Source organism: Opisthocomus hoazin, chromosome 1, assembly GCF_030867145.1.
Source record: "Opisthocomus hoazin isolate bOpiHoa1 chromosome 1, bOpiHoa1.hap1, whole genome shotgun sequence".
In the NCBI taxonomy this organism is placed as follows: domain Eukaryota; kingdom Metazoa; phylum Chordata; class Aves; order Opisthocomiformes; family Opisthocomidae; genus Opisthocomus; species Opisthocomus hoazin.
Genome location: NC_134414.1, coordinates 115,414,223 through 115,486,311, shown reverse-complemented (window position 1 = coordinate 115,486,311; position 72,089 = coordinate 115,414,223).

The window sequence follows — 72,089 nt, the reverse complement described above, 5'->3', positions numbered from 1 at the left end:
AAATTTAGTTTCTTTTTGTTGCTTGTAGCTTTATGCAGCCTTGCAAGTCTGTGGCTCTGAATATGCTCCCTTTGCTTTTATGTTATGACATGAGATACAAGAGATTTCAAATTAACTGGTCAATTCTAGTGCATTAATGCATGATATTCATATGAGGTATGACAGTTTTGAAACACTGCAACCTGATGTGTTGTTCCAAGATATCTGGATTCTAAAGACAGCAGATCATCAGGGCTCCATGCTATGGGATAATCAGACCTGCAATTCTTCTTTAAACTGTGTTAGCTATAAAGCTGGCAATTCAAAATATTCTTTCCTTATGGCCAGGCTCATGTGGCAAAAACACAAAAATAAAACAAAACTTCCAAAACCCAATAACCAAAAAACTACAAACCTGAAACAACTTTAGAGCTAACGAAACATTTAAAAAATATTCACATCAGGTTTACAGTCTGGATGACAGTTCAAAACCATCATAGTGTATGTTTTTTTTCATGCAGACCTTAAAGTTTTGGGCTCAGATTGATCTGGAATTTTTTTAGAGAGTGAAGATTTGCAGCAGCATAGTTTCTTGCCTAGAAAGGTTTTGTATATGCCACCTCTGCTTTGTACCAACCTCAGCTGCTTCAGGGTTGGCGATTTAGAGGTACAAGGCATGTGAGTTTCCAAAGAAAATGGGGGCATGATGAATCATAGAATCATTAAGGTTGGAAAAGACCTCTAAGATCATCAAGTCCAACTGTCAACCCAACACCACCATGCCTGCTAAACTGTGTCCCGAAGTGCCATACCCACATGTTTTTTGAAGGCCTCCAGGGATGGTAACTCCACCACTTCCCTGGGTAGACTGTTCCAATGCCTGACCACTCTTTTAGTAAAGAAATTTTTCCTAATATCCAATCTAAACCTCCCCTGATGCAACTTGAGGCCATTGCCTCTCGTTCTATTGTTAGTTACTTGGGAGAAGAAACCTACATCCAAAGCATCACCCTGATGTGTTGAGGTGCTTGGTGAACACCACAGTACTTACAATTGAGGCTAGTCCCCTGCTCATGCCATTGACCATCCTTTCTGCATGAAGCTGGCCTTCACGAGGTGCCTTCAGGTGCTCCCACTCAGCCTGGTCGCAGGAGACTCTTATTGCTGGCCCAGGGTTTCCTCGACTAAGGGGAGCTCATAAGCAGGCCCGCAACTGTAAACCACCTTTCTTGCCCTGCTTGCTCATCCGCAGAGACAGAGGGAGGAATATTTGCTATTTGGAATGCTATGTTGGTGTTCATTAATGGAAGCTGTCCTCAGTCAGTAGTGTTGGTAAATATGAACAAGCATATATTGTTGAACTGAAAAGCAGATTTCTGGAGTCCATGGGCCAAATTTCTAGCATGCAGGAAAGTAAATGAGCTGGATGGAGGTCTACTCAGCATTTATAAACATTAATATGCTAATATGCACAGACCAAAGTGGATTAACATGATGAGAACAAAGTTGTGATGCAACAAACATCACACCAAATTACTTCTTTCTTTTTCTGTAGATGCTAATGGAGCTAGCTAATTTTAAGTGTTTGCTCTGTCCGCACAGCTGTACGAAATGACACATTTCAGGTAAAACAGAAGTAATAAAACAGACCCATAGTCTCAGCTGCTTCCCCAGTCCCAGCCCCTGCACTGAAACTGTAGCAGGCCAGCTCTGAAAGCAAAATACAAACATGCATCTAAGGAACAACATTTAAACTTAACTAAATGACCACTCTAAATACCCTCTGTTTCATCCTGGGGACAGATTCTTTTCAAAGACCAGCTCCACTGAAGATGATAGCATGGATTACATGCTCACAGAATCAGTGTAAATGGGACCAGAAGCAGATCCATTAACTCTAATTAGGGAGTCTAGAGTGATCTTATTTCATTGCGCTGTACGCAGGCTGTACGGTTGTTATTCCAAGTGACAGACATTTGTTTTCCAGCACTTAATTTGCACATAGAATTAATGGTAATGCATCCAAGAACTGATATTGCTAATATAGAGCATTAGCATAGCTTGCTCTGTCCCCAGCTTCTGCTCAGAAAAGGATTCCAAGAAGAGAGAAAACAGCTCAGACTCAGTGGAATAATGGTGTTTTCTGTCTTCTATAGTGAACCATTTCAGCCCAATGAGTGTCAAAAATAGAGATTATTATTTACTTTTCATGGTAATGGAAACCATTTTCTGTGGATTGCGCATGGCTATCGGGATATAACATTTGGTCCTTATGGAAGCAGGAAGATTCTGTAGACAGATTTTTGCCTGTCTTTAAACCTTTCACCCGCTCACTAACCCCCAATGCTTTAATAGCTGGAAGACATCTGTAGGCAAAAGTAAGAGAAACGAGTTCATCAAGGAACTGTATCATGCTTCCAACATGTGGCAACATGAGTGCCTCTTCACCATCTGTTATTTGTGTGAGGATTTTATTATGTAAATGACGGTACACACTGCACTCTAAACAAAGGAAAATGATTCCCCTTACAGTGTGTTGCGACTGCCAGGCTTCTGTGTCAGCTCTGAAACAAATAATGAAAACAACAGAGAAGTGGCAGACAGAATATCTTGGGTTCTTCTACTTGTCTTCTCAAAAGGGAGCAGATATCTTTAGGAAGAACTTGTTTCTTACATGCGTTGTGACTCATAAAGACAGATAGTTAATGAAACAACAAAGAGTAGATGGATGAAACTAAACTGAGCTGAGGTTTGAGAGCTTAAAATAGATTGAAGAGACAATCCTGCAACACTACGAAGAGTTCTAAAACTCTCTGGTTTCACTGAGAGCCAAAAACATGGAACTGAGCCCCTAAATCATCTACAACAGACAGAAAGTATTGTTGTGGGATAGAATTGGAAGTACATATCCTGCCCTACATTCTGGTTTAAAATTTTCCATTAAATTACCAATTTAAATTGAAATGTAATTACTTTAACTGGCATATTTTTGGCAGCTGTGATGGGGAAAAAAAAAATCCCTATGCTACACTGGATCAAGTAAAAACCCATAGGAGTTCTAACACTGGCCCTTAATCAAAGTCTGCAAAGACACAAAGGCTTTGAGTTAATCCATGCCAAGCCATGTTGGACAGTATGGCACTGCCTAGAGCATCCTTCTGGTGGCATTTAAAGCACCTGGTGCCCTAGGAAGGGAAATTGTATCCAAGGCTGTAAATTATCTGCTTTCCTTATACCCATCTACCAACCAACAGTGGCTGCTCTGATAGCAGCATATTATTTCATGGAAAAGAAATTGCACCACTATTTTTATTTTATTAATGTGTTTAATGTGTGGCACCCGAGTGGTTATCTGCACACACACTCTGCCTCATTGTGTATTTCATGTGGTTTAATATAATTAAACTATCTTTGCATTCACTGATTTAACGCAAATATTAATTTGATAATTGGAAAAGGTATGCATTGGGGATTAATTGATATTCCAAGTGAACTTAAGCAGAAGTAGCTGAAGTCAGTGCCAGACTGGACCAAATTGATTATTTAACAGTGTTTGGTTGCTTCCTGCTTTGTCTTTCTGTGATTTCTTACACTTGTATTTGTCAGCTTTTTCTGACTTAATTATGATTAAGTGTTGAACTTTACAGATAGCCAACTGCTGGTACTGCTGTATTGATTAGTTGGTTTTATTAATGTGTTAAATTTTGTGGTTGCAACAGGAACATATTTTGTGATAGAGCAGCTAATTGCTGGAGAACTCTGCCATGAAACTGTTAAGCAGCCCAGCTTTAGTAGGTATAATTTTTCTTTCAATATATCTTTTTTTTCCCATTTATTCATTTGCATCTTATTTTCTTAAGGATAATTCTGAAGTGTTTTCATGCTAAAAGACAAACCTGTGCTGCTTTTTAACAGGTAGCAGCAAGAGAACAGAATACCACTGCCACTTCCACCTGTAAGCAAAAGTACTACAACTGGCTCTTTTTTTAAATTTTGTTTTATTTTATTTTATCTTTTGTTTTGTGGGTCCTTAAAATCAAAAATTAATAATAATTATAATTTCTGTTAGTGCCTGTTGTCGTGTTTTGTTTGCATAATTAGAAATCAATGGCAACCACAATCCAGTTCCTCAAGTCAATTTGGTTCAAGTTCGCAAATGTGACATGAGCTTGCTTTCTTATTGCACGTGTCAGAAACAGTTCAAAATAAATTAAAATATTGATTAATAATACTGTGTCATAACCTTTCCCTCTCATAGTGCATGTCTAAAATTCAATCGTCATTTGGAGATAAATTTTTACATAGATTGTCATCAAAGCAGCCTAACACACCTTTGTGACGTGAAATGGTACTGAAAGTTAGGAAGAAATACAAAATACATTCTTTTCCATCACACTTTTAAAATTGTTACTTACTTCATACACTTTTCTGAATCCATCCTCCTCTTATTCTGTGAACAGTGCTATTTTCATAAGTATCATGGATAAAGCTTTTAATTTTGTGTCTAGTTTGCTGCCATTTAGGGTTTATTATTCTTTCCACAGTGACCTGTGCCGATGTAGACTCCTTACTTATAGCATAAAACTGAATTAAACTGTAACTGTAGAGTTCCTTTCGTTTCTCCACCATAGAGCATTTTAGACATTCACACATATGCATATATGATACTCATAATTATTGTATATTCTGAAACTTTGAAGAGATCCATTTAAACAAGAATGCAAATAGTCTTTTTCTTGAGATACATCATGCTATATGTGACTATATTTAGTCATTCCAATGTAATATACATTTTTTTTCTACCAGTTTGTATATGTAAACTAATGGGGAACAGTTACATAATAAACATTCTGTATGGCTGAAGTCTTTGTAACCTTAGAAGCCTGGAAATGACATTATTAATATCCCATACAACATTTTACCCAGTCATCTGTTTTCTGTTTTTCAGAGTTCTTAGGCATATGGGAAGGAGCCCCGCTTGCACAAGACTCACTGATTTGAACAGAAGCTGAAAAATTGAAAGAAAAATTACGCCCTTCTAGCCACCTTCGCAGTGGTAGGACTTCAGCTCTAGGGGGGTCATGCACTGCAGCTACTCCTGAAGGTCAGCAGAGAGACAGCACACCCACCACTTCGTGGGAGCCCAGCCAGGGCTGTGGTCTGCCGCAGCCCCTCAGCACTGCTGCAGTGGCACAAGTGGGATGCCAGCAGACGTCTTGCAAGCTCTGCAGGATGCCAAGCTCAACACCAGCTGTCAGAAATGCGTTCCAAGGCCTTTGGTCAAACAACAGGGGGTCCTAGGAGGTGTTAAATGTGTTGGCCAGTCTTCTAACCTAAGATTATGGAACAGCCTCTCCGAAGAAAATACTCTGGTCCTGGTTTTTGGACTCCAGGGAAACTAGGAAATGAAGTTGTGGCTCAGATTTAGTAGTTGATTATGCCTTTTGCATGTGCAAAACCCCAAAGAAAGAACCACAAGCAAAATCAGAACTGAAAACTGTAAAGGCAAGGCCTTTCAGTGTAAATTTTGAGTCCAGCATGCTAAATGAAGGTACAACAATATAATAATTAAACAAGTGGGGTAATTTTTCTATCTTTAGTTCCTGAAAATTCGAGCTAACTGTTGCGCCTCACCTAAATTCTGATACATGTCTTCTCTCAATTTACTTGTACTTGATTTCGCAAAATAAATAAAATTCCTGCATTGTTACTTGATGGTGCTATCTGTTGGTGTTTCGTCTCTTGTTTTCGGATATCATCTCTTAATTTTTGTGTTCTTGCTCAGACTGCCCTTTTCCCATGTCCCCAGTCGTGTCTTTCAATCCTTCTGTCCTAACACTTCCTCTAACCTTACTTTCCACAGTGCTTTTTTTCTTTCTTTCTGTATTATCAGTGTACAGTCTCCAATGTATTTAGCAACTCACAGGGTAGCTAGTGGACTGGATGTCTGAGAGTTAGTATTCTTTGCAACTGCCAATAGCTTTGAGCGTGTCAGTTGTTTTTCAATATTTTGGGTTTTTTCCCCCATTTCTAGTAATGCAGATAGAGCTATCCGCCTTTCTGTACAAAATGCCATGATGTTCACAAGAGTTGTATAGGTAGTAAATAATGTTGGTAGCAGAAAAAGAGGAAAGCTTTCATCTTCAGAACAAAATGGACCTAAAGGTTTTATAAACTAAAGGCAAATTATTCCCTGTGGTGAATGGGGGGCCACTTCCACTGTAATCAGTCTTGTGAATGTGAAGGCAGAACAGGACCTTGACTGTCTGTATCTGGACTTTGTCAGGCTATTTGTTTGTGACCACAATTGTGTCGTTACTCTGGTTTTCAATAAAGGGATGTTCACTGAGGCATCACATTGATATTTTTTGAATTATGGTCCACATTTTCAAAGGAACAAATTTATCAGTAAAGAATTGAAATGTCTAGCTGTTTCAGCATGCTATCGAGATTTCACATAATACCGCTGTGCAAGTGCACTCATTTTTCACCTGCTGCGTGTAATGGGAATGAGTTCAACAAATGAATGCATGTTAACAAGGAGACTATTTGGCCAAACTTTGTTCCTTCCTCCTAGGAAATAAAAAAGCCCTGAAAAACAAAACCCGAAGGTACCAGCTTATTTTCATTACTCGAATATCATATCTGATCCCCAAATGGTATAGTTAGAGACAATTGGGATTTCAGCAAAGTTGACCTTTCACTCTGTCTCGTGCCTAACTGTGTTGACTGTTGCCTGAAGGAACTTAGTCATTAGTCATCTCTTGCCTTATCGTCTTAAAGCTTGCTCTTCATGGAAAATCGTGAGGCTTTCATCTCTGAGTCCTGTACTGGGCAGATCCTTTGCAGGTATTTTAAGTCTTTTGGTGTTTCTGTAAAATATGGCCTTTAGCAAGGACCTTTGGATATTCCGTTGAGTATATTCACAAAATCTGAGGAGAGCTGCTGTTCTGACTGACATATGTGGCTCATGACCCTGAGAGCAGAAGAGCTTCCTGCAGGACCAGGCAGCCAACCAGGCTGATTCCTTGGACAATGAATCTCCAGTGTTACTTGCTAATATCACACAGAAAACAGTGACTGAAGGTGCATAGTTACTCTGTGATGTGATTATTCTTCTGGGACCTGTGGAAAACGGGTGGGTGAGCCCAGTCTGGCTCTTTGCTGACAGGTCAATTTCTCAGCAGAAAGAGCAAGGCTGGAGCTGAAAGGAGGAAAAATCTCTTCATGGAGAATTTTATGTCTAGGATAGAGACCTTTTGAAGGATTTAAGTCCCAAATATAAATGAAACATCTGACCAGCTGTAATGGCTACTGGGGGACAGAGGGAGAAAAGAGGAGGGCAGAGGGAAAGGGAACCACATCCAAGGAAGGTGATGCTATTTGGAAAAAATGTCTCAGAGTTTGGCATCTAGCTCTTTAACATGCTGTTGCCAACCTGAGAGTTCATTTGAGGTTTATAGCAAGTTACAGGAAGAATAAAAAGTTAATCATGTGCAGAGCCTTGGTGTTGTATTCTTGCCATCTCTTTCAACAGCAGTAATAATATACAGACTGAGAAGCATTTACAAAATGGCAAAAGCTGCTTTCTACTTCAGTGTGAAATTTTATTTCCATTTAAAGCTTAATTTTTATGTTTTTCATCCAAATTTAAGAAAGTAAGAGGATGTGAGGTCCAAGAACGCTATATATGAGTTGGATCTGGGGTCAGATTTTTCTGTCAGTTTTCACCCAAGTTAAACACAGGGATTTTTCACCTAGTATCTAAAAACGTAACAATATTTTATGGTGGCTCAAATACATGAACAACAATCAGATGAAATGTGGGGAAACTCAATGATGAAGGTGGTTGCTCAACAGAAGACTTAACTACGTGTTGTAGCCTGTATCTTCTCAACAAATCACAAAGGTTCCTATTAAAGTTTTTTGGGATTTAAAGCTGAGGAGCTCTGTTGCAATGCTGTCTGAGCCTGGATCTAACACTCCAGACTAAAGATTAATTTAATTCTTTTTATAAGAGCTGCAAAGTTTATTTTTTTCTTGCTGTTTTTTTTAAGTTCATAATTTTGAACTTTACTGTCATTAGCTGAGATCAAAAATTTTAATGCATCTAAAATCATCATCAGTACTTACAATACAGAAGTAAGCTTCTCAATAATAAACCTTGCAGTAGAAAGTCTTCTCAGTGGCTAAACCTTTTTAATTTCTGTTTCATAAATAATTTTTGAGTGGTAATCACCTCCTTGAAAATCTGCTTTTTTCTTGTACCTGGATGGAAACTTGGCAGAAGGGTTTTTTTCTTTGCTCTCACACCATTCAAAAGGAGTGGTTAATTTTGCCCATGGCAAATCTGTGCCTTTATCTACATTTAGCATCTTTATAAGCATATTAGCATGCATCTGAGTTCTCCTGATACATTGTAAACACACTGGATCTGAGGTGTATAGCAACAGTATATAAAGATGATTTTTTTCTTTTTTAAAAGACTTATAATTTGGTGAAATCTTGCTGTGGATGAGTGGTTCTACTTATTAGGGATAACTTTTAACAACTCTAGTGCAGAAAGTAATGCTACAATTGGGGGAAAACAAGGTGATTGATTTTAGAAAAAATGTTGTTGTCTGTGCGTTTCTTTGTTATATGTATATCTGTTTCTTGCGCACTGCTTCCTCTCCTTGTTTATCAGTGTTTAATTTACTAATTTGTAGTCTATCGATGCACAACAGTTCTTTGATCTTAGAGTTGGTATTTGGCTGTCAGTAAGAAAGATGAGCAGCAAAAATGTGAAAGGCTTTCCCAGGGTAGGACAAGAGTCACAGCCATGTCTCTAACTAGAGAAACTTCTGAGGGTGAAGTAAGGTTGCATTGCAAAAAAGCAGGACAGGACTATCACTTTGTTTTGGGAGTTAATATGGTTTATGTGTTTAAAATAGTTATTAAGATTGGTTTATATTCAGCTACTTTGAATTTTCCAACATTTTCACTACATACTGTAGTGAAGCTTTTTGGTTTACTGGCCCTCCCCTTTTCCCTAGTTTCTCGCTGCCTTTGCAGTGTTATGCTATATACAGGAGTTGGAGTTTTCCACTTATTCTGACTGGATGAGTTTTCTCAGAAGGCTAACCCTTTGGTTTTTAATCTTGGGTTGTTTGTTCGGGATTGGCTCCATGACCTTATTTAGCAAGAGAGCTTGAAATTTGTTTAACAGTGCAAATGTCTGGCATAGCCTAAGTTTGTTGAGATTTCTGGACACATCTAATACTGTTTGTATGGCTCTACCATATTTATCTGCATGGAGATTATACTGGGCTTGCTGCAATACTGATTTGCACTAGAAATGTAATACCTGTAGGTACCAGCATGCTCAGGTTCTGAAAAGAGTTGGTAGATACTTTGAATTTCAAGAGACGAGACAGCAGAGAGAGGAAATTAAACTTCTGCAGAATAATTTAGTTTCTTCAGTGTTGTCACTAAAAAATTTTAAATCTACATCTTGGTGCTTCTCTCCCCTTCCCCTAGGGAAATTTGAAATTTGAAAAAGAGCCTGAAGGCTTAGTAACGATTTCGTAAGAATGTAAGAATCTCACCATCTTTTCCTATGAAGTTTCATTTCATAAAGATTGGACTTGCTCTTTAAAATGAGGGGGGAGTTTCTCTCTCATGGTTTTTCACAGTTGAATCCTGTGATGGGTATCACAGAACGCATGTGATTTACACATATACTTGATTTTACATTCATCTAAGCTACAACGCTTGTCAATTGCCGCCTTGATGCCATGGCAGCTATACTCCTGTCCTAAAGTGAAGGCATATGGATATCTTTGTAGCTCCATCACTCCAGGTAGGAATAGTAGGGGTATGGTTTTATTTCTTTAAAGTTATCAAAATGCTGGAAGCAGAGATCAATGCCAAAGAGATGAGCTGATCAACTACTTTTATTTTTTCTCGTCAAAGATTGGTTATATTAACAAGAAACACTGAAAATATGTCTTTAAAAGAAGTAATTTTTAAGGAACCAGACAAACATAAAGTACAATTTGTCTGGTTCTGTGAAATGTTGACTGATAGACAAATACAAGGTGAGTTGGAGTGACCACAGTGAGAAAGCTGAGTTTCAAAAGACAGACTATTGTTTCAGTGGTAGAAGTATGTCTATGCTTTTCTCATCATTTTTTAGGGGGGGGAAAAAGCATCTTGTGCATGGTCTCCTCAGTTTGAATTTGTACACACTAGCTGTCACTTTAATAAACAATAAAAATATTGCTATGTTAGGATGTTTCCATAAAAGTATTGTTTCTGATATAAAATTGAAAATAAAAGTAATAATAGTATAGTACTGTATATGTGTTATACATATGCATTTTTTTCTACATCCACTATGTAGAATAATTTAGCTTCTGTAATTTATTTTGTTTAAAGAGATGGTGGGTTTATAGCATTCATGTATGTACTTACAATTTATAAATTTAAGATGTTAAAACTATTTATTTCTGGTTTTTAGCTTCTACTGAAACTGTAGTGTCATGATGTTATGTACAGACTAATATCCTTGGACTTCCTGAGCCCTTAGCTGGGAGAGTTGTCAAATTAAACTGGGACATTTTGTAAATGTATCTTTAATAAATACATATGTCTGTCATGCTTCCCTACTCAGTCTTATAAATCAGAATGTATCTAGCTGTCAGATACTCTCAACCTAGTTGTCCTAATCTGTCAAGTAAAAATTAGAGCATCTAGGCTCACATCCTTCTCTGAAAATATTTATTTATACCAGTGACATGTCAAGGACACACAATTTTTTAATTTTTTTATTGGGTTTTTTCGCCTAGCAACAAAACCATTAACAGCTGGCTCAAGTCCCTGCCAGGAGGGTAGTGTTTAATATATAGCGAGAATTTATGATGGAGGAACACACCAGCCAAGCAAAATAAATGCTGGATAGCATTTCAAAAAGTTCTTGCTAAAAGCCAGATACTGAGCATTCAGGCTTGTCTTACTCATTATACAATAGTAATTTGGTACCATTCATCATCCTCACGTCCATTCATCTACAGATGAGCCTACACTCCCATGTTGCAAAGCGAGGTAGAGGTTGCCTCCAGGGTTTGTTTCTCTATAGTATCTAGTAATTAACCATTACAGTTCTAATGACACATCAGACACATCATAAACTACTACTGTAACTTCAGTGAAGGAGTCAACAAGCTATGAAGAATACAAAGTTATTGCTTATCCTAGTTTCATCAGCTCTCCCTGAATAGAGAATACAACATCAGAGGCTGAGAGTCAGAGGGGGAAAAAAAGAGGATGAAGGAATTCTTGGTATTTTTAAAAGAATAAAGTTTTTTATTACATATGCATGAACAGATGTTAAAGAAAATCACTTGTCACTTTTCTTTTTTAGAAATTTTGGACTCTATTTAAAATAACTACTAAAATGCGCCTGCATTCAGTTTAAGACAGGAAGAGAATAAATTTTATCTCTTTGAAATATTGTTCCCAAATAATTAAAGGATCAAAACCCCAGTGCATTTCACACTTGCAATTCATTCTAGTCATCCTAACAATACTTTTTTGTTGTTGCAGTTTTTTTTCTCTCAAATCAGGAAATTCTCAAGTACTTTTTTAGGTGTGATAGGCTCACCTTTGTTCTGAGCTTTCCATTTATGTGTTCTTGTTAGCTACTTTCTGTGGTGATCTGCATTCTTTTGCCTAAAGGTTTTATTCTTTGAATAAGCCATAAGATAAGAAAACGTAATTTCCTCCCTTTTTGCTGTAATAAAATTGAGAGAATTGCCAACTGTCCAAAAACAAATTTATAAAAATCTTTAGACAAAAAAGTTGGATTCCAGTTTTATATATTACGAGAAGATACTGAAGTTATGGACCTCTTATTCTGGGTACACTGGAGGAAGTATGGACAAGAGGGAAGGACACCTGCCCGTGAAGTCAGAAGCTCTGTTCTTTCATGAGCCAAGGACCAGCGGGACAGGACACAACAAAAGGGACCAGAGTATTTAGACTTTCTCTAGAAATCTGCCATATCTTGTCTTGATCACTCTTTAAAATAAGGTCTTAACTCTGCTTTCTACAGGAATAATCTCTGAAGGAATCACTTTTGCAAAAAGGGCGATACTTTCTCAATAATGATGACTGTTACCTCCATGCCAGAAGTGAGTGTAACTTGAGTGAATACATTGCACATGGGAAAACTGAATGGGAATAGCCCGGGGAGGAAGCACATTACCTTGCAATCTTGAAAAGGAGTTAATCAATTTGGAATCCCCCCAGGTGTGCAACAGGGAATTAAACTTACCATAAATGAAATCTTTTATTAATGGTATTTAACTAGTTATCTCCTTCTCTAACAGGCTGTCTTGTTTAACAGAGACTACAGTCCTTTTTTTAAACTCCATTATAATTGTTTTAATAATATTATTTATAATGAACTTTTGGAGAATTGAAATATGATAGCTGAAGTGAAAAAAAATCATCCTGAAATTAAATTTTTTTCAATAACTAGAATCCTGGAACCACAAATGAAGGTTGGTTTGGTTTCCCTAGTATAGGTAACTTTTATTCTGTGATAAAGCTGTTAGCTTTTTCTGAAAGCCCTGGGCTAATTCAAGCATAACCGTTCAATTTAAGGCAGGACCTGATGAAGAGCAGTCCTATGGACTGTGATAGGCTGTGATCGATGTTCACTGTGATCCTTTCTGCTCTTGAAATTTGTGTATATCTGAACTTGCCACAAACAGCCTGCAAGAGTTTTGAAACCAGATAATTAAATAGCTGCAGTGCTGGTAGGTACCACATAGCAAAAGTATGGATGCAAAGCTAGAGGGATGTGGAAGAAAAACAGTGCCACAGCTCCAACCTCTCAAGCCAAAATCTTGAGAAATTTAAATAAAAGTCCTGAGTGACTGATAACAGAAAGAAACCTTGGAATTCAGTCTGATAAAATCTGGGTTAGAAACAGAAAGAGACAGCAACAGCAATTAAGTTTGGACAATTCTACATTTAGAGAGAGACAAACAAGATTCGAGTCTCTCTTCATCTTGAAATCTGGACAGTAGGAAGGAATTTAAGTACCCTAATATTAAATTGGATAGATCAAATGCTATTTGATTTGTTCACATGTGTGTGATCTTTTTTCACAGTTTTACAAGGAAACCCATCAAAAGTGGGCTGAAGAAGGGTCCATTGTAGATCCAGCCATATAAGGAAGCAAGGAGAGAGCGATTGACTTGAGGAATTCTACTGTTTTTCTTGGGGTAGTAGCATTCCTCCTCTGGTCTTAAGAAATCTAATTATTTTTTGTTATAATCCCACTAATTCGTGGTAATAGTAACACCTTAAAGTGCACTATATAGATTTACACTCTTGAATGTTTCTCATAATGTTTCATATCAGTATTTTTCCCCAAATAAACCCCTGATATTCTTAAGTGAAATTAGCTTGGTGATTAAATTACAGATATCAGTTGCATCAAATTCACCTTTACCCTCTCTAGAGAAGGGTGCAGTTCTTAAATACGCATAGTGAATTAATCATGAGCTTGCTTCTCTGAACAAAAGCTGTATTTGAAAGAATTTATTGTGAAAGAAGTTGTATCACACATAATAAAGTGTTATAAAAGTCCTGAATGATTTCAAGTGACTAACCCCACACTGGGCATGGGGAAATCTGTGCCTGGAACAGCTAGAAGTAAGCACAGAGGGTCTGATGTAAAGTATGTGGAAGTCAGTGACTTTTTTCCATTGTCTGCAGTGGAAATAAGGTTGTTCAACTCCATGGGACGGAAAAAATGTATTTTATGGAACAAACATGCACAAAGAAACACAAGTCATTCCTTAAATACGTGTGCTTGCTTCCTGATGGTTTTCAATGGGAAACATGTGAGCACTATGAGGTGAGCACATTGAATTACCCAGCTCTTTGAAGGGAATTAGTCACTTTTGCAGGGGAATCAATATGCAATAACAGGAGCTGACCAACAGTGCTTGAGCTCAGTTGAGCATGCCGACAGGGTGCTGTGAGATATGAGCTTTCATTGGTTTTCTGATCCTTCAAAAATTAAGGGCTGAAGGAGCTAGACTGTTTCAGGATCAAGCACTGAATTTATGTTGTATTTTTCTAAATCTGGAAATGGGATAGAGAAAAGAATTGCTGTACAGTTAATGTATTCCTTCAGCTGCTGCTGTTTAATGTTGTTACAAAATGAAATGGGTAAGTTAAAAACAAGTAAAAGACTACAAGCTTTGTTTGTGTATGGAAACAAATAAAGCAAGAAAAAGTAAGAGAAACCAAAATTGAACAATGAATTTGAAGTAATTAATTAATTTGATTCATGGCAGAACTCAGAGGGTTGTCATCAGCGGCTCTGAGTCTAGTTGGAGGCTGGTAACAAGTGGTGTCCCCCAGGGGTCAGTACTGGGCCCAGTCTTGTTTAACTTCTTCATCAACGACCTGGATGAAGAGTTAGAATGTACCCTCAGCAAGTTTGCTGATGACACCAAACTGGGAGGTGTGGTAGACACACCGGAAGGCCGTGCTGCCATTCAGCGTGACCTGGATAGGCTGGAAAGTTGGGCAGAGAGGAACCTGATGAGGTTCAACAAAGGCAAATGCAGGGTCCTGCACCTGGGGAGGAACAACCTCATGCACCAGTACAGGCTTGGGACGGACCTGCTGGAGAGCAGCTCTGCGGAGAGGGACCTGGGTGTCCTGGTGGACGACAGGTTAACCATGAGCCAGCAGTGTGCCCTGGCTGCCAAGAAAGCTGATGGGATCCTGGGGTGCATCAAGAAGAGTGTGGCCAGCAGGTCGAGGGAGGTTCTCCTCCTCCTCTACACTGCCCTAGTGAGGCCTCATCTGGAGTACTGTGTCCAGTTCTGGGATCCCCACTTCAAGAAAGATGAGGAGCTACTGGAGAGAGTCCAGCGGAGGGCTACAAGGATGATGAGGGGACTGGAACATCTCTCCTACAAGGAGAGGCTGAGGGAGCTGGGCTTGTTCAGCCTGAAGAAGAGAAGGGTGAGAGGGGACCTAATAAATGCTTATAAATATCTGAAGGGTGGGTGTCAGGAGGATGGGGCCAAGCTCTTTTCAGTGGTGCCCAGTGACAGGACAAGGGGCAACGGGCACAAACTGAGGCACAGGAAGTTCCGTCTGAACATGAGGAAGAACTTCTTCCCTCTGAGGGTGACGGAGCACTGGAACAGGCTGCCCAGGGAGGTTGTGGAGTCTCCTTCTCTGGAGATATTCAAGACCCACCTGGACAAGGTCCTGTGCAGCCTGCTGTAGGTGACCCTGCTTCAGCAGGAGGCTTGGACTAGATGACCCACAGAAGTCCCTTCCAACCCCTACTATTCTGTGATTCTGTGATTCTGTGATTCTGTAAGGGTGAAGAAAATTCAGGTAGCCATTATTTTCTGTCTTGTATTGTTTTTCTTACAGGATTGAAATTGCCATATAATGTAGTCTTCTTTTACAATGAACTTACACATTGCGAGGATTTGCTTTTAAGTCTTCTAGATGATGTGGGAGAAGACCAGCAACTTCTGTGCTTCGTTTCCTGAAGCTTTGAACTGTTACAGATTTTACCTGGTTTCAAGCGCGAAGGCCCACTGACACACAGAGAGACTACTCCAGGGCTTCAATTTAAGCAGGTCTGCAAGAGTTTGTGGAACTAGGTCTTTTTTATATTTATTGACCGACAGGTTCATTGCCCTACAGAGAGTACTTCACAAGAGTACTTGCAGTGACTTTTTTTCTTTTTGGAAAGACCACTGCTAGATCTAGCCCTTGTTACAGATCACAGATTTACACTGTGAGAAGACCTGGTATTCGTGCCACCAAAGGGGACCTTTAGACAGGGCTGTATGGTCAGCTGTGGCCTGACTGATGGCTTGTAGGCTGTCGTGAGTGACTCCTTGTGATGTCAAAATGTGTATTACTTGTATTGCATGACGACCGCAGCCAACTCTGTGAGATACACTCTCATCCATGCTGGAGAGGAGCTCTGACGCAGCTTTGAAGAGACCAGCCAGAAGAGAAGTATGATTATAGGACAGAAGACATGATCACAGAACCATAGAATCATAGGTTAGAAAAGACTTCTAAGATCATCAAGTCCAACCATCCACCCAACACCACCATTCCTACTAAACCATATCCTGAAGTGCCACATCTACACGTTTTTTGAACACCTCCAGGGATGGTGACCCCATCACTTCCCTGGGCAGCTTATTCCAATGTCTGACCACTCTTTCAGTAAAGAAATCTTTCCTTATATCTAATCTAAACCTCCCCTGATGCAACTTGAGGCCATTGCCTCTCGTCTTCTCAGAAGTTACCTGGGAGAAGAGACTGACACCTGCCTCACTACAACCCCCTTGCAGGTAGTTGTAGAGAGCGATAAGGTCCCCCCTCAGCCTCCTCTTCTCCAGACTAAGCAACCACAGTTCCCTCAGTCGCTCCTCATAAGACTTGTTCTCTAGACCCCTCACCAACCTCATTGCCCTTCTGTGGACATGCTCCAGCACCTCAATGTTTAGCTTGCAGTGAAGGGCCCATAACTGAACACAGTATTCGAGATGCAGCCTCACCAGTGCCGAGTACAGTGGCATTATCACCTCCCTGTTCCTGCTGATAATCGTATTTTTTACAGGAGTCCTTTTGCGAGAGGAGCTTTAGGGCTGCAACTGTTGCCCCATCTACAGATTGGTGTTTCTGAAGACTACTGGTTGGCTCACATGCTGGGTCTGGAAGGATCTTCTCTACCACAACCCCTTGTACAATGCTATTTTTTCTGGCTTTATGCTGATATCAGGGAGAAGTGAAACACATCATCCTGGTTTGTGTACAGGATTTGCTTGTGTGATCTACAGAAAAATCCCAGATTTCTTCTGAGGATTCCCTTTGTCTTTCAAGGGGGTTTCCTGTCTCTTCTGTGGAATCAGAATTTTATCCTCTTTATAATTAACTCCTAAAAGGACATTTTGATGCTATGCTCCAAGTGACATGCATAGCAAAATCCTGAAATATACTGAAATTGCATGTACAGCGCCTCTTATTAGTATGATACTGTTAGTTCACTGACTACTATTGATGCAATTGATTAATCCATTCAATTCTGTTTATAAAGTTCTTTCAAGTAAACATGAGTCTGTATAAGACATCAGCTATTACAATGGATGAAACGTGGCCTTTAACAATTCTTATTTATGGAAGAAGATGTATTTCTCATTGGTAAAAGTATATAAAATCAGATGGTCTATGAAAAACTGTATGCTAAATAGATTGCTCTTGTAATCTGCTGTTTGATTTTTTGGCATGAGCATTTGTGTTAAATTGTACATTCACCTTGTAAAGTTCATTCTTTCCTAACTACATTATACTGCTATTATAAGTGCTCTTGTTAAAATGACACCTTTTTATTATAGGATGGTCTGCTAATACAGCTACAATAAAAACTCATCAACCTTTCATTATAAATATAAATGCCTATTTTTAGGGACTTTAAACTCTGCTATAAATACTCATTCCATGCTGACATTTGGCAAATAAAGCCTCATCCAAACATCAAAGCTATTTATTATAGAATTACTTCAACCATTTGAAAATATTTTAAAGCAGAGAAAATAGAAATAGTTGCATGTTGATTTTAATCTGACAGATTCCTAGAGTTTGAGAAGCTGGGCAGGGAGGAAGGTGCTGGGGCGGGAGGGCCGGGTTGTGCTTCCTGCTGATTCCGCGTCACTTTTCTGTGCTGTCTGATTCTGCTCAGACCAGCCTGAGTTCAAGGGCTGTTGTGTCGTTGGATGTTTTTAGTTTTGGGGGATTTTTCAACCATTGGGTTTCTGGTGCAGTCTTCCCACGACATTTAATGTCATGCTTGAAAAACTACTTCTGACACCCAGTCAAATTTTGCCTATGAAATGGAAAGTTCTTAAGTTCCTTCTGCTCCCACAAGCTTCTCAAAATTTTTGAGTTCTAGAAAGTAAGTGTGTGAGGTCCTTACTGGTATAGTTTAAGACGGGATAATCATGGCAACAGGCTTTTTCTACTTCTTCGTGTCCTTTGGCTGCATCCAGTGATGAAATTTAACTGCTTTCTGAAGATTAATTATAGTTGTCTCAAATTCTGTTCTGTGGACACTGCTGCTAAGAATCATCTGGCATGATATCTTTGAAAGAAGCATTTCAGACATATTTCAGGTTGCCATTTCATGATGATTTTAAACTGCCCTGAACAACTTCCTGTACTGGGAGTTTCTGCAGTTTCTGTGCTTTCACGTCAGTCAGCCAGACCCAGAAGGTGCTTTCAGTGGGAAAAAACAGAATACACATTGTGTGAGCTGGTTTCAGGCCAGACAAGCTCCCTGCCCACCTCATCAAGTGTGGGTGGTGGTCATGCACAGTAGGGCACCATGAAGGTCAAGCTGTCACTCCAGCAGCCCTGTCTTGGCTTGTCTCACATGCAACAATGAAACTGCAATCAGTGACGCTTCAAAGGCTGCTTGAAGACCTTCCAGAGAGCAGTTGCCATCCCTCGCAGAGTGACTGAAAGGATTTTCCAAAGTTTTTGTTTCCTTGGGGTGCCTCACAGGGATAAAATGCCCAGAGACTTGGGTGTCCGTAGAAAAAAGGGCTTCCAGGTGGACCCGTCATCACACTGACGTTGAGCAAATTGCAGCTTCTTTAGTCTAGGAGCAGTAATGGCTTAATGACAGTGATGATGCCTCAATTTGACAGCACTGGACACAGCCTCGGTTAGCCAAAAATCTGGATATGTGCATCTGGAGGAGAGGGAAAGAACAGGTGTTCTTGACCACTCATAGCTTGGAAATGCATGAGCTGAGAGGAGACCAACAGCAGACAAAAGCCTTAACTTGCAAACTAAGTCAAAAGTAGCTGGGCTCAAAGACTCTGTTGCTTTTTAATGACAATTTGCTGGTCCTGGCAGTTGTAAACGGTTTGTGCAAGTATTTCATAGCACTAGAAAGAGTGAGGAGGGGATATTTCTGGTTGGTAAGAACAATACTCTAGCAGGAAATATTTTATTACACACAAAGCTTTATTCTGAAAGCCCCAGGAATTATAAAGTGAAAAGCAAAATAAAACAAGAAAAGCCCCTCTCCCTTCTCACAATCAGCTGTGAAATTTCTTGGAGGCCTCTCTTTTACTTGTGCCTGCCAAGGTGGTCTTGTGGAGGCTCAGCCATCATCTCAAGGTCTGCTTGTGCGTCCACTCTGCTCGTACGCTTCACTTGTCCAGGAGAGTGGAAGGAAGCGCTGATAATTGGGGGAGACTCTTGCTGAGTGGTACAAGTCTTTATACCATCTCAAATATACTACTTTGTTGTTTTCAACTGCTTCTTGAGATCCCAATATTTCTTCTTCTCCTTGAAAGCTATGTGTATTCTCCTCTGACTCGTCCCTGCCCAGTCGTTATATCCATGTGCCTCCACTATTCTTTCTCTCATGTGTTTTCCTAGCTTATTTTTCTGGCTTCCAACTTTACCAGGACTTCTTCCATAGAAACTGCAAAGTCCTTCTTGAGGATGCTGCCACGAGGGGAAAAAAAAATTGATGGTGGTTAATTCAGAAATGAGTGATGTAAAAGTTGCAGGGTCTTGAGTACATGGATGTGGTGACAGTTGGCAAAGAAAAAAAGGTTATGATAAATACATCTGGGACGTTTGAAAGACTTGAGGGTTGGTTTATTTCTCACTCACTTTTTTTTTTTTTTTCTTTTCAGTTATTGATAAAAACTGGATATGGAAAAATAGAAGAGATAAAGAAGAATTGCTTTTATTTTGATAAAAGGCAATTGTAAAGCAACTGTAAAGTAATTGTTAAAAAAAAAACCTTTTTACTCCACCTCTGCAATTTTGTTCAAAATTACATTTTGATTGATACTTCAAAAAAAGAGACCAAAAGACCTGGGTAAGCCAGTTCTGCATTTCAAACTTGCTGCTCTGTGCACCTTTAGGGTCAGTCAAGCCCACATGGAGTTGTATTACATACTGGAAAGACTTACTATGTTATTATTTGAGTTAATCGTCAAGTAAGTGAGACAGGGAGTAATTCATGGGACCACCCTGTTTAAGCCATTTCTTGTCTTAAGGAAACCAAATCAAAGTATTCCCACAAGTATTGAATGCACTCTGCTGCTTTGACTTCAGGAAAAGACCACCTCTGTTAAGATGTGGTTTATTTTTTTTGTTGGTCTCTTGGGTGACCATTGATGGCAGATTTTCCTGTGTTTCCTACAGTAGAAACAATATGTTCTGAAATATTTTGATTGTGTTTAAAGTATATGCATGAAAATGTGATATATAGTAAAGTGATGTACAGCAAAAAATAATACTGATATGCATATTGGCTATATCAAGAGGAAATGTGGAAGATATTTTCATAAGCATATGTTATACTTTATTTGGGGCAGGAATATTGGAGGGGATGGGAACACTTATGAAAATGTATATAAGCCTTTTATAGCGTGTTGCAGCAATTTTTCTGATAAGAGTTTGGAAAATATCCAAAATGTTATGGTGCATAAAGGAAGCAATATGTAACTTCTTTTAAATTATTCTTAATATGGCTAATTTATGTTTATTTACTTTAGAATATATCAGAACCATATTTCAAACAAATTAAACTTATTTCGTACTGCTTATACACACTATTGAAAATTGGTTGATTTTGTAATGATCTTTATAAAGTGCATTAATACATTTCTCTGAATTTATAATATACGTGAAATGTGCAAGACATATATTTAGGGAGGAAAAGACACACTTCATACAGATTTTTACTAGTCTTTCTTGTGTTCAGGACCATACTTACATAAAGGGTAAATCCTGCTTTAAATATGCCCATGGAAGGTATACAGGTTTTCACATTCCTCTGTAAAGGTCATAGTTACAAGTATTTTCACAAATGAAATCTATACTTTTTTGTTTTTGCAAGATCCTCACAGAAAATTTGCTGAAGAAAGAAAAGTCTTCCTAATAAGCAAGGTGATTTCACACACACACACAAAAAAAGTTATCTCTTAAATAGTATTACTTAAAATTTGTTTCATTTTTACAAACATCTAAAAAATGGACCTCCTCTGTTGACAGATCAATACCAAATTTTATCTGCAGTGCCAAGGACAGAAAGCTTTTCTGAGCATGATATCTTGACATCTCTCAGACAGTTTAATGATGGCAGTAGATTAGTATTTGCTCTGCTTCTTTATGTTTCTAGGAATGTTCTTCAGGCTGCCATTTTTCTTTGCACTGCATTATGGAATTGTTAAAATGACATGGAGTTTACAGAATCACAGAATCACAGAATGGCAGGGTTTGGAAAGGACCTCTCTGGATCATCTAGTCCAACCCCCTTGGTGAAGCAGGGTAACCTAAAGCAGGTTGCACAGGACTGCGTTCAGGCAGGTCTTGAATATCTCCAGAGAAGGAGAACCCACAACTTCCCTGGGCAACCTGTTCCAGCGCTCCATCACCCTCAAAGGGAAGAAGATCTTCCTCATGTTCAGATGGAACTTCCTATGCTTCAGTTTATGCCCGTTGCCCCGTGTCCTGTCAATGGGTACCATTGAAAAGAGTCTGGCCCCATCCTCTTGACATCCACCCTTCAGATATTTATAAGCATTTATAAGGTCCCCTCTGAGCCTTCTCTTCTTCAGGCTGAACAAGCCCAGCTCCATCAGCCTTTCCTCATACGAGAGATGCTCCAATGCCCTCATCATCCTCGTAGCTCTCTGCTGGACTCTCTCCAGTAGCTCCTCATCTTTCTTTAAGTGGGGAGCCCAGAACTGGACACAGTACTTCAGATGGGGCCTCACTAGGGCAGAGCAGAAGGGGAGGAGATCCTCCCTCGTCCTGCTGGCCACACTCTTCTTGATGCACCCCAGGATCCCATTGGCCTTCTTGGCAACCAGGGTACACTGCTGGCTCATGGTCAACTTGTCATCCACCAGCATTCCCAGGTCCCTCTCCGCAGAGCTGTTCTGCAGCAGGTCAGCTCTAAGCCTGTACCGGTGCATGGGATTATTCCTCCTCTGATGTAGGACTCTACACTTGCCCTTGTGGAACTTCATCAAGTTCCTCTCTGCCCAACTCTCCAGCCTTTCCAGGTCTCACTGGATGGAAGCACAGCCACCTGGTGTATCCACCACTCCTCCCAGTTTTGTGTCATCAGCAAACTTGCTGAGGGTACACTCTGTTGCTTCATCCAGATCATTGATGAAGAAGCTGAACAAGACTGGGACCAGTACTGACCCCTGGGAGATACCACTAGTTACAGGCCTCCAAGTAGACTCTGCACCGCTGATGACAACCCTCTGAGCTCTGCCGTTCAGCCAGTTCTCAATCCACCTCACTGTCCACACATCTAGCCTACACTTCCTGAGGTTGCCTGTGAGGATGTTATGGGAGACAGTGTCCAAAGCCTTGCTGAAGTCAAGGTAGACAACTTCCACTGCTGTCCCCTCCTCTACCCAATCAGTCATGCCATCGTAGAAAGCTATGAGATTTGTCAAGCCTGATTTCCCCTTGGTGACTCCCTGTTAACTCCTCCTGATAACTTTCTTTTCCTCTACTTGCTTGATGGTGACCTCCAGAATGATCTGCTCCATCATCTTTCCAGGGATGGAGGTGAGGCTGACCGGCCTGTAGTTTCCCTCTGTTAAGCTTGAGATTTTAATTTTTTTAGGAAGGGCAATCTCTAGGGCCAATAGAAAATTGCGGTGGCAACTGAGGGTCACTTTTAATATGATACTCATTTACACAAATGTATTCCTTCCTTTCTGTTGGACTCCGTTAGATCATGACATGTAGGAGACTAAAACACACCAGTAAATGAAGCAACTAAGTTTATGTCTATTTTCTTCTTTTTTTTGTCCCTCTCTCTCTCATTTTTTCTTTGTTTGTAGGGCCCATGTTTCTTCTTTCAAACTATGGCACCCTTTCTTCCTTTTCATATCCAGAATGTTTAACATCAAAGAACTGTTTCCAGGAAAAAAACTCTCTAGAAGTTTAGGGGTTTGTCTCTTGCACAATAACTTGATATTAGCATATGAATTCACTATTTGGAGAACTTCAAATTAAAAAAAAAAAAAATCCTTGCTTTGTTTTCAGTACTTCAGAAAGACACATTTTGTAGTTTCCTGTGTAATTTCCCAGGAAGCTTCCCATGAGTTACTAAACCCACAGCTTTAGGACCCTTGGTTTCCCAGTCTCATGGAAGTTCTTACTGAAGTTTGTTTCATCCCAAAATTGTCAACCTTTCCTTCAACTCGACAGTGCTGCTGAAAACAGAGAAATGCCAGGGATGCTCAGGACGGGTATCTGCAAAGCCTAACTTTTGCCTAGAAAGCCCAGTCTTCTCACTTGCCCTCTATTGCCAGTGGAGTGAGAGTGTCCTCCAGTGATGATGCAGAACTCCTAAGATTAGCATCCTCACTTAGCCTTTGAAAGACCTTCCTGTCTATATTGACTACAGAAGGAAGCTGGGAAGTTTATCCCTTCCAAGTCTTTGTGAATCCATCTTTGTCATACTTGGAGACAATGACTTCAAAGGTTCTGAAAAGCAGGCTAAAGATTCGATCGTTTTCAGATGCTATGTGTCTTACTTAACTAGTCTTATGGGCCTTATGTTTTTGCCTCCATTTCTCAACTGAAACACAACTACTGCTATCAAAAAAGCTGGGGTTTTTTCCTATTTCATCAGATGTTATTGTAAATTATATTTCAGGTTAGTGTTTGAACCTAAGAAATAGCTAAAGAAAATTTAATTATGATGGATCTTATCCAGCTCTCTAAATGAGCAAGATATAGATTAATATTCTTGTGTGCAGGTATATCAAGTGAAGATGTTTGTAAAAAGTCACATTTTGATTATTGTCATAGTTAAATTCCCACAATAGTAGCAGATACAGAATACCCTTAAAAATCTGGATGGATTTGAAAATATATTTCTTCTAAATAGTATTTGAAGATATCTTCCGTTTATTTTTCTTTTATAGCTATATTTTTGATATTAAATAATTATTATGTTCTCCACTTAGTCATCTACACTGTGTTATAGCAACACAAATAACAATATTTCAGCCTTCTTATCTAGCTGACAAATAAGTGCAGTCTTGAACTTTATTTCAGATGTCCCAAAAAAGAAAGATGGTTAAATGTCCAGAGATAGATCTTTAAACCACTTTCCAATGCTTCAGTTCCTGAGGACTGTAAGAATGGGCTGCCTAAAGATTTTATGTCACCACTTTTTCATGCAAAGGAGGAAGGTGCTCTTTAACTACAAAGGCCACTGCAATTTTCAGTTGTACCATAGACTCAGCCTGGCATAAGCATCTGACCTCTTGTATTTGTTAAAAACGGCACCTCTCACTGCGAGAAGCTCATCTGAGATCTCACACCACAAAGTAACTTCTAAGTCTTCCTTCATCATGGAGGAACTTACTGTCCTAACTGCAGTCCTAGGGGTCCTAGGAATGCCTCTGCTTTTCAGTTTCAATAATACACATCTATGTTTTCATGCACTCCCCAAGACTATGAATTATGCTGCCCTTTGCCATAAGCCTGAGGCATTTTCTAGCCTTGCATTCTGGATTTTCCATGGTGCTTGAGGCTTTATAGAGATCTTGATATCTCTTTTTTTTTTTTGCCAGAAGGGAATGTATATGTACCCTTATTTGAATTATAGTTCCCTAATGGAGGAGTGAACCCAGAGGCAGACAGATAGGAAGAGAGAGAGGAAAAAATCTACAGGTAAGACTAGAAGACAGCAAAGGCATTGTCATACAGCTGGATGGTGAAGTGACAGAGATGATGCTCTTGGCATGTTACATTTCCTCTTAAAAAAATACTGCACTTTAGAAAATTTTGAATGCATTTTAGAACGTTTGTAACCTTACAGAACAGTCACACCATCAGAAATGCTGTGATTTGTTGTTTACCACTTTCTCAAACTATCCGTTATTCTAATGGCATTATTTGGCAGACAGATCTTGACTGATCTCTTTCGTAGTGGTTCAGTGAGCCAAAAACCCTCTTTTTAAGCTGCCTTACCAGTGTCCAATATCTTGATTCTTTGTGTTCTTATTAAAAATGACAGCAAACTTTCTATACATTCATTATTTTAAAGAAAATACTGGAAAATTGCTATGGAATTTTTAATCTCTTGAGGAATTAGTTTGTTTTGGCACTTACAGCTCTGGAAACCTGTGAACAACAATCTTTTGTGCTTGTGAAGAGCCAAACTGAAAGTTGTAATTGTTTTTATAACAGGAGTAAGGGTACTCAGACTGTGGGTGTTGGAACAAAGTAAGTGTTCAAAAGCTTCTTCTTTACAGGAGGATCAACACTATTTAATGGAGTTATAAAAGCAGATGACTTAGTATTCTTGTATTGGTTTTTAATTTTTAAAATTAGAGAATAAGGGTATTTTAGGATGGCTTAGTCTTACCAGAAATTAGTAAAGTCAGGCTATGTTTCTTGAGGTATTTCCTTCTCATTAGTAGCTCCGTGCCTTGATATCACTGTAAAATAAAAATAGTAGAAACGTAATGTTGACTAATAGAATAAGGTGCACAAAGTATGACGTGAAACACAATGGAAGCGATACTATTTTGTATCTTTTTGGTTATTGGGCCCAGATCTGGTGATTGTATACTCTACAATGTAATTTTTTCTTCAGAGGTCTTCTAAAGAGTGGAGCAGAACTGTCTGTATTTCTACCTCTCCTTTCCCCTGGATAATCAGTTCAAAATATCTGATATTTCTTCCTCTCCTTTCCCCTGGATAATCAGTTCAAAATATCTGATATTTCTTCAAATCTGGACACTTCAAACCCCAGTGCTAAGAAGTTGCATACAAAGTAATTTGTGGTTTTAAACTTTGGTTTCCACTCTCCCATATAAATGCAAATCTAATGTTTTCCATTAGAATAACTCTGCCTCGTGCTTTTTTAATAGTCATTGGAGACTAAAAAGTAGAGTAGAATCCATTTTGATAATATTGCATCTTCTCTCTGGGCTCTAATATAAATATTTCCATCTGTCAGATTTCTTATTTAATATCCTAAATAATGGCAGTTGCAGGAAAAATGGGAACAGTCATTTTGATTTCACTTTCTTTCGCCAGGCTTTGGTGGTCTTACAGTTTCTTCTTAGACTGCAGAAATGTGTGTGTGAAATTTTATAGCCCTTTCCTCTGCCAAGATATCTCCTAGAAATCCAAGGTGTCATTTGCAAATGTTCATAACCAAATATATTTTCTAACATTACAAAAAAAATCTCCAGTTTTCCCCAAACCCAAACTCAGATCTCTGCTAAAAGGGAAGGAAATTTGTAAAAACAGGCTTGGGAAAATGAAAGTAAAAACTATGGATCTCTTTCTCTTTGTGTAAATGCACAAAACAAGACACTCCCATGATGGAATCTGTTGTCTTGACATCAGCCCCAAATGCTGCCACCCCCTCTGACATTGTCTAAGTGAATACGGAGCACCCAGCACCTCCCAGGTTAGCCAGTAAACTGATAAATTCCCGTGAAATTTGCTGGAAAAGGGAGGAAAATCATGATTAAGCAATTCTGGGAAATGCAAAGGTCAAAACATCACATGAAAAAGCAAGTTTCAATTTTTAAAACTCCCCTTTCTAGTGAACCTTGCTAAAGCAGCTGTTGGTGGGGATCCACCTTTATGAACTGTTTTATAGTTTTGCAAGATTCAGCCATAAAAAATTTCTCTGAGTTAAAGGCTTGATGTGTAAGGTTATAGTTGGGTAGTCTGAGTTGTTGTGTTCCTTTCACAAAGCCCTTACATCCAGAAAAGAACAAAATATTTCTGTTCTTTTATTGTTTAATTCTAATTTCCTAAAAAGTTTTCTACATTTTTTTATTATTTTATCTCTCTACTTTAAGTCAGATGTTCAAAGTGCCAAGGAAATACATATTTAATACATAATGGAATATCAAATGTCCACAAATCAAAGCCTGCTCACTCATCCAAGGTCCACTTAAGAGTAAGTGTTAGGAAAATACAGAGAAATCTCCCAGCATGTCCTATATGAGAGTCCAAAACCCATAAACTCTGTAACGAAATGTGAATAAATGACTCTGTCCTTCACTGCCAAACTATTAATCCATAATGTTGAATTGGCCTCTGTTGTTGTCAGCTGTGATATATAAATCATATCAGACAAAACAAGAATGAGGCTGACCCTTTACCCATTCCTTAAGCCCAATGTAAACATTTATAATGCTTAAAACCATTTTCCCCCTGTTTTCTTTCCCCCTTTTCACATCTCTCTCACTTGCTGGTTTCTACTGGGATGAGAAGAGTATAAAAGTCTGTGAGAGCCTGTCTGAAGTGTTCTACAAGGAATTTCAGCCCAATTTCCTAAGTCAAAGAGGTTTCGATAATGCCACCCACACACTGCTTGGTCCTTCACAAGACCATGGCTCCTGCTGCTCAGAACTTCTGGGAAAAGGAATGTGTGGAGAAAGCAGCTTTGCAAATGAGGGGTCACATACACAGGGATGACACAGAACAAAAGCTACACTGAGTGGGAAAGTTAGGGGGAGAGATGGCCTTTCAGGAAGACCCAGAGACCAAAACAAGAAGACTAAGAAAGGAAACACTGGCTGAAAGAGTAAAGGGGAAAGAAGACTGAGGGAAATATGCTAAGGCTAAGCCTTTAGTAAGACCCAGGGTAAAAGACTTCAAAGTCAAAGGAAAGAGTCTGGCTGGTTTAGTGATCATTGAAAGCGGTTCCTGAATATGTTACCTAAGTTTTGATACCTGTAAATGTAAAATTTCCACTTACCAGAGTGATTGTAATTAAACTAAACTAGATCCTTGCTTTTCTGAGAAGACAAGAAAGATTTAACATAAAGAGGCTCCTCAATAACACTACTTAGACAAACTCGACTTGCTGTTTTGAGAAGGCAGGAAAGCTCTAAGATAGAGAGGCTCCTAAATAATTCTACCCCAGACAGTTCAGCCTTGGGAGGGCAGATGTACCAAGCTACAGAGATAAAGAGGCACCAAGAGGGCAACAAGACCGGAGCAAACAACCTGGAAGGACACGGTATACATAATCTTAGAACTGAGCCTGCGCAGAAACAAAGGTCAACCAGCGGACACTGTGATGAGGAGTATAAGCCTTCATCTTGAGACCCCCAAAGACCACCCGAGGACACTGACAGACATGTGTGAAAGATATTAACATATGCTAATTTGTTCTTGGAAAAGTCATGAATATGCCAAACATTTCTTGGAAATATAATGAATATGTATATTGTGATTGTATTTAACCTGAAATGACAGGGTGTTTGGCGCGCACATGTGGAAGAGAGATCCCCCGTGTGCCCGGCGCCGCAATAAAGAATACCTGCTTAATAGCCCTCTGACTATTGAGTCTTCAGCTCCGGCTTTTCACGGCACCATTTCCATTGAAGTCAAGGAGTAAAATGTCCAGTGGCTTTCATATTAGTTAGACAGGGCCCTAAGTGAAAAAGGGCATGAAATTAACTGAATTTTATCACTTGTAAAGTTCCTGCTGAGCTCATTTCAGGATCAAAGACTAGAACTATAATTGTGTTGCTTGTTAAAATAATGGAACAAATATTGAGAGAAAAATAACAAAATCTAGCGCAGTAGTGCCAAAAGCGATAAAACAGCACAGGTTTATAAAGAACAGACCTTGCCTGACACACCACATTGCCTTTTTCTAATACAATTACAAAGGGTCAAATTCTGCTACGTCTGTGAGGGCTGACTTGCACTAAGGGAACCACCAAAGTCCATTACTGGTAGCAGTTACCTGTGGGAATAGCGGTCCTAAATGTTGAGCTACAATTAGCAGATGAAGGGAGAGCAGTAGATTAATACTGTGCCCCTTGACATTTTGCTGCTCAAGGGTAACTTTCCAGATAAGTTTTGTGATGTAGGAGTCAGGGTATCATTTGGAGAATTTCAGTTTGGTTTGTACGTAGCACTGTCACCTGAATTAATATTCTGGGAGAAGCACTATAATGAAAAAAAACAGTGACAAATGGTAAAGTACTGCTGTCTGCAAGGTGCTTCGAGTGCCGTGTCAGCGTGACTTTACTGTCCGAATTGCAAAATGAAGAAAACCGCTTAAGGGAAACCCTCATGCTGAATTATAAGACATTGGGAATGTGATAACTATGTTGTGAAAGTGAAAAACCTGAAACAGTGTTAAGAGGCATGTGGGGAACTGGTATGTGAATGGGATTTAAGCATGCATGGACCAGAACTGTTGGCCCACACTTGCAAAGTGAAAAGATAGGGGAAATAGTGGTGCAAATACTCAGTAGCCACATGAATATCCTTCATGTCACAAACCAGGCTGGTGAATAGGCCACCCAGCAATGTAAACCTCCAGTATTCACTCACTCACTCGGAGAATCATATAAAGCTGTGAAGATGTGCATCAAATTGGAGGGAGAAGGATAATGTAATCGAATCCAGGGAGAAATGTATCAGGTTTTGTATGATAGATAAAGGAGAGATTATCTACAGTGGTATGGCTGTATTCATATCTATCTGCAAATGTTTTATGAAGGAACAACGTGATAATCCATCAGGCATTTGGCATGAAATTGAAAGGTGAATAGGTAAGATGGTGTTTGGAAGAACATTGACTGTGAAAAGCAGTAGTTCCCTGGGTGGAATAGGTTGCCTTCCACATGACAGCTAGCTTGGCCTGGCATAAAGGTAATACATGTGACACCCCACCCCCCACCAAAGGAGCAGAGATCCCATGGCAGCATCCAAAATCCAGTAATCTCTGACAGCCAGGAGGTCCTCATATTATTTAGTCTTCCTTTATCTCTGTCTGGTGCCGCAAAGAGTTTAAAGATAGAGTTAGGCATGAAATATTCTGGTGTTACCTGTTGGCTATTGCTAGAATTTATTGGAATTATTTTTTTCTTCTGAGATCATTTTCAGGGTTATTAAGGTTTAGTAAATCCTTATTTAGTCAGGCAGTCCCAGTAGGGAGTCAACAGAAATATTTGCACTGTTTTTCCCATGTCAGCGCATTATGGCTCCAGAGCGTGTATTTTCCCCTTGCTTTTCAGCTGGTTTAAATTATCATTGTACTGTTGAAATCAATTGTCTTTAAGCACCTGCCATTTCCAGGTGTCCAGTATTCACCAGTTCTTCTTGTTGCCAATGCCAAGAAAGAAAAAGGGATAATTTGCTAATTCCGTCACTGATGTGGAGTGAGAAAAAGAAAAACCCTATGTACTGTCTTATAAGATCTCTAAAATTCAATTATGGAGGAGAGGTCAATTATTTCTAGTGTGAAAAATAGGTTTCCATGTGGAGTTCTTTGATAAGCCAGAACTGGACACAGAGAGAGAGCATGAACCTCCATCCTCTCCATATAGCTACTGTGTTTGGCCTGCAGTACTTGGAATCCAGTGGAAAGCCAGGCTGGAATGCAAAAAAATATCACCTACCGATAACATTTTTAAAGTGATGCTTTGTAGTAAATTGCTTTCTGATTAATTTGGCTTATGGTAGCAATGCTGCACTTGGTGAGGCAGCGTGACTCCTACCATCTTTAGCATGTGCAGGATCAGCCTGTGCATTTTGTTGTTGTCAGAGAGCAGCCAGAGTGCTAGTCCTTTAAGGTTAGTCCTTCTGCAGGCACAGAATTACCCTCACAACCAATGGAAACTTTAACTTGGTAAAGATTGTAGCTTTCCTTCTGAATAGCTTGTTTGGAACACTAAAATAAAAATTAAAATAATTTTGACTGAATTTTCTTGCTCTATCTACAAAACAAGAAATTAGCTATTATTGTTATACTTTCATAAACTCCAGCATTTTTATCATCTTAACTGCACTGAATTTCAGAAATATTATGACTTTGTAGTGTGTAAGTTTTAACAAAAATATTGTTTCTATGTATAGTATATTGTCTTGTGTTAAGATTTGGTGACTAGGATGTAACCAAAATGATTGTTCAATTATATCTTAAATTAGATCATTCAGTAGCGAGATAAACAAGCTGCCTGGCAGTATGAGTTTTGGCTGATGAGGAAATAAGTGAATACAAAAAAAGGGTTTAATCTTCAAGCACATCTTTTTCCTGAGTCACAATGAAGGATTGATGTTATATTCTAGACTAATCAGTCACACTGATTTTGTGGACGAATGTTAATGAACATAAAAAAGAACCCAAACTATTCTCAGCATTGAGGAACAAAGACTCATTGTGAATTTAACTATCTGTAAAAAAAGAACATTCATTTGTTTCTATATAATTTACAACCATAGCTTTGCAACAACAAGGGTGTTAAATAGCTGGAAAGATTTCTGGAGTATTAAAAATTGCAATGCTATACCCAATAGATATCAGAGTATTGTCATCCCAACTCTTCCTCTGTGAATAAAAATCTCCCCTCAGTAGCACGTTTTCTTCTACCTTGTATTAGCCTTTCTCACCTAACTGAATTTCATGCAGTGACTTTACAGACAGCAAAGCACTGGCCACTGAAGTCAGTGGAAAAGTTCCCAAAAATTTCAATAAAGTCGTAAGTAGCCTTGCAAAGCATAAATTTAAGAAAATCTTCTTTCCAGGAGTTATGACAGCTATATATAGATCCCATGTCCGTCCTTCAATAAACACATAGTGCTGAAAACTTCAGGGAGTTTGGACAGGCAAGGGATGGTGAGTTGCAACTGCCAAGGAGTTACGGTTACCCACCCCTAGATGTTTCAGAACTGCTTTGGCCACATTCTGCCTTCATTGAGTGCATCAAGCCAGGCTCTGCATGTTCCGGGAGGGGCATACAAGGTAACTGGAATATCACATATATACTCATCAGTAAAAATAAACTGTGTGTCTCCCTTCACAGAATCACAGAATCACAGAATGGTAGGGGTTGGAAGGGACCTCTGTGGGTCATCTAGTCCAACCCTCCTGTCGAAGCAGGGTCACCTACAGCAGGCTTCATCGGCACTTGCTGGTGATCTGCATACTTACGCAGGGTTACCAGGAGGACTCATCCTACACCTTACTCTGCTGTTCCCTGCTATGCTAAGCCAGCAGGAATGTTCCTCTGGGAAGGATGAAGGCGCGTATAACTGGATATTTATACATATCCAAGGATCAAACTCAAGGTAGTGTAGGAAAACCCTTCCTACTACTATCTTACCTCAGCCCTGTAAAGAAAGCAGAAAGGTCTGACAGCAACAGGAATGCCCTCTGGGCACCAGAGTTGCAGTGTCGTTCACTTTACCACATGAATTGCCAGATGGCTATACCCCTCATGACAAAGACAAAACTACGACCCCCACTTTTTGGGTCATAGCAAGTTGTCTCAGGCACAGATCAATACTTGCTCCCCACCAGTGGTCCAGAGCAGCGATGAGCCTGTGAGGTGACTGCCCATCACGAGAACTGTGACAGACCTTGGCCTGTAACTGCTGAGGCTGTTCAAGGATAAGCTGGTAAAGACTAAAATTACCCAGGATCATTCACCATTTTTAAATTTCTGAATTCTAAGGATAATTTCTTAGTATATAAACAGTATATAAATTTCCCAGTTAATTTAATGCTAAAAGCTCTTGATTAACATTTTGTTTTGAACTCTCTTTTGCTTTAATGCTTGTTTCATGTTTTAAATTTGTTATATACCTCCATGATAACTCATGATAGCACTTATATGATTGTATTAGGTTGTTCTTTGGCTTTTGTTCTGTTGTAAAAATTGTTTTCCTCTGTTGTTTATATCTTCTTGTTAATCTTGAATTACCTTTCTATGAAAAAATATTCAGAGAATTTTTTGTAGTAGTAGGCAATGCTTATTTGAAAGTATTGCTGTCAAAGATTTTTATGTAACCAGACACGAAAGGAACTTCAAACACAAAAATAAAATAAATGCTGAACTGTTTCGTGCTAGTAACAGTAGCAGCTTTCATTCCACAGAGCACCAGTCAGACAACAGAAGAGCATTCAAACTTTGCCTAATACATTTTACAATGTAATAAAATATGACATAAAGTTAAAATAAGTTGTTATATCACAATGACATAATACAAAACAAACCCCAGTAGTGCAAAAGATGACCCATGACATTATTTTAGGCATTTTTCCTGATCTCATGTCATAACAAAGAAAGAAAAGACAGAACACACATCGCTAAATGAAAATTATGTCCTCAAAAAAATCTTAAAATTTGTTAAAGGAAAACTTTGCTAAATGCTTTGGCTTTTACGAAACTGTGAAAAACTCTGCTTTTAGCAACTCTTGGGCCAGTAGTTGCAATTGTTGTAATGACTGTGCCCAGGAAAGGGCTCTGAATTCCTGGTTAACACCTATTTGCTATTTCAGTAAAACTCCTTAAAACACCTTGCAGAGTAACCTCTAGATTCAAAGTCACTGTTTCGGTTGGTTCCCATGACTGAGGGACGCAGCACAACTCCTCTCTTTCATCTGAAGGGAGATGTAACAGAAAGTCGTGGGCTTTCATTCCCAAGCAGGGGCAATTTCCCACTCCAAGCAGAGGCAGAAGTGACTGGGAGAGGCTTCTTCTGTGAGGGTTTGGAGGTGTCTTTGGGAGTGCAGAAAGCAAAATTGCAACAGGGTCAAAGCTTCTGGAATTCAGTTCTGGACAAAAAAGGCTTGAAACTGAGCATAGACCATGCCTTTCCTTGTGTTTCCCTGGGCTTAATAAGTGCTTTTCGGGGAAAGTGCACCGAATCAGAGAAACTCCTGACTCCACTACCACTTTTCCTCCTAACATGAGGTAGCCCCTCATTTTTTGCTGACTTTTCAGATTAAAAAGTGTCAATGCCTTTTATAGTTCAAATAAAAGATGGTTTCCCTATAGGACTTCTCCTAATTGAGCACCTGTATGCAAACAAATGTGACCTGGATTTTGTTTTAGCCTTGTAAATAAGAAGCCTTGGATGTGATCCTGATATTCAATGAGGGAGCCAAACAATAGACAGTCTGGTCACAGCTGGCAGCCATGCCAGCAGGGTTCCAAAATACGAAGGGAGGAGGGAGAGCAGATATAAAATCTATCTTTTTTAGAGGATAGGTTCTCACTAGAATAACATAACTAGTTGTTCAGCTGTAAATCTCAGAACTCTGTAGCTAAAAGAAATAACTCTCTGTATAGTGCTAATTCCTACCTAATCCTGTCCTTCCAGTAGAGCCATCTGAAAGTAAACCTTAGTTTACTTTACATAAAGGTTGCTTATTTTTACCTTCGCCCAGAGGTCTGAAGATGGCAGAATCTGATCCTTACGCGCTTAAATTTTGGCTTGCTAGTTTGCTCAAATACTTTATCAATACACTCTCAAGTCTGCACAGAAGTTTAAAATTTAGAAAACCACTGAAAAAGTTAAAATGATAACACCCTAAGAAGTGCATAGGACCTTTTAAAACAGTGAACTGTGCTTCTCCAAGGGGTGTTCTGGTGAGCCTCATCTTTCTCTCCTCCCATTATCTTGAATTTGTACATATCCTCGAGATAGCCACTGTGTTGTCTGGCTAGTCAGAACACTTCCTGAGTTGCATTAATAATATTTGTTTTGGCACTGAATAACCTTGAGAAGGTTACAATAGGAGTACAAAAGCATTCAGAAACTTTTATCAGGTGTAGTTGCAGTTATTATTTTAAAGTAAAAGCTTAATATAGTTTCAGTTTCAAAGAGTCTTATTGGGTGCTGGTTTTATTCAGCACATAATAGTAAAGACTTACAATGTCTAAAACTCTTTCAGATGTTCATAAATGGTCTTACAGAACATTTGGGGGCTTTTTAAACAAATGTATCCATTCAAAAGATAAATATACAAGTTCTGCTGATATTGAATGGAATATTTCAGTCTGGCTTTGTTTTGTACACATAAAAGTTGGTGTGTCTGGCCTTTTTCCCAAGTTATTTTTACTCCATCTGCTTAGGCCTAGTTTATAATGTCCCCCACACGAATACACACCAAAAGACTTTACAGAGGTACGCATCTACAAGTTCCACTATTAGAAGAGCAGCTAGTCTGTTGAAAATTTGGTCCAGGGATAGTAAGTAAGCAACAAGCACCATTTCAGGTGCAGTATCTTCTTTTGGATTTTTCCCGCCTATTTTTACAGTGACATGAACACATTTTGCTTTTTTTAAATTGCCCCTTGTTTTTGAAGCAGAGTCTCACCACACTTTGGATGTATGCAAAATAATAAGGCAAATCCACAAGATGGGATTTTGGGATTGAAATGAGGAGAGGAAAAAAGTTATTCAGGTTTCTTGCTGGGCTTGGGAAGAGTTGTTAACAGTACACAGAGCTCTGTCACATTCAAAAGCTAATGCAGAAAAAAAGAGGACTGTGCTTTCTTTCTAATCTTTCTTTCTAGTGTAATGATATATTAGCTATATAATAACGCCACAGGTTTTGATAATTAAATATCTCATCCCTTTTCACATTGAACTTTAGGAAGAAGCCTGAAAGTGAACAGAAGTTGTTGGATTTCAGCTTAAATGAAACCCTAAAATAAAGATTCATCCACAATGAAAAAAAAAGAAGTTTAGTCTTTGCAAATGTTGCAGAGACTAGTTATAGTACCAAAAGCATAAAGAAGAAAAATAGTGGGTGATGCAAAGGCCAGAATCGGGCTGTCAAATTATAAATTTTAACATATGGACTGCTCACTCCCTGCTCTGGTTGCTAGTCATTCCCAGATGGTGTCTTTAATGAGTGATGGTGAGGGGAAAGGAGCAGGTGGCAGTGGCAATTTTTTTTATTTTTTTACATATATCAAATTAAAATTCTGTGTTCTATATAAAAAAAGGATGAGAGAAAAGAATGCAGAAAGTCTGCGAAAAGGTAATGCTTAACTTGGAATTTGAGGCTGAAATTAAGGAAATCCTATTGTTATGGTCTGATGAATCAGGATCAGAATTTGGATCCAGAACTGAGGATCCCTCATAAGTGGTGGATAACATCTTTCATGTAGGCCCTTGTTCAGCCTTAGTACGGCATGCCCCAGCAACTGCAGAAAGAAGATGCTCACCAGAATTGAGCTAGTTTCTCCTTTGGTGCAGAGTGCATCATTGTTCTCAAACACATGCTTAAAGATAGCTTTGCATACAAGTTTAAATGTGTTTGTTTAGATGAAAACCTTATGCCAAAGAGATGGGTCTTGTGGTTTTAGTACTGAACATAGGAGTTTATGATGTCAGGGATGATACTGATCTCTTTAAGCCTAAGGATATTTTTTGCAATAGGATTCTCCTGGTAAGAAACATTCTTTCACTTCTCTTTGTTAACGCTTTGTTGGTGACTAATGCTGGAGTGTGCTATGTCCTACTTTAGAGAGTGATTACACCTCCAGGTGCTGACTCCAGCCTTTTACTAACAGTGAGCCCAATTGTTCCTTCACATCTGGCAGTAAGAGCCCTACTCCAGAGTACGTCTCCATCGTTCCTCATATTTGTGTCCAGGTGTGTCACTAGGTTACAGGGGATTTCCAGAATATGTGACATTTATTCATGTGATATAATGGATCTAAAATTTGTTTTTATTTCCTTATCATTTTCAGAAATGACCTAGCTGTTCTTCTCAGTCTTTTTAACCTATCTGGTTGAGAATCCGATCTTATAATTTAAAAAAAAAAAGGGAGCAAATTACCTGTGTGTCTGTGTTACAGACATAGCTTCTTGGTATGTAAACCCTAGTAAATGTATGAAACTGATCAGTATTCTTTTGTTATTGTCAGAAATCCTGGATGTCATGTTTGCCTTCAATCTTCGACATTTGTGAGTAAAATCTCTCATGTAAATCAGAGCCAAGGAGAAGAGTAAGGTGTTAAGAAGCAGCTGGTAAGGGAAAGAGTTAAATTTCTATTACACAATCATAGCACTTAAAATGTTCTTTTTTTTACTAGTCTGGACAAGATTCAATGGTACAATTAAAAAACATTGAAATGGACCTCAGAGCTTTGTAAAAAACAGCATTGCATAATATATTTAATGATCATTCTAAATCACTGCCATGCAGTAGGTAAAAGATCTATCTTTTTGAATCCAAGGCAACTTAAAGGGAGTATTGATTTTCCCTTTACTGAGAAATGAGAATCACATATTAGGAAGGAAAGCTGCAGACACAGTATAATGACCTTTCTCCTTGCCTTCTCTTTTCTAACACAAACAGAATCATTTTCATTGCTAGAGTGGATATTAAACAGTAAATCTTGCAGCAGTGTATTTGCAAGTGTCTGTGCTTGTTTTATCCAATTAGCATACTTATCACAAGAGCAAAAAAATGAGTAGATACGGCTTTTAATTTCTGGAGATATCAGTTCCATCCACAAAAACATTCAAAAGTCTCCAGCTGGAGGTCTATTCCATCTGTCTCAGTACTGGAGGGAGGAGGGGTGCTTTCTCCCTGAAATTTTAATGCTGATGCATGATTTAGAGTAATCGGGTAATTTCACTGAGGACAAAGGACCTTGGCTGACCTCTATATTATTCTATGCATGTTTTTGTAGCACAGCCCCACATATATTTATCTGATAAACAGTGTTTCAGGTCACAGGCATGTCAGTATTCTATTTACTGCTTTAATTATATAGAACTTATAACAAACTTATCAATATCTGACACATTACCTTAGGGGGAAATATTCTAACCATGAAACAGCATGAGAGCTATACTAAACCTACCTCAAACAAAAGCTTAGGTTTCCAACCAAGCCATTAAGGGCAGATTTTGTTTTTACACCTGCTGTGTTTCAATCTAATCACCTTTTGTGAGAGTGTCTGAAACAATGGGTTGAAGTTGCACGTGCTTCCAACTTCTTGATGTTTAGTTCCTTTCCCTCTGATTTAAACTAACGGCAATTTCCCCCGTGGTTATCACTTCTCTTCAGTTAAGGCGGCTCTTGAGTCAGCAATGTGTGCGTGCGTGTGTGAGTGAGTGTGTGTGAAATGGCATTCCTGACCTGCTTTCTCTGCTGCTGGGGAAAAATTTGGTGCAATTCTGATGGTGGAATATTTGAAATGCAACTCATTGCAGCCATCCACTTACTCTAGCTGCAAGTAAGTTGTGGCACATCACAAAGAGAAGAATAAACAGATGCCTGAAACCTGGAAGTATGTGACTCGTGCCCCTTACTTCTGTGTTGTTTATACATTTGTAAGCAAGCTCATGTTTTTGAAAGCCCAGGAATTGCTTGGAAATGCACACTGGTGGCAAAAAACACAGTGGCTGGCAATTTGAATTAATTTGAACAAGATAATTTTCAATTGATTTTTGGCATCTTCAGTGCTTCAGACAGCATCCTTCTTTTGTAAGTGGGATAAATACACAGGGACAGCCAGTGTCTGGTAACTTTAAACAAGGAATGTCATTACAATAGAAAAAAAGGAATTCATTGTAACCAATTTTCTTAATCTTTATTACTCTTCACTGTGCTGAAGAGCTTTTGACTATGATCTTGGCTTTCTACTACAAATCTGGTCACTGGCCGTAACAGAGGAGCAGTCAGTTCTGAGCAACTTGTTCTTCTGGATTATCTTGACCATGGAGGTTCCTGCTCAGGTGAAGGAGAGTTTTCGTTCCTTTGAAGACGCTGATCCTTTAGCAGGTATCCCTTGAGTGGTTTAGCAATCCAAGTGAGCTGAGGACCGCCTGGGAAGTGTCTTAGCATCAACCAGGTCTTGACGCATGCATTGATATTTTCTGTTGTTAGCAGTTCTTTTTCTTGGTCAGTTTTATTAGTTCTGTGCATCACACTTTCAGCTGAAGTAATTTATAAGAAGGCAGAGATCAGAAAACTGAAGACTTCTTGGACAGTCAGGAGTTTATTTAAGGCACATATACGTCCCAGTTGCAGGTGATATTGCTTTGGTATACCTATCATTAGAGAAGATGGATCACTAATGACTTACATGTAATGTTGACACACCATGTGAGCTCCAGTTCATCATCTTTTGGGGTATGCAGATTCCTATTAACTTACGTTACTTTTCTAGCTTATTCCGTGATATATGTCATAAGTTTGATGCCACAACATGCCCAAAGTATAATATTTCTAAAGATCTTAATATGCCCAAAATGTCACCCCTAATCTGTCTAAAGCATTATATCAGGAAAGATGCTTTCATTTCTTCATGACTGAGTGTCTGGATCTAGTAAAAATAAACATATAGAAATCTAAAGAATATGCACTATAACCAATAAAATATTACTAAACAGTTATGTTTCATTTCTGTGTACATTTTCTTCAAGGGCCTAGCTTATAATACACTGGAAGGTTCACGATTCCTAATTGGCTTTCCAGTGATGTTATTTGCTTTCATATATTGAAACAGCTGCATGTTTGGAAAAAACACAGTAAATTTGAAATGGGAATGTGGTCACTAAACTTTTTAGACTATTTCATCTGTGTTGTGTGACTGGACTTGCTAACTCTTGCTCCAAAATTGCCTTACTCTGTCTTCCTTTCCCAAACAAGTGCATTGTTGTGTCTTCACTACCCAATCCATAGATACGTGATTTTTTTTTAGAAGGAATGCTGAGAAAAAGTATCCAGTAGTCTGACAGCCACTCAGCAGGTGGAGTCTAAGGTAGCAATAAAACCAGACTGCAGAGCCTAAGGCTGAGAAAATCATGGAAAGAACAACCAGAGCATACTTAAAGGGATCCAGAGAAAATTATGATTATTCTCTCAACTAGGAAAAGAGTTAGGAATGTTACCTTTATCCACAAAAGCATGTGGGAGAAGCTTTAGGAAAAGCTCCCCATGAATGGGGCCTAAAACAAAAAGGAAAAGAATGGTGGGGAAAGCAAACATAGGCTCAGATAACAAAGACTTATGAAAAAAAACTCTCATGGGACAGAAGTAGCATGTTGAATGTGGGAGGTTGAGAACTTGTGAAACCATCTCTAGCTAAGGGGCTGGCAAATGAGCCAAGCTGCAAAGCATTTGCCGATTGGAGCCAGTAAAGCAAATGAAAGAGCCTTGGGGCCAGATCAACAGGGAAGGAATGGAGCAGCTGCTGCTTGATTACCTGGGCCTATGGCACAGACTCTCAAGAGGGAATTCCCCTTTGGCTTCCACGGGCATATAGTGTTACCTTGTGATCCGGGAGTGACTGGCATGCCCTTTGTGTTGGAGAGGCCAATCCACCTACTTGCAGTGGAAGCTAAGGCAGTGAACATGCTGCTGAAGTTGGATATATTCAGATTCCTTTTAACTGCAAGTTCAGCCGTGGGTTCCAGGGAGTTTTGTGGGGGTGTTTTTGTCTGCCACCATCTGCTGGTTAGCAATTCTGAGCCTTAAGAATCAAATGAGTTACAAATGTAACTTGTCTTTTAACAACCTATATGTATATTTCAGTGCCTTTTAATCCTGTTACGAGTAGATTGTATCGGTTAATACAGAATGGTAAATATAAATGAGGATGAAAACTACTGTTACAGTAATCAAGATGAAAATTACAAAAAGCGCCAGCATATTTCACAGCACGACTGGAATGGCTGAGGTCAGGAGAAACTTGCCCTCTGTCTCTATATAATCCACAATTAGAAAGTGGATTAGTGGATTAGTGGATTTGGGGTTTCTATCTTCACCCTAAATGTCTTGTGTATACCATTGGTAGAAGAGTAAAACTTGGTATTCTTCAATCTTCCTCGACATGGTAGTCCCTGTGCTCCTTCAGTGCCTGATTATTTGAACAGCTGATATTAGAAGAAGTCATTTTGTATAGCTATTTTGAAGGACAAAAGCCTGGGTTGTTCCATTAGGACATCCATCACTTTTTAGACCTCCCAGGAGCAAGCTCAACACTGCATCCATCAGTTACATTTCCTGTTTTAGCATTTTCTGTCAATACAACACAATAATATCAAGGTATAATATAGGCAGTTTTACATTGCAGAGCTAACTAATATAATTCACGATAATGAGCTTCCATTAGCTGTTTGGAAAGTCAAGACAGCCTCAAGTGCAGGGAGTATTAGAACATCTAAGACATACAGCTTTTGCCTGACAAGAGGCAGATAGGAGTAAGGCATACATTTTTTTAGAAAGTGCAGAGCCCTTGGAATGATATAAAAGTAGTTTTCTGCTATTTTTGGATAAGCAATGAAACAGTCCTTAGTCTGTCATTACTCTATGCTTTTGAACATTGTACTTACATTGCCATTAACAGAATAAGATGTGAGAGTGATGGATAATTTGTTGTGGTTAAAGCTGAGTGTGGTTATGCTTACAGTAATCAAATGAATGTCATCCATTTTGAGAAAAAGCATAACACTTAGAGTTTTTCAATTAAGGTACGAGGATGAGTGTTTGTACTTGTCTTACTTTTAATAGCAGAACATGAGATACCAGCAGATAATTTGTTATTGTTGTTAAAATAAACAACATTTACCTTAAAGGAATATTGTACGCAAGCCACCTTATTTCCTTGTGAATACTTCCTAAGCTGCACCACATAGTGTATTTGTTTTTCTCTCCATCTGAGCACTTGTGAGGCCACACAGATGGGTGACATAGGGGATTCAGCAGAAGTCACGACAAGACAAAAATTCTCTGTGAACTTGCAGTGAAAGATCATATCTGCTTCCAGGGGTTGAATTGAGGTTGCACAAACAATCTTGGTTTTTCTATTTTTTCTAACTTTTGAGTCTCTGGCATAGCAATTGCACTAGTAATCCCTCTATGTACTTCTAAATGTCATTTCTTATAGTTTTCAGTACTGGAAAAAGTTAAAAATAAAATGTTTATTTTTGGACTCTACTGAGTCCCGACACCTGTCATGTACAGCACAACTCTTAGACTCATTGCTTATAGTGCCACTACTTGAATCACCAAATTGTATTTTACTTAGACAGTGTTTTGAAACTTAGCAATTCAGTTCCAGCCAAGCTTGCTCTGCAGATCCTTCCTGCTCTGCTTATCTTCCCTTTTGCTGCAGTTTTCCCTCTTGTATGGCTTTTGTTTCTGTCCTGTCCATCTTTCTGTTGTCTTACAATTACCTTTGCTCTTCTTCCAACCCTGTCCCTTCTCTCTTGTTTGCACTTGTTGCCCCACCCCTGGTGCCCATTGGCTTTCCTCGATCCCCTGAGAGACTGAAACTTGCTCAAAGGAGGCAGGATCTTTGCAGAATCTGCAAAAATCACCAATGGTAATTCGTTATCCTCCCTTAAACCTCTCATTCGAATCTGCCTGCTTTGACGTGCCTACACAATACTTGGCGGCAGTTGGGTGCTGTCTGCAGTGAGTATCATTCATCCATATTTCAGAAAGGACTCACAGTTCCCTGTTGCTCCTTCACTTCATTATATCTTCCTATTGCCTCTCATCATTAAGTTAATCACGAACTCTCTTGGGAGCTTCCTTGTCTAGTGCCTGGCAGGACCAGCACTGCAGCAACACAGATGATGATAGCATTTAAAAATGCATGTCACCATCACAAACATGTAATCTTAAAAGTCCAGGAATGAGAACCTCAGGAATGGAGCTGTGGAGCAGGTTATTACCTGCCATTCTACACCTCATCACTTTCTGATACCCACTTTCCCGAAAGTATTCAGTAAACTCATATATTTCTAGCAGAGATCAGGCAGAAGAGAAAGGTCCATGGAATGTGGAAAGAGGGGCAGGCCACTTGGGAAGAGTACAGGAATGTGGTCAGAGCATGCAGGGATGCGATGAGGAAGGCCAAGGCCCACCTGGAATTGAAGCTGGCAAGGGATGTCAAAAACAACAAGAAGGGCTTCTTCAACTACATCAGCAGCAAAAGGAAGACTAGGGACAATGTGGGGCCGCTGCTGAATGAGGCGGGTGTCCTGGTGAAGTAGGATGCGGAGAAGGCAGAGCTACTGAATGCCTTCTTTGCTTCAGTCTTCAGTGCTAAGACTGGCCCTCAGGAATCCCAGGCCCCGGAGGTAAGAGAAGAAGCCTACAAAGAGGATGACTTTCTCTTGGTCAAGGAGGACTGTGTGAGGGATCGCTTAAGCGATCTGGACGCCCACAAATCCATGGGCCCCGATGGAATGCACCCACGAGTGCTGAGAGAGCCGGCGGATGTCACTGCTGAGCCGCTCTCCATCATCTTTGAGAGGTCCTGGAGGACAGGAGAGGTGCCCGAGGACTGGAGAAAGGCCAATGTCACTCCAATCTTCAAAAAGCACAAGAAGGAGGACCCAGGGAACTACAGGCCGGTCAGCCTCACCTCCATCCCGGGAAAGGTGATGGAGCAGCTTATCCTGGAGACCATCATGAAGCAAGTGGAAGAAAAGAAGGTTATCAGGAGTAGTCAGCATGGATTCACCAAGGGGAAATCATGCCTGACCAATCTAATAGCTTTCTATGATGACATGACTGGCTGGGTAGACGAAGGGAGAGCCGTGGATGTTGTCTACCTTGACTTCAGCAAGGCTTTCGACACAGTCTCCCATGATATCCTCCTAGGGAAGCTGAGGAAGTGTGGACTGGATGAGTGGTCGGTGAAATGTGTAGAGAACTGGCTGAATGGCAGAACTCAGAGGGTTGTCATCAGCGGCGCTGAGTCTAGTTGGAGGTTGGTAACAAGTGGTGTCCCTCAGGGGTCAGTACTGGGCCCAGTCTTGTTTAACTTCTTCATCAACGACATGGATGAAGACTTAGAATGTACCCTCAGCAAGTTTGCTGATGACACCAAACTGGGAGGTGTGGTAGACACACCGGAAGGCTGTGCTGCCATTCAGCGTGACCTGGACAGGCTGGAAAGTTGGGCAGAGAGGAACCTGATGAGGTTCAACAAAGGCAAATGCAGGGTCTTGCACCTGGGGAGGAACAACCCCATGCATCAGTACAGGCTTGGGATGGACCTGCTGGAGAGCAGCTCTGCGAAGAGGGACCTGGGTGTCCTGGTGGACGACAGGTTAACCATGAGCCAGTAGTGTGCCCTGGCTGCCAAGAAAGCCAATGGGATCCTGGGGTGCATCAAGAAGAGTGTGGCCAGCAGGACAAGGGAGGTTCTCCTTCCCCTCTACACTGCCCTAGTGAGGCCTCATCTGGAGTACTGTGTCCAGTTCTGGGATCCCCACTTCAAGAAAGATGAGGAGCTACTGGAGAGAGTCCAGCGGAGGGCTACAAGGATGATGAGGGGACTGGAACATCTCCCCTACGAGGAGAGGCTGAGGGAGCTGGGTTTGTTCAGCCTGAAGAAGAGAAGGCTGCGAGGGGACCTAATAAATACTTATAAATATCTGAAGGGTGGGTGTCAGGAGGATGGGGCCAAACTCTTTTCAGTAGTGCCCAGTGACAGGACAAGGGGCAATGGGCACAAACTGAAGCACAGGAAGTTCCTTCTGAACATGAGGAAGATCTTCTTCCCTCTGAGGGTGACGGAGCACTGGAACAGGCTGCCCAGGGAGGCTGTGGAGTCTCCTTCTCTGGAGATATTCAAGACCCGCCTGGACAAGGTCCTGTGCAGCCTGCTGTAGGTGACCCTGCTTTGGCAGGAGGGTTGGACTAGATGACCCACAGAGGTCCCCTCCAGCCCCTACTATTCTGTGATTCTGTGATTTCAGTCTGGTCCTTCAACACCTTCAAGCAGACTGAGGGCAGGAAATTAGTGCATAGCTGTTTAAGCATGTAAGAATGCACCTACTCCCTTTTGCCTTACATGTAGTCCTTAAGCATCCATAGAAACACTGAGCATGAAAAGCTGGGCTGCTCAGATGGTTTTGTTTTCTTTGTGATTGCAAAATGTAATTGATGAAAGCTAGCTTTTCGGACACAGCGGGAGCATCTGTAGATAAGTCTCAGACTTATTTGAATTTGTCTTTGTTTTTCACTGATAACAACACTAATAATAAATAGATTTGAAATTTCATTTTCTATTTTCATCAAAAAAAATTCAGAAGGGCTGGATTCCAAGATCATTATTTTAAATACTATAAAATATTTTCATTTGTTAACTTTCTGCACTCACTTTCCATTGTTCTATGTATTTTACTGTGTTGTACTCCCTGAGGGCCAATTATATTCTGGTAAAGCTGGATAACCAATATTGTGAATAGTAGCTCTTTACTCTTGGGATTTCAGGCTATTCCTGTCTCGAGCATGCACACACACACAGAATCAATCACAGTATTTTGTGTTTTATTTTTAATGTATATTAATTACATTCAAAAGTATGCTGCCAATCAGATTGGTAGCATTTTTTATGGGTGTAGGTTTTGGAGTCTCTACTGGCAGTGACTTAAATGTCTTAAAATATATTTAATACTCCACTTGTGACAAAATAGCAAATGCAAAGAATTAGGCTTTTATTAAGTGTTGTAATTTATAGAAATTTGGGTTCTTTTAGAGCAGAGTCAAGCCATAGAGAATGAACACCTAGAGAAAAGTTATGTATGTATCTGAAGTTTCAGTTATCTGTTGTAGTTAGGTATTATGCCATGTACAGTTTATGTAAAAGAGTACACCTTTCCCAGATTCTTCACTCCTGTATATGTTCACATTTCTATAGTGGAGAAAGCACATAAAGCTGGAGGGGAAAGGCAAAATCCATTTACAAAGCAGTAAAAATTATCATTTTAATTTATCACTGTAATTAAAACATCTTTTGGATTCAAAACAGCAACTGAATTTTTCTCAAATTACGTTCCATCCCAAAATTTACATCCACCTTGGACAAGGCAGGCTTGCAGCGTGGTCCAAGTGAAAGGCAATATACCACTCACTTCCCTTTTTCTTGAAGGGGGGGGGGGTGAAGCGGGGGATGAGGGGGTTGCTTCTTTTCTGAAAATAGGTCACTAAAGTCAATAACATAAAGCTAGGCTCTCACCTGTCCAGATCTAAATGGTTTGTGAAAACAATGAAGAAATTGTATCCAGCAGCATTTCTGCAGAAATGCGTGAGCACGAAGAATTACAGTTTTCCAGCTTTTTAAGTCTACTTTATTTGTGGAACAGACTGCTCTGGGAACAGAAATTGAATTTTTTTAAAAGTGCGACTTCACGTATCCTTTCTTTCCCACCATTTAGAACATCGAACCCAGCAGAAAAGGAGAAAATAACATTATCTAACAAAAGCCCACAGGCCAGGTCTCTAAAACTACCCCAGTCCTCATGCTTTTGCTGCTGTGCTCCAGCTTTGCCCAGCATTGCGCTATGTGGAGGCACCTCCATCAGCAGCCATCCTGTCATCCGCCAGCTTGCCCTCCGAGAACAAATCCCGGCCAGCGCAGGCCGTGAACAGGTGACATCTACCAGTTCAGTGCAGTTTCTCTCCCTTTTTTTAATCGCTGTGACATGTGCAGAAGCACTGTGTGTCAAAGCATGTATTGCATAGAGCAGTTTTTCCCAGTTGCATACGCCTTGACACATCTCCATCAAGAAATGAACACCTCTTGCACCGCAGCTGGATGGTTCCAATGTGGACAGGTTTGAACAGCATTTGGAGCTGGAACTACCCATGGAAAGTTCAATGCTTCTAATCCATGCAGAAAGCACTTTCACCTTTCTCTGATGACCTAGATGTCAGTACTTTGTGTTTTATCAGTGTATCTTCTACCACAGTATGAAGAATAAAAATTTGCATTATTTTAAGTATTTTTCAGCTCTAAAGGGTCACTAGTGTGTATGTCAGTAGAAGGTTAGATTAAAGCAAATAAAAACCTGGAGGAAGATTACTACTTTTACTTCATTAGTCGGTTTTATTTCTCATTTTTTTAAGAAATGATAAAAGGGACTTAGTTTTGTTGTCAAGTATGTGGATTCCAAGGCTTTAAAAATTTTCATTACATTCTGTTTGCTGATGAGCAAAATTCTAACTCCTGGCACCTAGGTAGTCAATTCTACACTCTTTGCCTCCAGGTGTGCCCACGAACCTTTAAATCTACTCGTGAGCATACTGAATTTAATAAAAATATAAATACTTTCACACAGTGATCACTTACTAAAAATGTTGTGTGAGTGGGTGAAAAGAAAAAAAAAGGAAGACTACCCAAAAAACTCGCATGAAAACTGATCAAAACACAGTTATGAACCTTTGAGGACATAAGAGTGGACCTGCTGTAGCCAGCAGGTTTGCAAATAGATGCCTCTTTTATTTGCTCTGCTATAATGTTCACTTTGTGTTTCTACTTTGTAAATAGTCTGTTGAAGGAGTGAGTCTATTGGCAGGAATATTTGCAGAAACAGCTATTTTTGAGAAAATACTGCAAAACATTTGCAGGTATCAAATTTGAGACTTGGAGTTTTGATAACTTACAAGCAGATTCTAGAAGTTGTTTTCATCCAGCCAGAGAACAGATACTCACTGCTGCTTCAGAGATGTTTTTGATTACTTTGAGGATATGATAGTCAAAGAACACTTGCAGAATGGATGGTCTGAGAATTGTCCTTGCCTAGAAACACCCTGCTAGTGCTAAAGGAACTTCAGGGACTTTTATCTCTCTCTTTCATCTTCAAAAAATAGGCCCCAACAAGAAAAATACAGCTGGATGTGTAGATCAGACTACCTATTTAATCAAAAATATCATTTGATTCATTTTGAACTCATGTGAAAAGTCTGAATAGCTGGAATTATCTGCAGAAATGATGCAGCAAATTTTTAAATAATATGACAAAAAATCTGACATAGACTCAAGAAATGTGTGAAGTGATTCTGTCACTTTTTTACGTAGCTCTTAAAATTAGTTAACATTTATAGTCATATACTTAAGAAGGAAATAGTTAAATATATTTTAAAGCTGCTTTCCTAAGACCTTGTAAGCCATGTTTCAGAGACTTTCTACTTTTGAGTTATATAATCCCTGTAAATAGGGGATTTAAAAAGGAAAAGCTGACAAGCCTTTATCTGTATGTAGCACCAATAGTTTCCATGGTAAGATAATGTTTTCCTCTTTCACTTTTTTGCCTGTTTTTATCACTAATTTCAGCCCGTTTGTTTGTTTGTTTGCAGCCACTGTTTTTGTAAATTCTTTCCATTTGCTCCAGTCTCAGTCTTAACATTTTCCATTGCCATGGCTCTGCAGGCATCAGATGGTCCCTCAAAGCTCCAAAGGCTCTGGAGATACATGCAACATTACACTCAGACAGCAATGCAGCTTTTACACCATACGTAGCAATAGAATATGATTATACGGATTTACACAGAGGAGAGATGGAAGATGCTTGGTGAATGTTCATAAGAGCACCAGCCCATGGAGAAGAGTACCACTGGGTGACAATGGGAGAAGCAGCTGCAGGAAACCGGCAGGAGCACACTCGCCTGAAGACCTACTCCAAGGCGAAAAGAAAACAACACAAAGTGAAAGGAAAGGATAAGAAAGATAAGGCAGTTGGGAAGTATCACTTCTGGTGCTTTTCAGCCTTCAGGAATTGTTAACTTGCTGTTGTTGAAGTCTCCCATAGCGTTTCTACCAGCTCTGAGGAGCAGTGTTAAGATATACAGAAATTACTTAGGATGGGACAGGCTATTTGTATGAATTCCCAGTTCCTGAGCAGCTTCATGCAGCCCAGCTGCAAGAAGGCTGTGGCTTTTTGTCTCCCAACCCTTTAGTCTTCAGTAGCACAAGCAGCAGCACAAGATGAGTTGTGTCAGCAGGCAGCCAGCTTAAGGCGGCGTGGCTCCAAATATCTTTCAAGTACTAAGCTGCTTGTCGCTTGTCAAAAATTATAACAACATATGACAAGAAAAGAACAAAGGTGTATTGTAAAAAATAATCACAGAAATATAAAAATCATGTTTTCTAGTGGAGCATTTTCCACTGAATAGTACTCTGCAATATTGCTTCAGTTTTTAATGTATTTTTCCAGTCCTAAAGCTAGCAAACAATTACAGATATGAAATGAAAATCCTGAGATTTCAGCTAGCACAGTGTTCGTTGGGATTTACGTTTTTCAAGCCTATACTGAGGTGGTCTGTGTCCAAGTCTTCTATTAACCAAACGGTTGAAGTTCACAGAGGTCTCGGTATTCTGAGAATTCATTTTGACCATCTTTGGCCCTACTTGATTATATTTCTATTTTCAGAAGAACACAATGAGTCTGTACAGCTCATAGAGTCGGACTACATTTAGTATCAGTCTCAGTTATCAGTTCACAGCAGGGACAGCTCAGTGGTTGCTAGCTGAAACATAAGCCTCGCGTATGGGTTTTATTTTTCCTTTTTTTCTCTCTAGCTCAAAGGAAAACCAAACTGTGCCTCTTTCTAACTCATTCCTCCCTAAGCCAGTTTCAGATTTTACCGTGCTTCTGCCTGCCAAAGGTGATGATGGAAGGTAAAGGTGGCATCTCTCACAGTGGATGTTGGTCTTATGCCTGTTCAAAAACTTTGTAAGATTTCTTCCAGGGTCTGGGTAATTAGGGTCTATCTTGATTAAGTACTTATTTAGGTTTAAAAGTGTTGCCTATCAAAATCTCCTTTTCTCAGATCATAGTGTTACAATGAGATGTGTCACCCTTTTTGTTCCCAGACCTACGCTACTCTCAGGTACTGAACAGCTGGTATATTTTCTCTCTGAAATGGGTGAAGTGTTTTCTTCATTTACAAAATTGTTTAAGCCTTTAGATTGCTAGGATGAAATGGGATGTACAAGTACAGCACACTGTAAAAACAACAAAGGAGAGAGAGCGCCTTTTATGCTATCTTTAAACCTAAGCCTTACTTTTGCACTCTGAACCTGTAAGTGCTATTGATTGGGAGATCAAGGTGCTGAGTCCACCTGTGATTAAGCACTTTTTATTTGCTGGTATCCCACCAGCTAATCAATTCTCCACAGTCATTCCTATCGTCCATTAGGGCGATTACACTTCAGAGGCTTGTGTCGTCATATGAATAATAGCCCCTCCAACCTGTGGACTGTCCTGAGTGTGAAGTGACTCTGGTAACCAGAAAGCACCACCTTAGCACAGAAGGAAAATCCAATAGCACTCCGGAATAATCTAATTTCATAAAGTTAGAAAGGCTAAAAGATTAGATCACATCTTCATTCTTGAAGTGTTCTCATAAATAATTGCCAAATACGCATGTATACTCACTGGAGTCAGTCTCTGATTTTGTCCCAAAGACTGATTTCTCTTATTGTCAATAGCTGTCCTCACTTCGAGAGAAAATAGATGTGGCTACACTACAATTAAATTTCAAAACAGGTGATGCTGAAGGAGTTTCAACTTGCAAAGTACCTGTAAGGTTTAATCCAGTATGAGAGCTGGTGCCTGGGCTTTTCAAAGGAGGGCTCCTTGCTCTTAGAGCATCTGGCAGCTGGCCAATTCAGATACTCAGAACTATCTGAGGAAATCTGTTCTCTGAGTTTACTTGTTCTTTGCTCATTCAGGGCTTGAACAGGATGCTGGGCATGGATTGCTCATTTATGAGCAACCTTCTGGTGGGGCTAAGGTGCACTACTAACAAAGCCTACAGACTTCAAAGGTGTTGCTGAATAGACCTCTACAGTTAGTAAAAGTGTAGAGCCCAGGAACATCAGTATTGAAATTGCTGAGATGTGGACAGGGAGACGGCTGCAAGAAAAGGCCATGCAGAAGAAAGTTGAGTAGCTTATTCATCAGTAAACATGGGTAGTTGCCATAAGAGCAACCACGAGCCTATTTACTCCTCTATCTCTGCTGGAGGCTGAGAAAAGTGAGTATCCTTCTGCTACCATAGGTCAGGGCATGCAGGGCTACTTCAGTTAGAGAAGCAGGGAGGAGCAGCAATTCCCAGCAAGGCAGCAAGCCTTTTTGTTCTAGGTTAATTTATTTTACTCTTGGCCTTGGACAACAATTTTTGCTACTCTGGTGAAAAGCCTTGAACTGGGTACAGAGGTTTGATTCTTTCTTTCTAGCAATCTCTCACTGCTGAAGCCAGTCAGAGATGAGGCATGCTGCTGAGATCTAATCATCATTGAAGCTCAAGGCAGCAAAGAGTGGCCACTTGTCAGAAAAGCAACCACTAATTCAGCAATTCTAGATCTGAAATTAATAGCAACTTAGCTAGATGATACCTTGTGCTTAGTTGAATGGGCAGATCAGTGACATGAGAGGTGGTGAAACTCTGTGATAGCTTTGTTGTAGTGCTTTTTACACAAGGTTCTTTTGAGGACAGTAAAAAATTGCATAGTGCAATGATTTGGTGGACTGAACTTCAATAACACAAGATATAAGATTGGATATTTATTTTTCCTGGGTTTAGTGTATGGGACAGACACAAACTGTTCTGAAATTTTACAATGGACTTCTACGCTTTAACCTCAATCTTTATTTCTGACATGGTCTAGTAGAAGAATTACAGCATATGTTCAGAGGAAAATGAGGGAGCGGGGCATTTCATGGTATCTGTTTCACCTAAGTATTTCACATACCTGCTTTTGTCACCAGCCTACCATATGACTGATCATATATTGGGTACCTGTTAAAGTAGAAGGTACTGGATATATTTTTCAGTCTATGCATGCTTTGTGCATAAAATACTGCTAGTGCCCTTCACAATGGCATTCAAAACAAGTACTTACCATTTGTCCTGCTCTGTCACACATGGTTTCTATAATCTGTTCAAAACGAATCTCTTCCTTTTTAGTGCATCTCTAATCTCTGAGTGCTTCCAAGTCGAAGTCCAAATATTCTTCAAACATAAGTCAAGTGTCATTCGTATAAAGAGTTGCTTGTTGCCTTTTGGGATATTTAAGTACTAGCCTGAAATAGATACATTTCTTTTTAGCATATAGAAATAAAATACAAGTAGCATAGCCTTTTTTTTTTTTTGCTTTATGGAACAGGATTTATTAAGCACTTGACCATGAACCACGTGTGTATGTAGGTTGCAGGTGTCTACCCTTGGACATTTAATTTTGATGCAGTGCCTAAGAAAACATGTGGTCAGACAGTTCCCCCTATAAAAGGGTGTGGTGAACGAATTATTTCCTCTAAGGACTGAAAAAATATATGCTCCTGAAATGTACCTTGGAACAGCCAGTAAAAACTGGATGAGCACTCCTTTGTGCAAAACATCTTTCTCATAGCCAAGTCATGCTCTCTGCTGAACTATAGGTAGCAGATGGCTCTGGAAATAAACATATTGAGCACAATGCCACAGGGCATTAAGATCTTCAGCCCACAGCAGCACTCACATGAACTACTTTTCCCTACTCAGGCCATATAAACTTCAGTGTATGAGAAGATACATGAGGAAACTGAGGTGAAAATTCTGGGACCATCACATCAATGGAAAGTATTAGTATTGTCTTTAGGAAAACAGGTGGTTGTTATGATTTTTATGTCATCCAGTTGATTCAGTGTCTTACTTTAAACAAATGTTGAAACAACTTAAAATGCTTTATTGTGTTTAAGTATGTTGCCAAAAAGCAAAATAATTGGTTAAAGCCTAACTTTTAAAACTTTTTTTTAAGTGCATTATTGTGAAATGAGGAAGCATTTATAAAGCATAACATGACAATAATTTGGGCACTTTGATTTGTTGGTGAGCTTCAACTTATCACTAGAATCAAGCCGGAAAATCTTAGAATCATCTTCGGGTTCAAGTGCAATGGGTCAGACTTGATCTCACCCACCAGCCTGACCAATTATTTGCTGTACAGATAACCTAGGTAGCTTAACTGACTTAGACTACATGGCCCTCCATTTGCAGTCTCCTTTTTTAAAGACATTTGTATATTTCACTGGGATTTCACTCTAGCTTTTAAAAATTCTGTGATTTTTGTCTTTGTAAAAAGCCTGCTGAAGATCTGACAGAAGAGACCTCCTGTGTCACTCTCTTTTTAGCAGATAGTTAAAGAAAATAGTTCTGATTTCTTCTAAGTTGTGCAGGGAACAGATCCCGCCTTCATGCCTTTTAGCGTACATGTCATGTATTGGTTCCTATTCACATCTACACAAAGTCAAACTTGTCTGGGAGCATTTTAACTTCTTTGATTTTTCCAATAAGTTCTGAGAAATTGCTGCAGGTCTTACACCTTGTAATACAGCTTAGGCAAATATCTATTCTATGACTTTGCAATTCTTTTCTTTTTCAGTCAGAACTAATAACACTGTCCAGTGACATGGACAGCAAGAATAAGGAGGAGAACAAACAAACAAGCAAAAAAAAACACCAAAAAAAAGGTAAATACCATAAGAAGCAAAACATCAAACTTAGAAAGAAACCATGTGCTCATATGGTAGTGATCGCTTTTCTCAGCTCTGGTTGTGACTCGGTATGCTGGAAAACATTGCACTTCTACCAAGTAGTATTTTCTCAGAACAAGTTCTTTCACTCAGTTCTATGCCAATAGACTGAAAGTAGTGTCTAAAATAAAATCTTCAAGAAGACGTAGTCTGATTTTTTTATGATATACAAAACCTGCAAGCTTTTAGCTAAAACTTGAAGTTCTGCCTAACTTCAAAAAAATCTGTTCAGATCTCTTCAAACTGTTTAGGGATTGTTTAAACCTACATCTTAATTAAGGTATTTATGCCCTGGAACATATGGTCTTACAACTAATGTCTGAAACATTGGAATGACGAGACAGAGGAAAATTACGTGAAAATACAATTGAAATTCTCATGTGTTTGTTGCCTGAAGCCAAGGAGCAGAACAGGAATAGACAGTCACGTTGCAGAGTAGAGAACTCCAGTGTCTGCAGTTTAGTATAGAAATATTGAAGGTTTTGCAATAAAACCAGGCATTTTTGTGAAGTTAGCACCATACATGAAGAATTGTTAAGGGGAAAAAACAACCTCATCCTAAAGAAGAGCCTCAAAAAAGCAAAGGAAACTATACAAAGAAAGCTCTGAAATTGTGATCGTTAGTACAAAATAGTCAGACTCAAGTTGAAGGAAAAAGACAGAAAGCTGAGAGAAAATACAGGGGGCCATAGCACTGAAAAAGTACTGCAAAAAGAAAAATAAAAGGGGACACACACAAAACAGATGTGTTGGGTTTCCCCATGAGAAACAGCATCATTTTCTGTCTTAATACTGTAGCTAACTCAGGAGAATACTTCTAGAAAAAGTTCATAAAATTTGGCACAGAAATGTCATTTATTGCTGAACAGCAGAGTAACACAGAATGTGGATTTATTTGATCTCAAAACAATACAGATTGAGGCAGGGCTCTGTCCAGCATTTCACCTGATTAAAAAGGTATGTCAAAGAAATAAACACCTAAAAATGAAGCTGACCCCCCTGTTCGAGTCCCCCAAGCACAGTCTAGTGGAGACTGCAAAAAGCACTGGCAAGTATGCAGAGAAGAGGGAGAAGATACGAAGAATCACCAGCTGCATAGGGATGGCACAATGTAATCAAGCTTTATCTGACATACTAGACACAATTACAAACATCTCAGCAAAATAGCTCTCCTGGTATAAATACTTACCTGTACAAGCACCGTGCCCTTTCCTTCAAAACACAAAGTGTCTAACATGGGGAGTGCGCAATTTATATGCAGTACCCTCCACTCATGACCTTGCCTAAAGGCACAGTCTAGGTGCTAGTGTATTGTGGTAATGCTGATGTTAAATACAGACGAAATTTCCTTCAAATACTTGGTCTGCAATTTTTTTTTTTGCTGGGAATCAGAAAGCACTATGCAAGAACAAGTTTGACCAAGTCAAATTCAACAGTTGCTGTTTAAGAACTCTAAATATAGTGCTTGAGCATCATAGATCACTTGGTCAACCTCGTCCTGACTAGCTCCTCTCCTGCAGTCTTGCTGTCAGTCCTTGCAGTCTGTACTTCCCTTCCCATGGTATGAGACTCAAGATTTCTCAAAGTGCTGGTTTTAAGACCTCTGATAATCAGTTTTAATTCAGATGTTTTAGAATTCTGTTTTACTCTGCCAACACTACAGAACTTGTCTATTTTGTAAGGCTGGCTCTTCTTAGGATTAAGACAATTTACTAGGACTGAGGGTGCAATTACAGCAGAGAATAGGTACTTGCATTAGTTACAAAGGGAATTTACAGTCTGACACTTGTGTAATACAGACTTGTAATTGGGAATATGGGTGTTTCTGTTATGAAATTTTTTCTCTTTGGTATGCGTCAGACAGCAGGGTAATATGTGTGAAACCCCGTTCCATGAGGATAACTTTGTACTGGGAAAAAGCCAAGATAAGAAGTTTCTAATGTAGACACTCACTTTGGATGTATTAAATTGAAAACCCTAAACCTGAAGCCTCCAAAGGCAGCTAGATGTGGTGACTGTCAGGTTTAAGAGTGAAGTCAAGCTGAGCAGCTTGTACATGAAAATGTAATATGTATCCCCCTCAATGGAGACTAGAGCCTTCTGCTGCAGCCACTTCAGGGTATTGTGCTGATGGAGGCAGCTCTTGCCCTACCAAGAGAAAGTACCAAAGAAGATCATTGCCAAGTGATCCTGTCCATCCCTCCTTTCTAATCACCACTGACTACTGCGTGTTTGCACCAGTTCTCTGTCATATTTTTTCTTTCAAAGAGGCTGAGGTGTTTTGATTCTTCCACATCTTCATTTCTGGCAAATAGTCTAAGTGGAAGTCTAATTCAGGTTCTTAATTTTACCACCTAGAGAGATCTCTTTTTCCCCACTGACTCCATGGGGAGTCAAGGAAGCCTAGCCACTGTAACATACGGTTAGCCAAAGTCCAATTTCACTGCAGAATTACCAGACACAAGTAAACGATACTCTGAGTGGGAGCTCCAAAAATGTGAAACTGGCTAAAATTTCCTAAGATTCTTGTAAAAGGTATTTGTTATCTGCTGTCTGTTTCTGGTGAACCACCTCAATGAACAGGTTTGGTTCACAATTCAACCATAAATATTCATGCAAAAATAGCATCTTTTTCTTTTGTACTTGAAGAGAGCACTTCCTATTTTCTCTCTGAAGGTGTGGAGAGGTCTTCTTCTAGACTTTTCTGTAGAGGATTAGTAGCTTCTTTAACCGTAGCCCCATTCCATGTGCTTTGGCACTCTTTTATTTTTATGTGTTTCTCACGGTCCCGTGTTCCAGCTCTTTCCTATCTTTCCTTCTATCTTCTGCACATTACAACTGCAGAGGAATAAACTGTGTGGGGAAAGCTTTATCAATATAGGCTTAGATCACTAGTATGTGCAACCATGCTGTCCATTTTCCATTGTAAGGAGGCAGTTCTAAAGCAGACGGTGTAGGAGGCCACTCTACGGGGAAGTAGTCTACCTGAACCTTCTAAATATGGTAGAAATCCTTGAATATACCATTAGATGGATTTCTGCCCTTCCATTGCTTTCTCAGTTTCCTGTTGCCACTATTTTCCTTGTCTCTTGTATATTTAATATCCTTTATAGTTTAAAAGTTGCATTTACAAATATTTGCAGCCTTCGATATTTTGTGCTTGACAGATTAATAGCCTCAAACTGTTTAGTGGCCTCCTATCTCTTTAAAAGATCTCATCAGATGAAATTTAATACACACCATATGTTACAGGCTTGAGAAAATAGAAAAGTAAATACCATGGGAGGAACCAGTTTTCACTAATTCTTCTTGAATTCAGGAACCAAGCAGTTAAAATACTTTTCCCCTTTCTACTCAAAGAAACCAGGTTGTGTGCAAAGAACTCTGTGTTTTCACAGAATATTGTAGGATAGAATCTGCACACCTCTGTTTCTCCATGTGGACATCACTGTGCAACTCCATTTGGGATGGAACTGACCAGCTGGGAATTCCCATGGAGATACTTCCATTAGTGTGATGCTCTAAGCTTCACTGTATCCATCTTTATTTGGGACCATGTTCAGTGCTGAAGTTGGAAAAGTCCATGAATGCTCTGATATAGTCAGAGATCCTGCCAAGTGATTGCCGTCAAAAGGCACGCTGACGTCATTATCCTAGTTTAGGCATAAAATACAAGCTCTTAGACAAGTTCTGGAGGTATCACCGTGAGGAGGGTATTATGCCACTTGGAGCATGTGGTACGATGGAGGCCTTTGGTGTGACGTACCTGGGCTAGTGCTGACTGAGCTGGCTCTGAAGTCACAGAGTGTTTCCTGGGCTATTCATTCTCTGCCATAGAAGTTTACAGTTTGAAAAGACAAGGAGGAACTGAGAGGGCAGAAGTCCCGTAACTAAACACAGACAACAGAAGATATTTTGATTCAGGCAGATCTTCTGATTCTGGAGGCTTTTGGATATGCAGAAACTGCAGCACGCATCTGGAAATTTGTACGCTGTGCATTTCCAGACACTAATATGCATGGATGAGTCCTTTTGCTCACTGGGGACAGACCAGAGAGCAGTCAGTGTATCTTAGAGGCACCCTGTTGCAGTAGAAGAGGACTATAGTATACCTTAACCTAGGCAGAAGGGCTTTAGCTCAGCTTGCTCTTCAGTAATATGACAGCAACAAAAGATTTTCGTTGTATAGTAGACAAGCAGAATGCAACTTCTGAAAAGTCAAGCAAATTGTTTGCATTTCTTAAGACTAGGAGGCAATCCACGCAGGGAATATACCTCTGCTTATGCTGTTGTTTTCAAGCATACAAAACTGAAACACAAAGTAGTACTCCAAGGCCCAGCCCAGGCAAACTATGGCAGCAAACACAGCACTTCAGAGAACTTCATTTTCTGTCATCTACTACCACTTTATAGACTTTTCCTTTGAAAAGCAAACAATACACTGTGTTTTGTGAAAACAGGAGGAGTACTGGCAAGTAAAACAATCTCTGACTTCAATGGATGCTGCTTGAAGCCTCACCTGGTGCCCAGTGTCATTTCTGGGACTAGTTCAGTCTGGAAGACAAAAGCTTTAGGAAAGATGTGGAGACAGTCCTCAAATATGTAAAAAGACCACCACAAACAGTGAAAGAATAAGTTGTTCTCCAGAGCTGCCAGGGAAAGTACAAAAAATAATGGGTTTAAGTTGCAACAGAGAGGCTAATAAGGTGACTGCTGGGGGGGCTGCGGAACCTCACTGCTGCATCTGCCCGCGAGCAGCATCAGCAGATGTCCCCCAGCAGCAGTGGGGCAGAGCAGCTCCTCCTCATATCATTTTGTGCCAGAAGGTCAGCTGTGTAGTTGCTAATTTGGAGCAAAAGATCAGTACAGTATCCAATTTAGGAAACATAGATTTATAGCATTATGGATTGGCTTTGGGTCCTGAATATGTTTTGTAACTTGTAAAAGAAAGGTTCTGTTTAGGAAAACATCCGATTTGGGAATATACAGGAAAAAATTCCACTGTTGTCATGAGTTTGCACACATGAATCAAGTTAAGCATATACTTCAGTCTTTTTCTCAGTCAGGACTAATGCCCTTTTGATTTCTGTAAAGTAACATAAGGATGTAAAGGCAAAAAAAAAAGGTACTCTAAAAAAGCATCTGTTATCATTTATACCAGTTGATGATGTACTTGAATTAGGTTCATTAAGCCTTGATACAACTGAATTCAAGTTAGCATTACATTGTGCTGAATTTGACTTAATTGACCTAGACAAAAATCTTCTGAGTATGTGATTCATAATTAGCATCTGACAGCATAATTGTCTTTCCTTTTCCTAAAGACTAAGAAGTGTTTTGATCCCATTTGTGACATCTTATTTTGTAGAATTTCTCTATTACAGTTGTTAATTAAGGTATAATACTGATTCATGTCATTTTATGCATTTATGTATATTTATGGGAAATTTATTTGTGGGTTTATTCCACATTGTGCGGAATCTCCTATATATGTGCTTTGTCATGTTGTGCACGAAGTCAGTCTTCATTGTCCGTTATAAGAGGGCAGCGAGAGAGTATCAAGACACTAGGATAAGAGAAGAAAAGAAAATGAGAGCAGAAATGGATACATTTCAGGAGAGTGTGTGCAGAGTTACGAGACTCCAATGCACCATGTTTCATAAGAATAAGAAAACTTACATTGCAAGAACCTGGGTTTTTTTCTTCTGTCACAAATTAGAAGAGCTAGTTCAGGAAATGTCTAAGCAGTGTTAAGTTATGCCCCTTGTGTTGATGGGTTGTAAATTTATTTACATATTGTGTAGAAATCATGCAATTCAAGACATCGGTTCAAGTCTTGTGGATATTGTTTCTTATTATTTAGTGGACTGCTAATTTCTCATTTATTATTCAATTAATTGCTTCACTTGCCTGGTCTAGATGTGACTTCCACAAAATTGCATTCAAATTCCCCCTAACTGGAGATCCATAGCCCATAATTTGCCCTGTGTACACCCAGGTTTCCCTGTACGTGGCCTCTTTGAGGGCTTTGGATCTTTGCCCAGGATTTGTCGATCTCCAGTGGCCTGACTGCTCTGAGCAGGCTGCAACGATGTCACAGCTCTGGATGTGTTCACAGCACTTGTGCAGACCACCAAAGAAGCACGTACGCACAAATTTCAGGATGTATTGGCCTTACAGCATACGTGCTGAAATGGTGGTCTGTGCATGTATTCAAAATCTCCTGGGCTCTAGAAGCTTTTGACTTAATTGAACACGTGCTATAGGTCTGACATTTCTCAGAAACAGGTTATCTGTATTTCATGTGTACAATTGCTCTGAGGTATCCCAGATGCATCAACTTCCCCGCCTTTGCATTATCTGGACAGAAATCCTGGACAGACATATGGGAATCCTGCCTTTAATAGGAGCAGCACCAGGGAAAGAAGAGGAGTATGACACTATATTTGCATGCAGTACATTTACACCAAATTGGCTGTTGTAATCTTGGTTGAAGCCATCATTCTTGTTCTGACCAGGCATTACTTTATGCACAATAATGTTATTTTAATTCTGCAGATTATATCAGCTGGCTTTTTTTCTTGCTTTCCCTCTTGTTTCATGCTTTTTCGCCACTTGCCAGCTGTGAGATGTTTTGCAGTTTGATTGTCAGGCCAGTCTCAGCTTTCCGCTTCTCTAAAGTAAGAGATTGTTGAACCTACGTCCCCTTTTCACCTTCTAGGTGCCAGGCTGCTGGCATTATGCAAGGTGAAAGAGAGCATAAATAGGAAATATAATTTGTACTTCCTTATTAATACTGTATCTCTACTATCATTTCTCACCTCCTTTGTTACTGTAAGTGCTGTGCACAATCTCATTAGCGGTCATGCTTTCTGGTTTCTGTTCTCTGTTTTAAATCTGTTTCTCATTTCCTGGCTGTTAGTTTTTGCTTGAGGGTTGTTTTAATTTATGGTATTGTCATTCTGACTCCTATTTGTGGTGTGAGATGATGGTCTGTGTGCGTTTCTAAGAGTTCTTGCAGCTTTCCACATTCATGTAATTCTTTCTCTCAAGGACTCCCAAGTTAATGTTATTTTGCATAATGTCAGTGTTTTCTGGATAAAAATTATTGCACTTTTAAGCATCAGTAAAGACAATTATCATCTGATTTAGAGTATTTTAAGGTTTGCATTTTAGACGGAATCTTTTGACACTGGGCTTTTTCCATGGCAGCAAATGAACAATTAATCAGCTGTACAGATGTTACTGAGGATCTTTCAGAAACTTTCCATTGCAATCTACAGGGCAGTACTTTTGCAGTGAGAGATCAGAACGTTTGTGTCCAGCTGGGACAAAAGAAATCAACGGCTGGTGGGTGCTCTTCTGTATGGCATCAAGAAATAGAGTGCTTGCCATAAAGTAAGACAATTTATTATGAGAAATTGGCCCACAATTTCTCTTTGTCTCTTGGAATTATAATTGAGTAGAAGCCATCTTCTGTTTGAAAAGGAGAACTGTATTTAAAGGTTACCAATCTCTAACACTGAAGAAACCATAAATTCCTCTTTCCAAGGCAGAAGTGTCTTGAAGTCAAGAGGTTTTATGAAATATTGGCAAGGAGAAGAAATCTTCCTTATTTGGCTTCCCTGCTTTTGGGACTTCTATTCACATAATCATACTTCATTGCATAACCATGCATGATGAATGTACACTCTGGCTTAATGATGTGAATACACAGTTTCAAAAGATCTGGATGTACGAAAGAGTACAATATTTGTAAGACTTCAGTAACTTAGTGATGCTGATATCTAGTATTTTTTTTTTCTTGTCTTCATGAGTTTAAGGAAACTGTGGTTGTGTCCTGATTTTAGAGAGTGCAGCTGATGAACTTAATATTTTCTAGCACATGTCCTGTTGGCTGTTTTCTTAGACAACAAAAAAGCTTTCACAATTTACATCCCAGATGTATTTCCAAAGAAGAACATCTCAAATCAGCCACTTCAGGTGACAATTTTGATGGCAATACAAAGAAAATCCAAAACTTGTCTCGTCAGTAGTCTGAAGAAATGTAGATTGGTACTAGAAGTACTCTTTTAAGGCTGACGTGTGAAACTGTGCAACAATCTACATATTTAAGTAAGGCTAATATGACCTTAGCTTTGATTATATTCATATGTGTTCCGACAAGGTAATGTTAGGTTTGATGAGTGCTTCTGAACATCAGGCTATTTTCACTTGGGACGTAACATTAAGCACTCTTGATGAGAAATACGACTTCATTTGATCAGTCCAGGAAGCAGGTAGTTTTTCAGGTGTCAGTTTGGCCTGGTGAGCATGAATAAAAGCACCTTGCATTGCTTTTGAAAGTCACAAAATCATCGTATTAGATTTTATTTACTTATTAAATATTTCCTCCATGTTGATGTTCTTTCCTACTTTTCCTAATTTTTCCTCAGGTCCAACATCTTCCAACTTAAAGAATTAATCCACTGCATATCCACTTCGTTCTGATCTTCTGTCCTTTTACTCGAGTCTAAAATCTAAATAAAATATTTTGCTCCTTTATCCTGCCTGAGGCCAGCAGAGGGCCAGGGAAAACACAGAAGATGTATGCTACTCCCTTCTTATTTCAGGGCAGAAGCTTGAACCTGGCAATCAGAAGTTGCCAACAGGGAAGCGGGAGGACTATAGCTCAATTCTCTTCATAGTATCAGTAGTGTAAATGATGGAAAAATACCCGTGTGATTGAGATGCATTTCTATTCAATGTGGTCTTCTCCAACCCAGAGCACCTATTTTGGAGAAATCCCAGCACAAGCTTAGTCTGTTGCATGAGAAGTGCAGATGAATTCTCCAGGGAGATGAACTGTGGAGGTTTAGCAGGCAGATTTCTAGATGCTAATCGCTTGTCCAAAATTTGGTGGTATTTTGTGAGAAGTGCAAAGACAGAACATTTCACCAGTACCTTCTAAACCCATGCTCCAAAACATGGGGCTGCCAGAGCCACCAAAGTAAAAGCTGTCAAAAATTTTAATATGAGGGAAATGAAATCATGTAACCACTAATTTTCTCAGAAAAGGTTTTTTTGTGTGTGTAGTCTTGTGCTTGTTTTTTTTTTTCCCATGGAGTTTTCTCCCCTGTGTTTTCCACAAAACAAACAAATACATAAAAATCTTAAGACAGAATGCCAACATGGAAAGTATCATCCTGATTGCTTAAAGATTGATAGTTGTAAAAAACCGAAAAAACAGCTCATGTAATAAGCAAAGTCTGATTTCTTTAGCAATAGTGGAAGAAACTGTTCAGCATATAACCATGTATTTATCTATTTTACTCCATCTGATGAAGATGCTGAGTGAAATTGCAGTCCCCCTGATATCATTGGAAGTTTGTCATCGAAGCAGGGTTCCATTGTCTACATAGTAAAGTTACTACTTTAGTAGTCACTGATGTGACTAATTCGAAACTCAGTGTCAGAGATATCTAAGGAGACAGTCACAGCTGAACTGTGAACACTTAAGAACAAGTGTCAAATTGTTAGAATTAAAAATCTAAATGTTTTAGATCAAACAAACCTATGGTCTGTTGGCAGATCATTGTAGCTTGACAGCTCCTCAAACAAAACCAGACAAGTTCAATTGTGTTAACAAAGAATTTTACGCAAAACAAATTTTCTAAACATTGAGCACTCAACATTTTTTATCTCAGTCGTTGCTGACTTTGGGTATCTCACATACTCAGGCCAGTGCATCCCAGTTAAGTAATTCTTTATTTGCATTAATCCATAGTTTCATAAATAAGGATGAGACAGAGCAGTATTCGAAATTATGAAACCTATGAGAATACAGGTGCCACTGTGTGAACTTAATCAAAAAGGGAAAAAAGAACAAGACTACATTGCTGACACTCTCTGTTCAGACTTGCACATCTAAGAAAATTTGCTGCATGAGATGGCAAGCCATAGTGAAGACTGCTAATCAGGAATCCTGGAAACACTCAATGCTGGAGTCATCTGTGGAGTCACTTGGACAGTCTGACAGCAGGAGCTTAGGCACAGAAAGGGCAGATTTATTCCAGAAGTCACAAAAGAGTTCTCAGGGAATAACAGAGTTACTGACCAAAGAAAATAGTCATTTCATATGTGCTCTTCAGAGGGTTGTTTCTCCTCCTGGCTGGAAATGTTTTATTACAGGTATCTAGCAATTCTTCTGTAATGACAGTGATACAGTGCTGAAGCAAAAAAACTTTAAAGGGACGACAGACTAAAAATCTTGAGCAGGACCATGAGTTAAAAAGCAGTTAGAAGGGAAGAAATAGTCCCAGGAAGGAGGATTTTCAAAGTCCATTAAAAAAATCTAACATTAAACTGTCGGCAAGAGGAGAATTCAGATTCATTTCTGCTGTGGTTACTCTCAAAGAACAGAGTCTGACCTCTTTTTTTTTTTTTTTTTTTTTTGGAACTACTGAGCATTTCCTTCTCCTGCTGACTTTAAATAGAAGCCTTGAGGACTCCATGCTGCTAAGAATGAGGCCTATGATCATTAGCTGAAGGACCTGATCATAAAAGGAATTCTTATCTGAGTCTTAGGGCCTCTTTGCATGAGGCTTTTCTTGGAAGAGAAAGAAAATAGATAAGAGACAGTCCAGACACTAAATTTTTATTACTTCATCAGTCTCTGACCAAACCTGATGGTTTCCATGACCATCTTTCTGATCACTCCTTTCCAGCCTTTCTCTTCTTATCTTCTCCACCTGAGACACACTCTGTATCTCACTGGTTTTGTTCTCTTCCTCACTTCCCTGTCTTTCTTACCACTGTCTTTTCACATGCATTTCACTTACCACCTCTCTGATAAGCATTCTACTCTCTCCCAATCCCTTTCTGCCCCTCTGCCAAGAATAAGGTGGGGGGGAGGGAGCATGGGAAAATGCCGAACAAAACCCCACTTACCCTGGGAACTACAATCATACTTGCTGCCATTGTATTACTAACTGTTCTGGACATGGGGATGGGGGGAATCCAACCTTGTATCTGTCACATTAAGATGAATGGGAGGCCTGCTGGAGAGGTGCATCTGCTGTTAGACGTTTACCTGCTGCCTAGCACAAAGTGAGCCACACACATGGTTGGTTGTTGGTTAGGTGCTACCGCAACAACCGTAATTAATACCATGATGAATAAGTTGACCATAATTTTTTGGCTTCTGTAGCTTTCAAAGATGAGGGCATTCAAAATTCACAAAATGAATTATTAAATTGGTCCATGATTACTCTGAATTTTTAATTTCATTTTAAGACATGAAGATTTAAATAATCAATTTAGTCATCGTTGTTACATATTAATTCACTATTTGGTTAGACTCGAGGCAGGCTACTGTGTTAGGGTCATTTTAACTACTGTTTTCATTAACAATTATTATGTCTGCTCCTGGAGCGTATGCAAATGATGGTTAGTATGAATTTGTCAGAATTATCTTAACTTCATTCAGTTTGTCAGGCATAGCAGGTTTATGTCTAGTTCATTGTTTTGGGAAAGCTTTTCCGCACTTGTCTCTTTAATTTCATTCTGCATGCAGGGCTGGTGGTTTCTACACTATAGCCCGTGCTTCCCATGGGGTTTTTGTTTGCTCACGAAATTGCCTCTGATGATAACACCACACTTCATGGCCTGCAAGTGTATTCCTTTGTGTCATTGTGTACTATCCATGCATGTACCTTACATTATTGCATCCCTTTAAGAAAATCATCTTATTTATTATGGCAATAAAGAGTCTAAAATTCACTGTGTAAGTTGAGGATCAGAAAATGTTCTCTCTCCAGAGAATGCCAGTCTGCACAGAAGGCAGAGTTGATGCAGAAGTAAGCAAATCTCAATGGATTTTTTTTATTCCTTTTGACATAAATACATGACAAAGAGAAACATTAAATAGGGCAACAAAGTTGTTCCCTGTAGCTACACAAAAATACTAGAAATCATGTGTGGCTGGCTTACTGATTAATAGGCTATAGGAGGGCTAGTTATAGCACAGTGACATTTGGCCTGCGATGTAAGTTTGTGTGCTTCCTCCTCCTCTTCCTCACTGCTGGGTTCATGGAATAGAAGAAGAAACACTGGATTTTACCCTGGTTATAGTGTTCCAAGTATTTTTCCCCCTCCTTCCCTCTCTCCATCTCCTGACGAACAATGGCAAGTTAATGCTAAGGCAAAGAGGTCATTATGGTGGCAGAAATGTCATACATCAGACTTCTTGATGACAGACCTCAAATGTTGTATCTTTCTTTCAGGCTTTTACAACCAGTAACTTCACTCGTGTTACTTCTAGTTTCTTTATCCAGATGTAAGTTAAAACAGAATGATAAATCCCTCCATATGCATGCCACGCAATGTTGGGAAAGAGGAGTAAAACCCAATCCATAAGCTTTTGATAGAAGAAGAGAACAGGGCATGCGAGTTTGAAGAAAGCCAGCAAAGCAGCAGGGAAAGCAGCAGTGAAAAGAAGCAAGCACATCTCTTCTGTTTGGAGATTCCCTTCATTTCCTGGTCTGCCTTGCGACGAAGGATTTCTGCTGCCTGGGCAGGCACCTTACAGCAAGGGAAGAGGGGACCCTTCACTCCATTCACAGTCTTTTCAGGGATCCAGACCCTATCAGGACTCTTCTGGTATGCTCCAGAAACAAACCAGGATTTTTTTTCCCACAGGATTATTTTAAAAATCTAGTGTATGCCTTGACAAATGTTGACGTAAATTATGTAGCAAGTGACTTACAGCTGTTATTACTAAAATTAAGAGACTCAAACCAGCTGCTTCATTTTGCTTTAAGATGTCCAAGTTTTAAAATTATTGACATTTTATGAGTTCATAATGGACCGGGTCAAAAAAGCTTTATGCGCTCAACAGAATCAAAGTGCTTCTACTGTAGTCTTCCATTAAGGTTGTATTTTCCTGCTGCTTTCACCTTCGCAGTGTCATACATTTAGAAAGTATTCCGGAAGTAGGAACTATTTCCTTCTGAAGCAATATGATTGAAAGCTGCTTCATTCAATCTGAAAATGTTCGTATACGAAACTCCATTTTGAAACAGTTTAGTCTTGAAAAGTCTTATTAGCCGTACCATAAGTAGTCTCATACAGACTCACTTGCAATCTCATAAAGTGCCAGACTGAGACCTGATTTGTTTGTTTGGTTGGTTGGTTTCTTTTTTATCAGTAGAGGGTGTGGATTGCTTTGTCTGAAAAAAGAAGCAAATAGCAGGTGCACACTGTTGCCTCTTTCGTGGCTGGAAGACTTCAACAGTTCACACACATTTTGGCTTGACTGATAATGTGTTTAAGTGAACAGTTTAAAAAATTTGAAGGACAGGTATTCATGTCAGTGAAAATCAGTGATATTTAGTTATCTGGCTTTGAAAAGTCTTCTTCTCATAGTTTAACAATGGTTTGGATCACTGATTATTATTATTTTTCCTAGAAGGTAAGGCAACTACACAAATACAAACACTGTGTAAAAATCTTCCCTAATAAAATTGATGCCAGTTAATCTCTTCCCAACCCATCCCATTTCCAAGCTTCCTACAGGCTAAATGGAAAAAAAAAATGGGTCTTGAAACACAGACAAAGGTTAGAAAATGGAGGTTGTTCCAGTGCAAAATCAGGATTAGTTTCACCTAAATTTAGGCAAGTAGAAATGCTTCTAATGCATTAGTTTGGGTGTGCTCTTACTATAGGGAATAAAGAAAAGCATCTCCTAGACAATTCATTACGCCACCTTGAGCTACATCTGCTTAGGCAAGCAGTGCTGGAGTAGCTTGTCCTGAGGACCCAGCACAAACATGATGCCATTTAGTATGGGGAAGAGGTTTGGGCTAGCCTGAGTCTAGCCGAGAACCCGTCTGCAGCTGAGCGCATTAGATGCACACCTGGAAGGCAGTTTCCAGCTGTGTTTAATCAGGTTGCGTTGTCCATGGCTGCTCCACAAGGTCAACCAAAGGGGACTCAACAGGAGCAACTTCTCTAGAGCCTTCCTGACATTCCCACCACCACCACCACGGGTACTTCTCTGTTTCCATTTTAAAACATTCCTAGGAGGGTATCTTAAACTTGGCGTCTAAGTTTTAGATAGAAAAATGAATCTTGAAGTATGGAAGCCATTCACAACCAAACATCATTGCTGCTGAAGTAGTTTATCTTCTCTGCAAGCATGTCTCAAATCTAAAGAGCAGACAATGCTTCAGAAATAGCTATTTCTCCCTCTTTCAATTTCAGAACAGAGGGGAGAAAAGAAATCACTCTGTCAGTAAAATAAACGTTCATAAAATATATCATCTTTCTGCTTGTATTCATCATCAGGTTCTGCTGGTACCTGCAATTTGTGACACAGACTTTTAAAAATTATCCTGTAGACTACTGTGTTTCATGAAGGACTGCTCACCGCAGGGATTACTGAACATTGTTTTCCCCGTAGCTGATCCCTTCTTACTAAGCAAGTTCCAGTGGGAATGTATTCCTGCTGGTGCAGTATACTTCCCATGTGTAATAGTGCTGTTTCTCTGCACCTGTTATTGATTGCATGACAGCCTTGTGGTATTTACAGTTCTTCATGTAAGAAAGCCACACATTGAACATATGCTTCAAGTATTTTAATAATGTAATATAGAAGCAGAAGATGAGAGACACCTCCCTTGCAATCAGCTATGCCTCTGCAGAACTCCAGGAAGGGTTTTATGGGCAAGCACAGCGGTCCACAAGCCAGCTCCAAAAGCACGAGGCAGTGATAGATTGTTATAGATCTGCTCCCAATATTGTAATGCATAGAACTCTTTAGGTTCTTGTACTATGGATAGTGTTGTATTCTCTTACACTTTCTGTCTCCATTTCTTTAGTTCTCATCACGGCTATCAAGGGAGTTAGGGTATTTCTACAACTTTAAAAGTCTATGACTTTACATTTGGAAATGAGCATGTGAAGGATTGCCAAATAAATAGGAAAGGGCCAAATCCAGCAGCATAGTCCTCTGCCCAACAAACCTCAAAGTTTGGTTCTGTCCTAGGGCGCAGGGACCAGCAGCAGAGAGGAGGAGCAGAGCATCTGATTCTCACTGAGGACACATTTCCTGGAAGAAGCCTTGGGGAAGTTTTCATCTACCCTGAGTTTAAAAATAAATAAATGCAACACAATAACTGGTGAACAAGACTTAGTGTTCAAAGTTTGGCTCTCACTGTGTGTACATGCAGTTTTCAGAACAGTAGAGGATTTAATTTTTCTTCTTTTGTGCAATAAATAGCAAGGTTATTTTAATTTTATAATTGTGATTGTGCCTTTTTTATTTTACTGTATTTCCCCATGGAATGTGAGACATAGAAATGACTTTTTCTAATAATTATCAGGATGAATTTTCAGTCTTACCAGCTGGTGAGCTGAGATGTTTATGCTAAAGATTTCTCTTTGTCACCTTTCTCCTCTAAGAAATCATAGTCTGAATGGTGGAAAAGCTCTGTAACGTGTTTTGTACAGAACACAGGTTTCTCTTCACCCTCTTCACTCTTTTTAATATTTTCCTTTCTCTTTTTCTCTTCTTCTTAGTGCTACAAAAATTTTTAATGTATCCAGAACAGAAATTCTTCTCAAGCTAAGAAGTATACTTCATGCAAAAAGCAAAACAAAATAGTGAAGGAAAACATTCTAAAAATGACCCTGCCCAGTGCTGCTCAGTAGACGGGAAGTTTAGAGAGTGAAGGCACATTTTAAGCATTTAGAGAAAATTTAAGATTCTAATCCATGAACTATAAAACCTCTGTATTTGTTAAAATATGGTAGATACGGAGAAATGGAAAAAAGAAAAAAAATGTGGGATCATTTATACAACTAAAGCAAATCATAAATGCATTCTGAAGAATTGGGATATAAACCTTTTCTTTCATTTAATATCAACCCCCACAGTCTGAGGGTTCATTGTCCTCTCTTGCTTTCATATTCAGATACATTTCATTTCATGTTAGAAGTGATGCATTCGATATTTACAGACTAAACCCAGTTTTTATCCCCAGCCTTTTTTCAGTTGCATTTAACTTTCTTAAACCTCACTATACACACTGAAATCATGCATGCAAAGTCTTAGAAAAGCTATTTTGACAGTATTCCCTAGCAGGCTCTAATCAGAAAATGTGGGTTTGTCATGGGAAAGAAGCTCTAGAAGAGTAAAACCGGGATTGATTTGTACCTGTAACTGAAACCTAGCTGATTCACTATTTCTGTTGTGAGGATTATAGTTAAGCCTACATCGTCTGACTTTCCATGTCAAGATGTGTTAAAGTCAATTCTGTGCATGTCGTACTTGCTGACTATAAATGCTTATAACTTCAAACATAGTGATCATGCTTGCATCACATACAAACTACCCTCTTTTTTTACTCTCAGACTGACATTCATCCAAAATATTTTAAAATCCATTTTGAGGAACACTGAGGTTTTTCAGATCACATATTAAACATGGCAAGAAACTGGTTGCTCTTCTTCAAAGACAAGCATGCAGAGAGATCTGCTTGAGAGAAACTGTTCAGTGGTAGTCTGGGAGGAAAAAACATCATGCCTGAATGCCTTCAGCTTGATAAATGAAGAGGAAAGGGCAGTATCTGGGGTAAGAGATTGTGGAAGAAAGTGTGGTCTTGTTCTCTTTAGGAAAAGGGCAGAAGTAAGAGATTCACAAGTTAGTTTCCTGCAAGAAAGGAGAAAATCCTTCAAATTTGCTTCCTCTCTTGGTTTTCTCTTTACAAGAATTTGTTTTACTTTTGCAGGTACATCCCTAATGAAAGGTAAAATCTTTGAGACAGATCAGTTTGTCCTTTTTTACGTAAGGTGGGACACTGAATTAAATCCCAGACTGTGACAAAGAAATTTATTCACTGTTGAAGGTTCAACCGGTTCTCACAGATTTTTTTTTTCAATCTTTTTAGTAAAGCCCTTTTTCTTTTTCAAACACCCATTGGAACTTTAAGTGTGTTTGCATTCAGAGAACGGATGTCCACAAATCATCAATAACTTATTTTACATTTATTGAGTTATGAAAACTTGTTCACGATGCAGTCAATGTTCATTATATTCTGAATTTTCCACTGTTGCACAAATGTAGATTTGCTTTCTGGGATACCTTTCTGTCACTAATGTTTCTGCCAGTGATCATGCAGATTTTTCACAGCTGTAGGTTTCTCAAAATCTTTGCTTTCTTGCTGCTTGGAATTTCTCTGATGTCAAAATCACTGCAGCAGCTGCAATCTGTGTGTGCTCCTGAAGTCACCTTCCACTTCAGTGCATTGGCTCTGACACATTTGGACCTCTTAAGTATGTGAAATAGCCCATGCTGCTGGAAGATGGACAGTAAGATAACAGCTTGCAGGTTTTTTATGGGCACAAGAAAGTTTTTCTAGAACTGATATACACAGAACTTTTTATGAGGAATATTTTGTGATCCCAGTGGTGACAGGAGAGAGAATTTCAAAACAAAGATACTCCCAGCTCAATCCTCTTTGGCCCATCAGACTCAGTAATGTATCTGAATGTTAATGTTCAACAATAGCATAAATTGCCTAGCTACATTCATGCCGGGATTATTTTTAGATTAATGAGAGATGGTTTGAATTGCAGAAACTGGATCTAGAATGGACTTTAATAAGGAAAAATGCTGGTGGGTTTGCTAGCCAGGATTTTGGTTTGGACTGTTACAAAGGGAGGCCATTTGTGAGTCCTGTTATTAAGTTCCTGCTTTACTTTCCCAAACACTGAAGCAGCTGTATGTGGAGCCAAAACCCGCTCAGTGTCCTGGAGCAGTTACTGCCGTGGGTCTGGGTCTGCCTCCAGCCATTATTCCAGAGGGTCTTAGGAGGGGTTGAGAGCACTCAGAGTCCCTACACAAGCGGCAATGGGCAATGAGTTGCTTTGCTCCAGCTGCTTCCCTGAGCTGAGTCTACACCTGCTCTTATGTGGGGAATGGGATACTCCTTGGAGGAAGGCAGGGCTATGAAAGTCTGCAGTTCTTCTTGCCTTGGTTTTCTGTGGTGCAACAAACACTGCATTGCACACAGTGCCAGCAGGCCTGGCCAGGGTCACTGTGATACCACCACTCAGGTGCAACAAGCCTTAAGGAGTGAGGCAAAGAAAACATGACCGATAGATCGCTGTGAAAAAATCAGATATGAAGGCTTATCCTCAATTTTCAAAATCAGAAGATATTTTAGAAGCAATGACAAAATACACTGCTGGGAAAATTACATAAAATCTGAAACACAAAAGCTAATTTTAAAAAGCTTTTTGCATTTTGTATTTAATGCAATTTGTTCTGAATTTGCATTAAGACAGCTCCATTTTTAAACAAAAATAAAAGTTATTTTTAACCTGTTTTTCAATCTGTTATTTTCAGTCTCTTTCATTCTGGTGATCTCAGCAAATAAGCATTCACTGTGCTCCATCCGGATCTTTTTTATTCAACTTTGCCTTATTAAACCCTCAAAGTAACCAGTGAAACAGAAGATGTAAACTCCCTCTGAATACTTCAGTACCAGGTTAATTCAACCTGCTTATTGGCAGGTTGCACTAACCTGGCTGAGAGTGCACTCAGATGGAGAAAAAGGGCTCACTCCCTTCTGCAGACCCTGCCATGAAAATGGTCATTGGTAACAGAAGACAGAAACATCTTCAACCATTGCAACTATTTGCTGATCACTGTATGTCTGTGGCCTCAGAGTCACAGGGAAAGAATTAATGAGCATTATGGAGATAGCTTATGGTGAAGAAAGGACCACACTGTTACTGTGGGACTCTGGGAAGCTTAATTTCCCAACTGCTTGAAGAGTTATTGCCGAACAGTCCATTTTTTAGCTAGTCCCCAAAGAAACTGAATTCCCCCTTCATCTGCCACACGGTGTTACAAGCCCAACCCAAACGATTTGGGG